Here is a 72,089-nt window from a genome sequence, read left to right on the forward strand (position 1 = left end):
AATAAGAAGATACCACAGTACCTTAAGGGACTTGAGTTAGATAAAACGATGTTTATACCAATGAAAATGTTAGATGTAGCTAATAGAGAAGATATAGCTAATTTTACAGCTCTTGAGGAGGATGAAGACAGTGTTTTACGGAGTGTAGAGAGGAGGTTTATGAAGAGGTAGAAGAGAGTCTCTCGCTAGATGGAGCTGGAGGTAGAGCCGAGAGGAAGATGAATAAAAGGAGGGTTAAGGAACTCCAAAGAGAGAGAAGGAAGAGCAAAATGAGGAAGAAAGAGAAGATGAAAAGGAAGAAAAGAAATACCAAGAAAAGGTAAAGTTTAGTTAAAGGCCAGAGGTGGTTCTATGCTTTCAAAATAGCTCAGGGAACTTATCAGCAACCTTAAGGAACTCATCAAACATTGCATTATTAAAATTTTCATTTAAATGGTCCACCTGTTCCTCTACTATACATCCCTCCTCATCTACCACCCCACTAACACTTAGGAAGGACTTGGTGTATTTATGCAAATTCACATATTTTATTGGTACTTCCACAGTACTGGTCTTTAAATAAATCTTTGGGGATTCAATTCTTGTAACTTTACCAACTATTCTTATACATTATCACCCTCCTTAAAATTGTCTAGTGAAGTGTACATCTCCTACTTCCTCCCTTAAAGGGTTTGGTTCTTTAAAAAGATTTTTCAATTCTTCACGGGGGAGGAGGTAGGAAATTTAAAGGTAAGGTTGGGATAACACCCTAAAGTTAAATAAAGGTGAGATTTTAAAATTCTCCAAGTTTTATATTCCAGGTTAAAGGTGCACTCCACGTTTATTAACTTTAATATAGCTACAGCTAATAATTAGAGTTATACATTCCTTAAAGGTTAAAATGTATTATAAATTAAATTTATATTTTAAGGGATGTATAATGGCATTGAAAAGATACCAAATATGAACTACAATTATATTAAAAGTTAGAAAATTGTGTATCTTGTTAAATTATTAGGGAATAATCCCTTTAAATATTGTAATTTTAAACTTTTATTTTAAATTTTTTATTGCCATTCCATTAACAAATTTATCCTTTATAAATATTCCATAATAACCTCTTTACCTTATAAGTCAACACTTTCTTTTCTTTTATATTCTCTTTTTATACTCCATTTATGGAATATTTTGTCTTGGAATTTCTAAATGAACGTACTTCTGGGTTTAAAGGAGAAAGGGAAATGAAGCAAGAAAAAGGTATGGATGATTTTAACATGAAAAATAAAATGGTTGGACTCTCTAAAGATGTGAATGTAAGGGAAGTGAGTGTTACTAAGAACATCCCAAGTTTATCCCATTGCTTTGACCTTCCAATGAGTCATATTACATTTATGTCCAGTTCATTGAGTCACTCCCAGGTTAATACTCCCCAATATCGTTATATTAAAGGTAGGAGTGGTGGTAGGTCTTACTTGGAGAGTGGTGGTAAAGATTATAGCGAATTGAAACGTGGAGTATCAATGAAAGATACTGGAAATCCGTGTAAGGTAGGAGAGAAGTCTTACTATAATGATACGAGAGGTTGTGGTATAACTAGATTTGTACCTGTTCAGTTAACAACATCGCCGAGAGGAATGTTAAGGGTAGTGGTAGCTCTACTCTAAGACCGTATAATGCCATAAATAAAAAGATGAGGTCTAGGGCATGCCATGTCTTTAGACCTGATAATTTTAGGTATCAAGAGGGGAATTGTAAGAGTGGTTATGAGGATATCTCCAACAAAGAGGAAAATAAGAAAAGGGAAATGTTGTTTAGAATTATTAGAAATTCTAATTGTACCAAGAATAGTCTTCGTAATAAAAATGGAAATGTATTTTATGAAGCAGCTTTGGGTCTTTTAAGGCTTTCTAAAGATTTTAAATAAAAAGTCAACTTATTGGTACAGTGCGTTCTAAGCTTTACCTTTAACCAATCCTCTCCTTATAGCACGGTGAAAATGTACCCTAAGTAATGGAAGGTCTCTTCAGTAGTGAGGAAATCTTAGAACACATAGACAATGAAATAAACAGAGGAATATCAGATACCAGGGAATTGTCTTTATACTCAAAGGCTACGCAGAAAGATTTGCCGATAAACTCAGAGACACTAAAAATTTGGGTAAATTATTTTAAAGTGCTGTTAAAACTAGGAACAGATGTAAATGAGATAAGGGAAATGTACAAAACACTAAAAATAAATTATTACAAGTTTTTGGGTTACTGGATCAACTTTATAGAATTTGAAAAGTCTCAAGTTCTTTGTAATTTGGGAGACACATCCTCTGTAAACTTGTTCAGCAAGTTTGTGAATCAGTCCTTTGAGTTTATCAGTTACAAAGAATGTACAGAAAAACAGCAAATTTTGAGATTCCTTTGTAAATGCAGGGAGGAGATAAGCGAACTGAGAGATTCCCTAGAGAATAGGACCAATAGAGAGGAAAGAGGTAATGGAAATGATAACAAGAATTTTCCAACACATTTTGAAAATGGTCTGCATGAATGCATAAATGAAAATTTCATAAATAATTGCATAAACACGAGAAGTGGGACAAGAGAAGTTGAGGTAAATATATACTCGATAATAAACATAAAGATATGAGCAATACATCCATTCAAAATAGGTCCTTTTTTAATAAGCATTCATCTAAAGATGGATTTAACGATTTTTATAAAGAGAGAGATTCTCATAAGACTGGAGATAGGTACGTATCTGATACACCAACCAATTCCTATGGCAAGATTGTATGTAAAATAGAGGGGGATGAGTATAATCCCAAAATTACAGCTCAAATTAACAAATTATTAAATTTAAAGGATAGAACTGAAAGTAAAGCCAAAGAAGAGATTACACCAACCATCTTCTCTCCCAAGAAATTGAGGGAGGTGGAGGTAAATAATAGAAAACTGAGGATAATAAATCTTATAGGGAAGGGAGGAAGTAGTAAAGTGTATAGAGTGTTACATAATGAAATGATATACGCACTAAAGATTGTATCTATCTCCATGGAAGATAAAGAACTGTTCCAAGGGTACCTAAATGAGATAAATCTACTAGAAAGATTAAAAGGTTCTAAAGAGATAGTGGAATTGTTAGATTTTGAGATAAAAGAAAATAACATTTACATTCTCATGGAGTATGGAGAGATAGATCTCTCAGGATTACTAAAGGAATGTAAATTAGAGAGCATTAGGAAGAATGGAAAGAGAAAGAATGATGGATTGAGCTATAGAGAAGAGTATAATTTTGATGATGTAAGTACCACGATTACCTTAGAATTTTTAAGCTTAAACTTCATAAGAAGTCTGTGGGAGCAGCTATTGAATATTATAAAGAGAATCCATGAGGAGAAGATAATTCACAGAGACATAAAACCAGCAAACTTTCTGTTTGTCAAAGGTAGAGTTAAATTAATAGACTTTGGTATATCAAAAGTAATAAAGAATGAAAAAAATAGTAATAACACTACAAGTGTGGACATAGAATGCAAAGCAGGGACTGTTAATTACATGCCACCTGAAATATTGAAGAACTCAAAGGGTAAAATCAACAGGAGTAGTGATATTTGGTCCTTAGGATGTATTTTATATGAAATGGTTTATGGAAACCCACCTTTACATTCTCATACCACTGTAATGGAAAAGATAGGTGCACTACAAAATGACAATTATGAAATGGAATATAAAAAGCTGGATAGAAAGTACGAGAGCATAGTTAGCACCATAAAAAAGTGTTTAATGAGAGATCCTAAAAAGAGACCAACGGTCAGTGACTTATTAAGAGATAGATTTATAGTAGGTAAAGAGTGTCTTGTTGATGGAAGTGACATTCTTGTAACAAGAGAGGATATTAAAGGGTTGATAAAGGGTGTTATTAACCTATCTAAGAGCAACAAAGGGAATTTGGGGCCACTGGTAGATGAAATCAGCGAATTCTTTATTGCTAATGTAAGTAACAGGAAGGATTCCTGAAAGAGCGATTTTAATGTAAAAATTTTAGATGCATCTAAATGACAGCTAACTAAAACACTCCCTTTATTTACCGTTACACCTCTTACTAGAGAAGATAAAGCTAAAATCTTTTAGCTTTGTTTGGAATCTTTGAAGGTACGTCATTCTTTCTCCATTTTTTATGTAATAACACCCTTCTCCATTCTCGTCAATTTCACTTTTTGTATTTCTTTCCTCCTTCTCCTCCTCTTTATGGTCTTCAACCTTAGGTTTAGCAGATATCCTCCTTTTAATTCTCCTAGACTTTTTAACTTCTGGTAGTTTAACTGAAAAATTCGAGTAATCCTTGGAGTCACCCTCTACTCTAACACTATAGCCACTCACTAACTTTAGATCCTCGTCTACACAAAATAACCCCGTTGGAAAGGTACACAAGGATAGGAATGATATCATAGGATACCAATACCACATCTGGAAGAACATTAAAGCACCACACACCCTACTCTTCTCTATCTTACCTACTATACTCTTAACACTGAAAATTATGTTCCTTCCACTCCCTTCAATGATACTTCTTCCCAGAATTGCACCCACTTTATAGGAATTATCTTCTGATCTCTCTACTATCAATTTATTAATTCTTTCTACTATTCTAAGATAATTTTTAACTATTTTAGGATTACATTGCATTATGACAAATCCAACGCCAATACATGCATTTTGTTTTACCAAATTGGACGTGTCATACATTAATACCTCCAGAATATTACATGCTTTATCATTTCCTGTCCCTGATAAGAAGAATCCTAAAGCCAAGGCTACCCCGGCTCTAACAAATGGCGAATGGTTCTGAGATAACGGTTCCAAAATATCAATAAGTAAATTCTCGTTGTTACAACACACAAAACCTAAACTTAGAGTAGCAGCTCTTTTTACATCCTCATTTCCATCATTAACAAAGGGTAATATTTTGGATACTATCTTCAAAGACCCACTTCCTACGTAAGATGACCCTAAGCAGAACAGTGCTGAGTATCTTACAATATCAAATTTATCCTTTAACATTTCGTCTATGAATGATTCAAATGCATTCTCTGTTTCCAACACACACAAGGAAAGAGAGATACCAATAGCTCGTGAAATTCTCTCATGATCTGTCTCCTTAGCTATGCATAACATCTCTCTCATCAGGGATAAATCACCACACCCCAATAAAACCATTCCAATTGAATATGCGCTTGCTTCAGAGGAGAGTGTATTCTCCATTTTCAGAATATTTAACAATTTTTGGATGCATTCAAAATTCTTAGATCCCATAGCACACAATCCCAGGCCCAGGCATGCTCCATGAATTAGCTCTGGATTCAACTTAGAGGGATCCTCAATATCAACGAAATTAAGAAAGAACGAGATATCCTCAGAATTATTCTTAATTTTGTTAATCAAACCCAAAGCCAACAAAGAACCTCCTTCGTTTAGGTTACTCTCTGACGGAAACAGGTTCTTTAAAATGTCATAGGAATTATCATTACCAGAATGAATCATTCCCAAGCTAGCAATACCAATGAACTTACACCAATTTTTGGCCTGTCCAAACATATCTACGTTCATTCTATAGAAAGTATCATTTGTAGATCCTAAATTCATTATGGCATTAGCATAGCACACCCCACAATGATTTGAAGAGCTTCTAGAGGTTAATGGCCTAGCCATGCTTTGTAGAAAGGTAAAGTCAGTTGTGTTTTGCCGAACTAAGAAATTTAAATAAATCCTTCTTTTGAACTCACCATTTAAAATTTGATCAATCCTTTCATCTCCCATTTCTATCTCTCTACTTATAAATGGATAATTGTCATTTAGATACAAACACATCTCATAAACCATCAAGGTATCTCTTTCCTTCATTTCAATTATAAATTTTATAATTTTATCCTTCTCTCTCCGGTGTATCCATGCATCAACTAGCATGAAATTAAAAAATTTGTTTTTTAGAAGCTCGATCTTTCCAGAACTCAAAATCTCATTCCATATTTCTGTACATACTAAGTACAGTTCATTTATCAAGCACTTTTCCCGCCCTACTCGTAATAAGATGGAAAAGTAGTCAAAATTTGCATCTTCATGGATAATTTTCATTAAAAACTCCTTTAAAACACTAAACTCTCCAGACTCCAGTAAAAATCCTAAAATGGACATGTTCTTATCACTACCTTGTATTATATTCAGGATATACCCCTTCAACGATTTGAAATCACTTTCACTATCCATTCCCTCTAAATAACAATCTATCATTCTAAGAACCAAATTTCTATAAAAAAAGGAATTTTCTTTTTTAAGAGATTCCCCAGCCATTAGAGCATGTCTAACAGATAGTTTATATTCTTTATTAACGAAATGTATCTTACTTAAACATAGATGTACTTCCTCTCTAGGATTATTCTCTAATTTACAATTTAACAAGGGTATTACTGGTTTCAGGTGTATTCCTAAGATGTTTATATGCTCTAGTATTAAATTCAGAGCTATTTCTGTGCTCTTTACATCCTCTCCTCTTAATAGCTCCTCAATGTTTGGAAGCAAATTTAAAATTTGTATCATGGGGTACTAAAATCCCAAGGTTTTAACCCTTTGAGGATCAAGGGTGGGAACTATAGGATTTTCATATGCGGTGAGATACCATATACTGAGTTTTATATCAGGATTCCACATAAACAATTACAGTAGATGGATTTAAGTTGATCATTTCTTATGATAAGATGATAAACATCTTTTTACAAGATTTTTCAAAAGACAAACTCTTCACTCCTCTACCCCTGCATGAATGGTGGAATTAAATTTGAAGTAGAAAATCTAAACTCTCTAATTTTGGTTTTAATGGAAGATAAGGAATTATTCAATAAAAGTATAAATAAGTTAATAATTTATCTGTTAAAGGTGTTTAAAGATGACAAGAAGGAGTTATTAAGTAAATTAAAGATATTTAAGTTAAGGAAGAATGACAAGAGGACAGATAATGGGATAATGAATGATAGTTTCATAGAATTTGACAAAGAGATAGAAAGTGAAGGGAATTATTTGCTAAAAAGTATATTTTTGAGTATTTTAGAGATAAAAGAGGTGAGAATGAATAAAAATTGTATTTTTGACATTCTCTGTGAGTTAATAGAAAAGGAGTTAAAGGTTTATAAAGAGATTTTAATTTATTTTTTTAAAAATGTGGAGTTATCTAATAAATGTGTTTATAAAGTTTATAATTATTTTATAGAATGGATATTTAGCATAAATGGAATAGAAGAGGAGAGTGAAGAGGAAAGAGAAGAGGAGAGAGAAGAAGTGAGAGAAGAAGTAAGAGAGGAAGTGAGAGAGGAGAGTGAAGAGGAGAGTGAAGAGGAGAGAGAGGAAAATATAACATTTGATGATATAAACGCCTTATCAAATGAAAAGATAGAAAAACTTAATGAAAGTATTGGTAAGATCTTTAAAAAGGAGGATAAAACTTTGGTTATTAATAGAATTAAAAGAATTATAAAAATTTTATTAGAAAGGGAATATTTCGTAGATGAAGAGTTGTTTAAAGGATTCTATTTGTTAGAGAATGGTAAAGATAGTGAGATAATGAAGCTGTATTTTAAGAATATTAAAGTCAAGGATATAAAAAGATTATTAGAGATATATTTTAATTTGCTAGAGAGGTATAGTAAGGTTGTAGAATATAACTTCTACATTCTAAGGGAATGTAATAGAAAGGATGTAGAATTTGATTGGAAAAGATTCTTGGAGGTAATAAATAGAAAGAGGAAGATAGATGTAAATAAAATTAAAAATTTGAATTACAGGGAGATACCCAGCTTAACATTTTATAGGTTCTTGGAGGGTGTTAAGAGAATAGAGAGGTATGACAAGATATTAAGAAGGATTATAAAATATGAGAAAGGTGTGGATGCTTTGATAATTTTGAGAATTATTTTGGTTGAAAAGAGTAGGGTGAATAGGAATAGGGTTATAAGAGGTATTTTACATATTATTGACAGGAAGATAGAAAGTAAAGGGTGAGAGTTAGAGTTTTGGGTGCTTTTCTATTTTCCCTCCATTTTGAGAATTTCTAGAAAATTTAAAAATTTTCCTATAAATAAAAAAAATCTTGGGACCCTTGCGTCGGTGTACTATTCAGAATCATTTGTTTAGTGAGTACGCATCCGGTGTTTGATGAACATGCGGTCTAGCACGGCTGGGATGAAGAGTTGTAACCACTGTACCGTATTTTGGAATGAATGGTTACTCCATTCCTTATGACTTACTCTAAGAGTTGTACTGTGGTATTCTGACCAGTCTTAAAAATTAAAATTTTTGTGGCTCACTATTCTTGCAAGGGAAGGAGAGCGTTGGATCGCATCTTTAAATAAATAAAATTTAATGGTAATTCTCCCTTTTCTTCCTTGTTGAAGGGATGTTCTAATTTACCCCATGGTAGAGAGGAAGAAGGATGTTGAGATGGAAGGTGTAAAGGAATTGGAAGAGAAAAATAAAAACATTTTTAAAGATTTTATAAAGGAAAGAAACATTTTCTTAGAGAGCGAAGACAAGAAAGAAGTAAAAAGAGAGAAATTTAACTTTTTAGACTCTAAAAGTTGTGGATCACACTGTGAGAGTGTATTAAATAATGAAATAGACAAATCTAACAATGGGATAGATCAAAAAAGTATCATTTTTAACGAATTGGCTATTTTATATTTATTTGTTGAAGATACTTGGAGAGAGATAGGAAGAGGTGATATGATGATAACTAACTATGAGGATAAGAAAAGAGTAATTTTTATTAGAGAGAGGGTTAAGTTTGTAATTTTAGATGTTCTCATTACTTACGATGTTAAACCCTCTCTTAACAATAAAACCGTGTTTTTTATAATTTTTAATGGAAGTGAGAGTAGAATGTACAATGTAAGATTTAAAGGGTGTGATAACGCTAGCATTTTTAATTCACATCTTCTGAAGTATACCCTGTAGTTAAACCTGTCTTTTGTTGAGCTAAGATCATTTGGAATTGAATTGGTTTGATGTGAAACATAAAGAAAGGGAGGAAAGGAATTAAGTAATGGAGTTTACTTTGTACACTTGGTAGCTTTGATAAGAGAATTAAATGGTACTTTCAATTCTTTTTTCATTTTTGGTATTTGAATCTTTAAATTGTAGTGAAGAGTCATTTAAAAGGTGTACATCCAAAGAGACGGGCCTTTCTTGTGGAGGAGAGTTTAGTGATGCGTATGGAAGGGGTGATAGAGCTAGAGGAATGGATTACAACAACGGATATAGAAAGAAGGCTGGGAATGGTAAAACAAAGATTCTTATAATACCTACAAGTAAATATGAAGAGATTAGAGAAGGGTTTACCACCAATACCACTGACAATAAAATATTTGATGAGTTTGAATCAAAGATATCTCCTAGGGTCAGAAAGGTTGTAGTGCCCGATAAACCCAGGAGAGTAAGGCTCGTTAAGGTGATACCAGTACCAATGGTAAGAGAGAAATAGAAAATTAAAAATTTCAATTTTTATTTAAAAATGGTTCACTTCGTAGAGATACGTTCCTGTATCACAGTTGTAGTCTATGAATTTTTTAGTTGTATCATTCCTCAGCTCGTAAATAAACCTTTCTTGTACACCCTTAAGAGGAAACTCCGTCTTCTTACCAATAATAAATTCTCCAGTGCTTCTGCTATACGGAAAATATCCCTCTATGTACACTCTAGCCCTCTTATTCAATCCCTTGCCTATTGGATCACTTACAGTTACACCAGAGGTACCAAAAAATATTTTATTTTCCAAATTCTCAATCGTAACATTACTTGCATTTATCCTATCCAAATACTCTATCTTTCCTTTACCTTTAATACCAACTATGAGATTTGTTACCTCGTTTAGATGTGAGAGTGATTCTAGGGATGGTATGGTATAAAAAAACTCTTTTTTAGTAGATATCTTTGGTGTTCGGAGGAGTAGCTTAAAATTATCTTTTGGCTTGTTCTTCCTGGTAGCAAATATTGGTGTTGGTATCAAATCTTTGGGGAATTTCCTCTCCTTCTCTACCTTCTCAAACTTTATACCTTTAATAAGGAAAGGATCTGTTAGATCTACAGAGGATGTCTGTCCCTGGGTTGAAAAGGTGGGCACATTACCAAGAACTGGCTGTGTTGGTGTGAAAAAAGAACCCGAAAAGGTGTTTGGTTGAGAAGACTGGAATTGAAATGGCTGTTGAGGTTGTTGAAACATGGAAGTCCCAGATCCTGGAAACGTATTAGCTGTGGACTGAAATGGTTGTTGAATTGTAGATTGCCCAACAGACTGTTGAAATGTGGTATTAACAGGCTGAAAAGGTGTGGGCGTAAAGGTAGAAGGTTGTGTACTGGATTTAGGAGCAGAAGAAAATGTTGGAAAGGTTACTTGTGATTGTTGAGAAGCGGTGGGGAAAGATGGAAAAGTAGATTGCTGTGCTGATGGAAATTGAAGTGTAGAACCTTGCTGTGTTAAGGTACTTGAAAATGGTGTCGTAGATGGAACTGTCTGAGCGGTGGAAGGTGTGCTGGTAAGCGGAAAAGTACTCCTTTGTGGATCTGTGGATTGGAAAGAGCCATAAGAAGCAGGTTGTGATGTAGAAAACAAACCTTGAGAAATATTTCCAGCAGATGGTTGAGTCTGGGTAGATCCTTGCGAAAGAAACGTTGAAAAGGTATTATTCGGTTGTTGTACAGTACTAAAGGTGGATCGTTGGACATCCTGAAGAGGTTTCCTCCCAAGTTCATAATCTTCATATCTCAACTCCTCTACAGGAATGTTGGAGTATACACTCATCGCACAGATATGCTTACAAGGAGAAAACTGTGTTAACCCACTTGTGGCTATTTCATCCTTGATCTTAGTATCTACATAAGAAGTGTCTTTGGTGCCTTTCTTCAACATAGTATTGGGCTGACCCCAGGTAGAAGTGTTACTGACTGAAGTTCCACTACTTTGGAAGGGATTAAATGTAGATTTTAAGGGTGAGGATTGGAATAAGCCCGAGGATGGTTGTTGTCCTAAGGCTGATAAAGGTTTAACCGCGGGCTGTGAATATCCTGTACTAAACAAACTCTGTGCAGAAGCATTATCCCTGGATTGATTAAAAAGAGATCCGCCCTGTGATTGGGTGGAAAGAGACTGCCCAAATGGATTGACGTTCATTGGTTGTTGGTTTATACCCCCAGGTTGAGTAAAAAGAGATTGACCTGTAGAGGTATTAGATTGGGAGAAGAGAGATTGATTAAATCCATCTCCCAATGTGTTTCCCAATCCTAAGTTTGAGGGTCCACTTGAAGTACCTCCCAGACCACTTAAAGTATTCCCACCAAACGTCCCACTCCTCATTGTGTTGTCTCCAGCACCTAGCAATCCACCTCCCAAGGCATTCTGACCCATCTGAGAGGAAGATCCCTGACCAAATCCAGAAAATCCCAGTGTGTTCCTATTTGATGGAGATGTGAAAATCCCCATATTACTCTTTATATCGTTGTTTCCCATAAGATTTGAGCCTTGCTGGTATTCACCATTCTTTTTCTGTGGTGTAGATGAGAAGAACGAGGTGTTGAATAAATTTGATGGTTTATTATTTTGATTCATCTTTTCCGGGGTACCTCTCATAAAAAAAATAAAAGGAAAATGGAAGTAGAAGAGGTTCTATCCTTGGATGAAGAGCATTATTGTGATCCATATCCAAGTAAAACACCACTTATGATTAATCCAACCTTTCATCATAGTCCCATTTCTTAGACCACATTCTTAGAGGGAATGTAAAGTCTTTATAAAAAATTTAAAACTTACCCCTCACCTCTCAAGCCAAATGGCTTTGATCAAGTGTAGTAACTGTTCTTGTCAGTGTAAGAACTGACATTCTCTCTCCTTTGAGAGATATACTCTGTGGGTATCCCTTGAGGGATACTGTGCTTGCACTGTAGTTCTTTCTCATTGTGGATATCCAGGTGTTACTGATAGAATGTTATTCTGTGAATATCAATTCTTTTAGTAGTGCCTTTAACTTTAAAAGTGTTTTCTATTCATATCCTTTGTCTCGGGTGGTTATCTCCCACTCTCACCTCTCGACCCATCAAGGGGATGTTATTGAAGATAACAACAAAGAATGAAGAGAAGCTAAGGTTACACCACAGGAAGGTGAGATTTATCATTCTATTCATAACTTTGTATTTTCTACGCATTAACTTTACTAAGAATAAAATATACACAGAGGAGGCACTGCACGATAAACTCGTTGAAAATTACAAGGTGCTTGTGGATTGGAAGTATCTAGAAAATATTGGAATTGAGAATGGAGAGTTGGTGTTGTCACTTAGAAATGATTCTATTTCCAACACTATTGTGATATACACCGATCTGAAATATCTTAAACAGGTAATGGGGATCTACTCATCCTTACAAAATCTAACTCTAGCGAGGAACGTTTTAATAAAATTTAGAGGAGTTGAGAGATACAAAGATTTACAAACATTAAAAGATATAAAAACACCTTCCCATGAGTTTGGGTATTTCTGTGAGATAGATTTAAATTTCGATAACCATTCTTCCACGGCTATGTACCCCTTAGACAATTTCCAACCCAATTCAGATCTTCTTTTCTTGTCTAAACATTTCTTTAGTACCAAGCTTAGATTTGTAAATTCAAATCATCCTTTGGGTTCACTTTTAACATCACCCAACCATTCCACCAACACTCTCCTAAATTTTATACTTTCTTTACAAACCGCTTACTTTAGAAGTGTCAACCACTTGGATATAACACTGAAGAAAGGCACCAGTGACATTAAAACCTTTTTAAGATTACTCAAAAGTATAAATAATTTATACTCCCATTCCTTAGGTACATATTATTACATCCCACTTTATACTCACTATATATCATTTCTCTCCTTATTTCCGTTCATCTTTTTGAATTTCCTATATCTTCTTTTAGATCATCTCCATGAAGTCCTTACCATAAAAAATAGAAATAGTACCACACCATCTGTTAACCATACCACCAATCCCCTTCCCGTTAAAAACCATGTAGCATGCTTTAAAATTTTAAACAGTGGAGAATATGACCTCAAAGATATTCCATTTATACTGTTAACTGTATTTTTAGAATATTCTTATTTACTATACGTTCTTCATCCACTAGTTTGTATCTTCTATTTGAATAGAAATTCACTAAGAACGTGTATTTGCATTTTGTTTTTCTCCATTCTAAACTTTAAGTTTGGTTTTCTCTACTCAGTTTTCATTTTCGCTAAGAACTGTAGAAAGTATTATAAAGAGGTTAGATAGATCAGTTGTTAACGTTCTTTTTATTAAACGCTATATCTATCTTTAATGCATCCTAATTTATTAATATCCCTACTATCACCAGGTAATACCAACAAACAATTCTTTTGTGGTTTACAATGGAAGGAATTGGTTGTATGAAAGGTCCTAGTTAAGGTGAGAAAAAATCTTTACAACCAGATCTTCAGGGTGCTTTGATTACCAGACAACAACGGTCCAGGAGATGCTAGAAAGATTACTACTAGCACAACTTCCAAGGAGTGTACCAAGATGTGTTGATAGCTCCTCTCAATCCTACATGAAAATGTAATTTCAATAAACTAGTAAAACATTATAAACCATATTTCATTTTTATTTGATACACTCTAACTTCCCTCATCTCTTAATAACTCTACCATACCCTCTATACTTCTAATTCTCTCATTTGAGATATCCATTGTAGGTATTCTAACCCTCTCCAGTGCAAAATCACAGATGGGAGGATTACCAGGGTGGTATAACTCAACTGAATCTAGCAATAAAAATAAAACTTTAACCTCCTCTACACTTAACCTACAAAAATTAAAGCATATTTTCAATAGTTCCTCATCTTTCTTTATCCTTTCATAACAACACCTCATCTCTTCTATGTTTTTGTATGATCTTACCTTATCTATAAAAGTGTTATACTCACTCTTTATATTCTTATTTTGTATTGCTCTGGTTTGATTTATAATACGCTCTTGATATCTTTCTATATCACTAGTGATTTTACAAATAAAATTTAGAGTACCTTTTAGGACCATCCTCTTGCTATTAAAGACCAGAGTCTCTGGTATAAACCTCTCTCTCACTTCTAAACATTTCATATTTGAATGTTCCATCACAAAACTTTGAATTTCATTTTGTATCTTCCTTATCTTACTCAGGGAGTAGGAGAGGTCCATAGGGTCTCTTAAAAAGACAGTCTTTTAGCAAGAAAGGCTAGAGTAGAAAGGAAATGTCATTAATTATAACTTTATTTCATTAAATCTATTTTTAATAACCATTCCATACCAGATATTTACCACATTGTTATATCCTTCCTTTAAGAGCTCGTGAGAATCACTCTCAAAGAAGAAGAACTCTACCACGCTCTTATTTATTTGATCCTAAGGTTATCCTACCCACGGTTGTCCATGATGATTAGGTACAGTGATAGTACCATTCTATAGGAAGTGTTGAAGTCATGCCAATTATCAGATCCACCCCAAGCATACTTAACGGTTCCAGATCCCAGAGATATAGTATCCACATAACCCATTCCGCTACTAGATCAATAAATAGAATGTATTTTTCAAACGTTTTATTAAAATCTCTCCTTCTCAATACACAAAACGTTATACAAAAACAATCTAAACACAGTACCACACTCCAAATCAGCCATTATCACCAGAATTATAATTATTTTTTCTTTTTCTCTTCTTCCCCGTATCTACAGATGTATCCGCATCACAAGCTACAATTTTAACATAATTTGTCATAATATGCTCATTATTGATTGTAATATCAAAATTTTTAACAGCAAATCTCCAAACCCCGTCCACGTGGTTGTAGGAATGAACATCCCCTTTAAAGGTTACATTACTCTGAACGGATCTACTAAATACTACTGGAATGGAAGCATCAAACTTTTCTAAAATAGAGTTGGCCTGTAATGGTGTTATCTCCTGGTTATTAACCTTTTCATCTATTACATCCTGCAAAGCTTTCCCTATAAAACTTTGTCTGTAAAATTCGTACATAACTCCAATTACTTTGTTTAACTCTTCTTTGAGGGTTACTTCTCAAAAAATTTTAAAAATCAATTTTTTATTTCAAGTTGACATTTCTCTAACCAAATCTAAAAACTTAGAGGGTGTTAAAACGTCATCCGATCCCATAATAACTTCAACTCCAAATCTTTTAGATATTTCACTACCAATCTTTACCTCTTCATAGGTAATACCATTAACAAAGTAAATACACAAAACATTTTTCTTTTTGATTCCATTCTTTTCCTTTTTAAAGACAAATCTACTCTTTCTTAAGGACTCTGTTTCATTTTCATCTTCATGGCACTCTCCCACAGATCTAATCTCCACTAAAGATCTTCTCTTTCTACAAAAAGAAATTAAAATATCTTCAAGTAGAGGTGGATACCTACTTGTATCATACTTAACATCCCTATTTTCTATCCTTCTAATCACAGACTCTCTACCCATCCTACCAATCCCATTTTTCATTTTTAAATCATCCTTATCAAATATCCCTTTCTCTATAATAAAACTCTCCTCATTTCTTTGCAATTCATACCTTCTACAGTACAGGAGTAAGTAAACCCTTAACTTATCCTCTTTAGATATATTTTGATTATTTAAAATATCAAAAAAATCCTTTACTCCATCTTTGTACACTCTCTTTGTTTTATCGTACTTTGTGGAGAGACTTTGCTCAATCTCACTTACCAAGTTCAAATCTTCTTCTTCGAACCTAGAGATTGATCTATCGAGAAGATCTAAAAACGAGGTTAACTCCTCTTTGAGTTTTAACTTTTCTGGTGCTTCCAAGATTGTTCTACGAAGATCTTGAACATTCATCTTCCTATCCAATTCTTTTATATCCTTAACCAAGTACTTGGCCTTATCTGAGAGTGTCTCATTTATCTCACCTATGTGTTTATATCTAATACTTTTCCACAAGGCACTATCCTCGGTAAATAAATCGGAATTGTCTTTATTAACCAATTTAAAATCATGGAGAAGCGACTCAAAGGTAAAAAAATGAATCAACGGTGTAAATAGATCAAGACCTCTATCTATAATTATCAAATTACCCTTTCTTTTCCTATTATCCTTACTGAAAATACTCTCTATATCACAAGCCAACCTTTGAGTTGAATTTGAAGTGTAGTAAACATTAAACAAGGAATCAATGGTATGTGCAAAGGAAAAGATCTTATTGGGGACATCCCCACCTCTAATTAGAAAGACCCTATTATCAAAGGGTATGAAGTTTAAATGAATTGATTTATAGATCAAATCTGGATATCCCTTTTTACCTACACATTTATTGAGCATACTCTCCTGTCTTTGAGTATATCCATTGATAGATATAACATGGAATGACGTGTACCTTATATTCTTATGATCCTTTACTATATCCTTTATAGTTTGGTCACTAGATTCTATGAAATACACAACAGGATATCCTTTTAGATCCTCTCTTAAATAATCTTCCAGTCTTTCAATTCTTAACATATCATAGGATAGCATATCCTCAGGAGTGAATATGGGTTCTAATATATATGCAGTTGGCTCATGATATATAAATACTCTCCACCCATCCTTACTATGGCCGTGGTAGAATACATCTCTTATTATCTTTTCTTTCACTATTCCCTTTATATCCATAGGAAGGGTCTAAAGGAGGAAAAGATTCAAAATTGGGAAAGTAAGGCAACAAACCAAAAGAACCGTTACGGGGTGAAGAGACCAAGTACTATTTGTTTTTGAAATGAATGATCAGTAGATAAGGAGAACAGTAAAATTTATTTGTCTATGATTACCAATTAATGATCAACTAAAAGTACAGTGCACTCTCTCTACACAACCCCCTCCTCATCTAAGCCCAAAATTAAGGCTAGCAATACCCAATAAGAAAAATAGAAAATTTTAGATAGAAAGAACCCGCTATTTATTATTTGATGGAATAAAGAATTGTAACAACTTTTTCAAAAATCCTCTTTTTCTCTTCCTTTCCTCTCTATACAAATACTCAGCTATAAACTGAAATACCTCTCTTACACCAATGCCTTCCTTTGAGGAACACTCAAAGTATTTTAATGCTCCAATTCTTCTAGCAAGTTCTTCACCCTGATTATGAGTTATAGGGGATTTTGCCAATTTTGACAGTTCTTCCAATTTATCACTGTTTTTTCTGAGATCTATCTTAGTACCCAAAAGAATGCAGGGCACATTCTTGCAATGAAATTTTAACTCAGGAATCCACTTAGTTTCTACACTCTCGAAAGAGAAGTGATTATCAATAGAAAAGCATATCACCAGGATATCAGTACCAGGATACGACAATGGCATGATCCTGTTATAATCCTCTTGTCCTGCAGTATCCCACAGCCACAACTCAACTAACCTCTTCTTTACCTCAAAATTGTAAAACGTATTTTCGAAAACAGTTGGGACATACTCTGATTCAAAGATACCTTTTGATAACTTTAAAAGTACACACGTTTTACCACATGCACCCTCCCCCACAATCGTAACTTTCTTTCTCAAAGGTTCTTTTAGCATTTCTTCCTTTGTTTGTTTTCTAGAAAGAAGGGAAAGGTCTTTTTTTAAATCAAAAATTTTAAGAATTGTTAACTCTTACTGTGTGGTTTTAACTACACAATTCTATTTATATTTACTCCTAGCAGCTAGTTAAATGTTTCGCTTAATCTGTGGTTTCCACTGGAATCCTTCATTCCTAAACATTAGAAGTGTTGTCAACTATATGGGTTTTATTTACAATCGAACATTCATGCTAAAACCACAGGAACATGAAGAAATTTAAAATTTGATAGAAGACCCCTTTAAGGTAGATAGATAGAATGAGTGGGATTGATGGTTTACAATTTAGAAAAGGGAAGATCTTAACTTTAAAATACAGAGAGGGTAGAGAGAGATTATGGAATATATCTAATTTTGGATCAGAAGAATTGAATGATTACTTACCATTTTTAAAAGAAAGACTTGTTGATATATCAAACAGAATGGAAAACAATTCAAATACTGGGATTAAAGGAGGTACCATGTATTGTGATGAATATGAGGATATAAGCAATTCAGAGGTAAGGGTTGTTAGAAAGGAGGACAGAGATGGTGGGCTAACTTTAAGGGTTAAAAGAGAAAATATTTTTGAACATCCGAGCGGGGAAGTATTCGAAGAGGAAGGGTTTGAAACTGAAAAGACAGAGGATGAGGATGAATTTCTTAGTACCTTGGATATTCCATATAAAGGTAAGAAAAGAAGAGTTGGAAAGTCAAAGAATAGAAGGGTAGAGGAGAATATTGAAGTGAATAGAAAGAGGGAACGTGATATTTTAGATGAGTTGAAACACAGGGGCCTTTTCTTTATGAGGAATAGAAGAAGCATTAGAGGGATAGATCTCTTAAAAGACTCTTCATTGAGAAAAGGTAAGGAAATGTTGAACGAACACAAGTATTTTAATAAGCGAAGAATGGTTACAATCAGTCTCTCTATGATGCCAGAAGGTGTTAAATCAGAAAAGATAGCTCAAAAAACAAAGAAACTCAGCAATTCCAAAAAACCCAAAAAAAAGAGTGGGATTTCTTCCTTCTTTGTTAAGAGAGTGGTCTCTAATATTGAACTGGATCCCTTGGTATTGGAGGGGATTGATTCTGAGGAATGACTAAAGGTAGCTATAAATAAAGACTCATTTAAATTTTGAATGAAAATCTTTAATCTCATTCCTGTTGTATTCTAATCTCTGTTAATTATAAATATACCAATCAGAGCATTTATCTGTACCTCATCCACACATCCAATACATATTCTATACTCTATGTCACTCATTTCTTTTAATATGTCCATTTTCCTTTTAAGATTCGAGTCTTTTACCATTTCACCTAAATGTCTAATAATTGTGGAACATTCAATGGAATATCTTTCTTTTAAAAGGTTAATTTTATTTCTAATCTTGGAAAAGGTCTCCTTTAGCATTGTTTTAAATAGTTCGTTAAGCTCTTCCATGCTAACCATTCCTGACATATTATAAACATTCTCCCTGTTAATGATTGGAAAGGAAGTAGAAATACCCTCAATATCGTTTAATAACTTCCTCATATCCCCTTCACATCCCTGAATAAGTGCAGATACACCATCTTCTGTAATCTTTATATGTTCATTCTTACAGATTTCCTTAATTCTATCTTTCAATCTCTCGGAGCTTATTGGTGAAAATCTAAACTTCGTGCATCGCGATAGAATAGCTGGTATTATTTTATTACTGTAATTAGCTATAAGACAAAATCTAACATTACTGCTATAATCTTCAATGATCCTTCTAAGCGCATTCTGCGCATCTTTTGACATTGAATCTGCTTCATCTAGGATAACAAGTTTCTTATTTCCCATAAGAGATTTTGTGGAGGAAAACGATTTTATGGATTCTCTTACTGTGTCTATACCTCTCTCATCACTTGCATTCAGCTCCAAAACGCTTGATGAGTAATATTTTGGATAGAATTGGTTGGCAACTGCTCTTATAGCAGTTGTTTTTCCTGTACCTGGTGGACCATAAAATACCATGTGAGGCAATGCATCTCTCCTCACCATGTTCTCTAAAAAATTAATCACATCTTGGTTACCAAGTACATCACATAGCTTCTTGGGCCTGTACTTTTCAACAAATGGAAGAGTCATTTAAGGGGTCCTTCCAAATTTTTAAAAAAAGTTATGAAAAGATGGAGTTGATCTATTCCAGATGTTGACTAGAATGTTGGAATAAACATACATCCTGGTTTTGAAGAATTTATTTCACATTAAGATTCTCCATATCTCCCTCTGCCTGAGCCTCTCTAGCTCAGTCGGTAGAGCGTTCGGCTTTTAACCGAAATGTCCAGGGTTCGAGTCCCTGGAGGGGCGGTTCCTTTTGATTTTTTGGATATCCCCACTCATCTTTTTAAATTCAGGTAACAACACGTACTCAGATCAAACCATTTTAAAACCGTTTTTAAAACAAAGTAAAATACTTTAAACAGAAAGAAAGATGGAAAAGGAAAATAAATAAAAAATGTTAATGGCACAGGATAAAGAAATAAGAAAGTGTACCCTAAAAAGCTACATTGGCAGAGAAATCCAAGACATAGATATTACTGAAAGACAAAAAGAGGCGATAACAAAGATGGTATTCCTTAACAATACCAAATTTAGTAATTTAGTAACAGATGTCATAGACGAGATATCCAGAAGAATATCAAAAACAGAGAGATTCCTTCAACCAATACCAGACTTCCCACAACAAAGAAATTCGTCAAGGAAGCAACTCTCCAGGTTATTGGAAGACAAGTTTAAAAGCTTGGTTATAGATGTATTTTTAGTCTATAACCACCGAGATCCATCTGAGGAGAATAAAGCCATGGAGATAGATCTTTTAATCAAAGATTTAGAAGATCTTATTAAATCACTTAAAAGAGATGAGAAGTATGAAGATATGGTGTTCAAGAAAATACAAAGTGACAAGACCTTGTCTGGCAAATCTGATACCTTTTTTGGATATTTAAAAACCATATTTTCCAGGAATAACGAGGATCCCTTTATTATAATCCATATGGAGAGCATTCTCAAGGAGTTTCTTTCAATCCAAAACACCGACTTTTCGTTTATTTTGGATTACAGGGAATTTCTTAAAAGAATTGACTTTTTCTTTAAAGATTGTTCCTTCATGGAGTATGAGTACCATAAGGAGAACATCAAGAGAATAGAAAAAGGGATATTTCGTTGTTATGATGAACCAACAAATGAGAACGAAGATAGTAAAGAGGAGAGTAGTAATGATAAAAGTAGCTATAAAGGAATGAGTGATGATATAAAGAATAAGCTAATAAAAAAGGAAATGTTAAACATCTTTTCATTGCTTCTAGATAACAAGAAGGATATAATGATAACAGGAAGATCTATTAGCGAAGAGGTGAATGGGATAATAAACAATCTAGAGATAATAAAGCGTATAATGAGGGACAAAAGGAGTTATAAAGAAGAGCTGTCCAATCAGGAAGGGATGAGTAACACACAAAGTGATTGTATTAACAAGGAGTTTACCAAAATAGCAGAATCCACGGTGAGGTTAAGTAACAATTTTATTAATAAAGTGGAGAGTATTAGGGAGGTAGATAAGAATTTAATATCTGACCTCAAAACAGAGAATCACACACTAACAGAGTACATAAATGGTAGGGATAGGAATTTAGAACTACCTAATTTAATTTATAATACGGCAAACCTGGTTAAAATAATTCTCTATAATATTCCCACAACGAATATAAAATAGAATGCGGGATGATGCATAATCAAGGAGGTAAGTGAATCAACACCTGTCCAGGTTTTTTGACCCACTGTAAAAGGGAAAGCAAGTAAATTAAAATACACCATCTTAAATAAAATTAAAGTTTGTTGAACCACTTTCACTGCCATTTCTAAATAGGAAAATTTTAGATCCTAAGAGATGGAGGAAGAGGAGATGAGAGGTATTTTGTACGGTTTAGTGGGTGAGATGGAAAAGGATAAAATAGAGAGAGGAGATAGAATATTAATTAGTAAAGGTATGGCTAATAGGAAGGTGAAGATATTAGAAGAGATAATAAGTGTGATAGAGAGATATCCCAAATTATCAGAATTGTTGGTAAATTCAAGATTCTTACAGGAACACTCTCTACTTTTATTAGTAGAGAGTACCTATCAGCAATCGATAACACTCCTCAACCTTTTAACGTTAAGTACGTCAGATTACGTACTACCTACACTTCTAAATTTTCTGTGTACCAAGAGTTTTACGATCTTTCTATGTGATAGAATAGCTAGATACTTAGAAAGGGAAATAGAGCATAAAGAGAGTGGTAGAGTGGAAAATAAGAAAGTAAGGATAATAAAGGATAGTAAGATAATTCAAACGTTAGAATTAATAAATCAAATGATAGTTAAATCTAAGATAGACAATAGAAATGAAATATTTCTGAATCTTTTATTAGAAATTGGTTTTTTTGATTTAATAAATTGTGTTACTACCACGGAGGTGTCCAGGATATATAACAGCATCTTTTTATATGTTTTATGTGATAAGAAGAGTGATAACAAGTGTTATAATAAAGAGGAGAGTTCTTTTAACAACTCTACCTATGAAATTAAAAGAAAGTACTTCAATCCACAGATAATCTTTAAGGAGAAGAGTTTGATAAAGATAAAGCCATATAAGGAGAGATATGAGATATCAAACAGGGAGATATTTAAAAAGATAATTTTTAAATTATTTTTTACCAATTTTTACTTCTTAATAAAGGGTACTACCCTCCTGGAAAACATTCACACGATAAATTACTTATTTTCCATATTAAGCTATAGAGAGTTGGAAAGATATAAAGAGATAAGAGATGAACTGGAAGGAGAGGTTAATGTTGAAAATTACAATAATGTTACCAATTCCACTGATGTTTTAACCTTTTCGCAAATTGATAAAATGCATGAATGCATAAATGAAAAAAGTATAAATAGAGACAAAATTGAAATATTTCCAACAATGAATTGCATTATTGGAAACAAAAAGATTGAGGAGAAGGAGAGTATTTTAAAAGATCTTAAAGTGGAGAATATAAAATTGTTAAGGAATATGGTAAGGTTAATTTTACATTATAAAGGTAGTGAAGTGGATACTAGGACTATTTTGATTAAGAAGATTTTGAACAATGAAGATGTACTAAATAGAATGATTCAATTTTTTATAAAAAGTAGAGACGTTGAGATAAATTTGGAAATATTTGAGTATTTGAATTTAATTTATGGAATATTAAAGAAGTGTAAAGAGGAGAGCATCTCTTTATATTCAAAGAAAGAGAGATTCATAAATTACAAAATATTTAGTTTGGAGGAATTCTGTAAAGCTATTAATAGAGAAGAGATTATTAAAAACATTTTTAGATTATTGGAATATAAATGTAATGAGCTGTGTGTTTACTGTATAGAGAGGGAGAATAGGGAAATTGGAAGGAATGGTAATTGTAAGAAAATCAAAATTGTGAACTTTTTAAGAGATTTCTATAAAAGGATAGATAAAGAGTATTTCTATAAAGTTAGCTATTTAGTAATACTAAAAGATATAAAGGATAAGATAAAGTATAGAGAGGGGATAGAGAATGTAAATATTTTATCTTTTATTGATTTTTATTATAGAGAGTTTATTTTATATTTAAATAGAAATTCATACAACTACGGGAGAGTGTTATTTAAATGTAAGGATAAAAAAATGAGAGAGGATATTAAAAAGACAAAAATTAAGGAAGAGTGTGATAAATCTCTAATTATGGAGAAGGACACTCCCAAAGAGGATGGTAACCCAAAGTTTATGTATCATGGGGACTCTTCCAGCAGTGGATATGGTGAAAGTGAGTTTTATAACGAAAATTTTAATTAACCTTCTATAGCATAAAGAGATAGAAACAGAACTTCTCAATAAAATAACAAAAAAATAAATCGCTAACAATATTGGAGATGAGGTATATCTTGAATTTAAGGGGTAGAGTGACTATCTCCATAGTGGAAGAGAAGGATTTAGATATTTCAAGGATCAGGGCTGATAAAATTAAAATTACACCCAAAAGCGAATTTCTAAGGTGAGTATTCTCTGTTAAACTTTCTCTAAAAGGTCTCCCTATGTAATTTATGATAAAAGTAGAGACCTGCTGGTATGTGGAAAGAATGAACAACCCACTGTTCATTAAAGAAGGTTTAAACTTCTCTTGGTAGGTTAGCTCTTCGTACTTCAGTACCTCCTTGGTTAATAACCAACAGGAGACAATGTGGACGAGAGTTTGGAGTAAAACACTTATTATGATGTAATAATTAAAAATGTTTGTTAAGGGTCTCTTCTTACTCACATCTCTCAAAGGCTTACTTTTTGTAAGGAACATAAACGAAAAGGCTATTAAAATACCAGAAATGGTCAGTTGAGAATCACCAAATCTAACACCCATACAATCCAACACACTTAAAAAATATGCAGAAACTAGCGAATTCAACGCCAGGATCTTATACATTTGAATGGTAGTTACCAGTGCTGATCTTCCTTGTTTTATGATATCTAAGACCGAAATTATTGATCCAGTCTTAGCTGTGAATGGTGCTGCCACACTTGCATCTCCCATCTTCAATTGCACCTCTTGATCTGCATTCAATCCGCTTCTTTCCTTCCTAGCAAAATTACCTTCCACAAGTGCTACTCCAATATGAGCTGATTTCAAGGCTCCAACATCATTTGTACCGTCACCACACATTAAGGTGTGATATCCCATTTCCTTATACTTCTCAATTATCTTTTCTTTATGCTTTGGATTTGCTCTAGCAAAGATAGAATAGCTCATGAAATCTCCAGATTCTAAGACGGAATCTATCATCTCACCCTCCACACCTTTTAAATTGGGAAATTCCAACTTTTTAGCCACATTCAGAGATGTAAGAAGATTATCACCTGTTATCATAATAACTTTGTGATTGGACTCCCTTAACACTCTAACACATTCTGAAGAATCTTTTTTAAGCTTACATTCATACAAAATAAACCCTAAAAAAATCAAATCCCTTTCTACATCCTCCCTTTTATAATTTACTTTAATTCTGTATGGCTTATAACCGATTGCTAACACTCTGTACCCCTCCCTGGCATAATCTTCATATTTGGAATATTCACTTGGTATCTCTCTCAGGTATTCTTTTACCACCTCTGGTGCACCTTTCATTCCAACAAATACATTTTTATCACTTTTCCCTACAACACTCATTCTCCTCAACTCACTACTAAAAGAATATCTCTTTACTATTTTAAACTCCCTACTCTTATCATCGCTTGTGTAGATCACCTTATTATCATCAATTAATTCCATTTTCAAGTATTTTAGAATACTCGTCTCCAAAGGATCACCCTCTACCTTGTTTTCTATTTTAACTAGAGAGTGACATGTACCTAATACACTCCTTAAAATTCCCAATATTGGGTTATTCAAATCTACCATTTCATTATAGCTAGCAAGAGTACCACTAAAACCACATATATCAACAAATTTCTCGTTACTCTTTGCTCGTTTTTTAAGATTACCTTTCACCTCTTTGATACTATTCTCCCCATCATTGAAAAACACAACATCTCCCACTTCTAAAGAAAGATCTGTCAGAGTTCCTGTCTTATCGAAGCAACAGACATCAATCTTACCGGCTAGAGGTATTCTAAATGGTTCTAGACAGAAAACACCAAGAGAAATTAACTTTTGAATTGATGAATTAATGGCCAGGGTTAACTCCATAGGAAGCTCAGGTGGTACCACGTTCGTTATAATTATAATTATCTCCAGAAACAGCTTATAGCTACTCTTTCCCAACTTTACACCCTCCTTATACGCGTAAAAAGACGCGATAATGGCAAAGAACAGCAAGAACAGAATAAAAACAAAAGCCTCCTTGTTATTAGCTGTTACCATCCCCTCACTACACATCATAGTTCTAATTAACTTACCTTGCTGAGTGTCAAAACCTGTTCTAAGTACAAAGCAGGTTATTGATTCTTCTACTTTTACCAGCTTTGTACCACCAAAGAGAATATACCTCTTATCGTTCTTTATCTCCAGCATCTCTTCATCCTTTCTTTCCAAAATATCCTCCTTAGGAAATGGAATAGACTCTCCAGATAGCATAGCTTCGTTAACAGCACATCTCCCCTCTAAAACAAGTAAATCACAGGGTATCTGAACACCTGATCTATCTAATCTTATCACATCACCAGGTAGTAAATCTCTTGTATCAATAAGATCGCCATCTCTAACCGATCTATCACCACATCTACTAATTAACTCTACCTTATAGTTAGATAGATTCATAGTTCTGAATTCCTTAATGTTCCTAATCCTCTGGAATACAACACCCATTTCAAAAACAATCAACATGAAAATAGTAAAAAGAGAATGGTAGATGTAATCATCTAGGCACCATAAGATGCCACAGAAAATTTGAAAAACAAAGAAAGGTGCTACGGCATGATCTAAAAAGAGAGAGAGGAAGGAAGGAGCTTCTATCTTAAACTCGTTCTTACCAAGATATCTAAAGTATTTCTCGTCTATAAACCACTCTTTCAAATATCCCTCCCTGTAATACTTCATACTTCTTCTTATCTCTGGTTTTATTTTTATTATTTTATCTTTGATTATGCAATACTTTCTTTTTTTATACTCAAAATAATCCCCAAAAATCTTACACAGAGACTTTCCCTTATAACGGATGAAGTGTGAGTTTTCTAAAAATTTTACCTTTTTCAGGCTCAGGAAAATGTACATTTCAACACTCCAAAAAGTTGAAATGAACAAAAGTGCGCTGAATAGGATTGGTATGAGGATAGAGAGATTGTGTACCTTCTTGGATAAAAAGATAGATGGTAGCATATATAGAGGGTAGAAATACCCTTTAAAATACCATTGTTTGCTTCTATATAACTCGTACATTAGATTCTACCTTTCTCGAGTCTTCTCTTCTTTTATTTATGGGGATGTTTTTATTTTTTATAAAAATTTAATTTTCTTACGTGGGAGGTGGTGATAGACAATCAGAGCTTAAAAATTTATTAAACGCATTAGGAAAGGATTGCTTACCTTTGTAAATAACCCTTTTGAGATATGTTGGTGATCACCCCTCCCTTAAATAAATGGTAAAAAATGTGCAGAGTAACATTCCAAATGAATCTAAAAGAGCATGCTCTGCTAGAAGGTAATCTTTGATTTGCATCTTTTACAAATAGGTACAAATTTACAGTAAACAGTAAGACACACCGGACATACTAACCCGTACAAGATATGGGTGTTGTGACAATAACAGAACACCTTAAAGTAGGGAATGTTCTCTGTCTTTTTGACACTAAGAATAGAAAATAAAAACTCCAAAAGATCCCCAGGTTTATCTGTGTATATACCACCCGTGGCTATACTTGTTTGGTTTAATGTGGAGTGATATCCACTCAGAGATATAGAATCAACCCTAACACCAATTCTCTGTGCCGTGAAGCAATTCTTTAACATGTAGAGATATTCACTCTCTGTTTCCACACCCAAATTCAAGATCAAGACTCTGGACTTTTTTGATGTTTTGTTTATTAAAGCTAGAGAATACCCAAAATCTTTGTACAGCACAGAATTTGTATCTTTAAACGTACTTAGGATCTTTGCTATAATACCATCCTCACCATCAAACTTCTTTTTCACTTCACTACCTCCATAGTCACTCATTGGTTTGCACTCTCTCGTACTATCAAAGATTACGCTTTTATTGCAAACTATGACAATTCTATTTTCAAGAGATGAATACTCAAAAGAGTTTATAAAAATTAAAATATCATTTAAAATTCTCTCTGGGTTATCTACACTCTCCCAGTTCTCCCTCTTTAGATCTACAACAAGAAACAAAATCATTTTCTCGGCTCTCAGAGGGAAAGGGAAGAGGAGAAAATTAAAATTTTTAAAAAACCACCACTTTATTTTATTTATTGATCAGAACCTGACTCACTAACGTATTCAGAAGAGCTGTCTCCACCATTCTCATCAGAGCTGCTAACATCGTCATCGCTATCAATCGATGAAGAGGACTCATAGCCTTCAGAATCATCCTCACTGCTCAAAGACACTTCTTCATCCTCAACAGATGCATCTTCCGACACAACCACCTCTTCATTCTCGACATCATTTGCTATTTTTTCGCTCCCCACTTCCTTCTTTTTCTTCTCAGAGTCGGTAGTCATCTTTTACGAGGGTTCTTTGAATTTTTTAAGCTAAGAAGGGGGGGATGTTCCTTGGACCGATAAAAATTTTCATAAATCCAATTTAAGTGGGAATAGAGTGAAAATGATGGAATAGACCATGCTATTAGCAGATGTGGAGCTTTTAGTACTCTTTTCCACTGGTTTTTGTGCGGAAAGAGATGGAAAATTCATATCCCTTAACACACGCTAATTAGAGGACCCTTTAATGGAGGATTGTGAGATAGAAAGTGTGGAAGAGTGTAGGAAGAGTGACCAAAGAATTTATCTCCAGAGGAAATGAAAGTTTTAAGTTTATGAAGGATCTATTAGAAGCAGAGTGGTGTAATAAGAAGAAAGTCAAAAGAGAAAGAGAGCTGTTAGAATATCAAAGGTACAGGAATGGAGAGATACTAAAGGATGATAAGGAGGCACTAAAAGAGCTGTCCAAAAGATATCAACTAAGAAGTGTTAACAAACATAGGAACATTAAAATAAATAAAAATAACCAAAAATAACTATTTTTGTTTTTCATCCCCCTTTAAGGGAAGAATAATGGAACAATAAAGAAAGAATTCTATTCCCAAATTGGAATGTATAAAACAAAGAGTAATAAAATCTTAAAATAAACAAAATGAAAGAGTTGAAATATTTTAGAGTGTTTAAATGTGATAAAAGGTACAAATTTAATAGGATATTAGGTAAAGGATCATATGGATCTGTTATATCTGCATACGATGTAGTTGAAAAGAGAAATGTAGCAGTGAAGAGAATAGGATCTCTTGATGCTCTAATAGTGGCCAAAAGAACATTGAGAGAAATTAAGATTTTGAAGCATTTTAGAGATGTGGAAAATGTAAGTAAAATTCATTTAATTAATTTTAAAGGTTATTCAAATAAAACACATCTTACTGCCAGACTCTAAAATTTTTAATGAGGTATTCCTTATACAGGAAGCTGATGGAAGCTGATCTCCATTATATAATATATTCAAAGCAGTCTTTAACTCATGACCATATAAGGTATTTTATGTACCAAATTCTCAGGGGAATAGCTAACATTCACTCAGCGGGTATCTTACATAGGGATTTAAAGCCCGGGAATATCTTGGTAAAGAGGGATTGTACCATAAAAATTTGCGATTTTGGGTTATCCAGGAAATTAAGTGATAAAGATGATGAGAGTATGACAAATTATGTGGCTACTAGATGGTACAGAGCACCAGAACTACTTTTTAACAGAAATGTGTATGAGAAATCGGTGGATATGTGGTCAATAGGATGTATTTTAGCAGAACTATTCTGTAGAACACCCTTTCTCCCGGGCAAATCTACGTTGGATCAAATAACAACGATTTTTAATCTTTTAGGATCACCAGAAGATGTTCTTTTGAAGAAAATCCCCTCACCAAAGGTTAAATACCACATAGAGAAATTGGGGAACAAGGAGAGGGTGAATCTAAGAGAGATATTCCCAAAGGTTCCAGGACAAGCCTTGGATCTTTTGGATAAACTCTTAGAATATGACCCAAGCAAGAGAATCACAGCTTTGGAATCGTTTAAACACCCTTACCTAGAAAGATATAACAATGACTTACCCAAAAAAGTTGCTGAGTTTATCTCATCCTCCAATGAGGAGATATCCATTCCAGAATATAAACAACTTATCTATGATGAAATTCTTTCCTTCCATACCCAACTTGACCCCATAGAAAGGACCCAGCCTTTAGATAATGAGGATGACACTGTCGTTAAAAATAATTAAAATACATCTCTAACTAAATCTTATGATTTATATACACTCTCCATATACAATCTAAAGGATTTGTTCTCTCTATCCTTACAATACCTCTCCATTTTACCCAAAACCATTTCTCTGAATTCTCTATCCTTTCCATTACCACTAAATACACTCAATTCATTTAACTCATTCCCAACTTCTTTATTTCCTAATTCTCTTCTTAAATCCTCCACTATTTCTTTAAAATTTACATCTTTTGGTATCTCTACATCTTTGAATTCTAACTTTTCCCTAAAAAGTTTAAGAACTTCATATAACCTCGTACTTTCGTTTATCTCTTCAATACTAAACTCAATAAGAGACACAGATTTACATTTTTTACTGATATTTGGGTGTATTATTTTATTTTCTATTTCTATTCTCCATTTACCTTCCTTATAGACTAAGAACTTTAAAACACCATCTTTATATACTCCTCTTCTTATAAATACAAGACCTTTAACCTTTTAAAAGTATCTTTACATGGAAATAAATATATTCCATCAGTAAACTCACCTCTACTCTTTACTTTCTCTTCACTTCTTTTAAACTTCAACTCTTCCCATTCCAAATAAAATAAGTTGATTGAATATAACTCATCCCTTACACCATTAATTTCATTATTGGTGTTTTTAAACATTCTATCATCACATCTATCCCGTACTTTCTCTTCTTTTCCTTCCATTTAGGATTTTTCTAATTGGGGAAGAAATTCTAAGTGGAGATCTAGGGATATCTCTTCTTTAAAGGGAAAGAACACAAAGAGACAGAGTAAGAGTTGAAGGAGAGAAAAGAATGTGGGCTAAAGATTTTAATTTAGAAGTGTTTAAATTTCCTATCTTTAGAGAGCTTTAAAAGAGAGAGAGCAGCTTCATAAGTACTTCTAGAAATATTGTATGATGTATTTATATTTTGTTTATTATCTATACTCATCATAAGTCTATTATTTAATGTTTCCTTCTTGTCTTCTATGCCATTACACCTTTTACTATCATCTCTTCCACTCTCCTTTTCTTTTTTCATCTGTTCATGCAAATCTCTAGCCATAGAATCGTACATGTTATGAAATCTATCGATGCTATATTTAGGTGTATTCGACGTTCTATTTCTTGTTTTATAGCCCGTTTTACCATATCTTTTATTTTCTATTCTACTTGTATTTTCTTTAAACTCCTGTTTAGAATTTTCCGTGTTATTACTCGTGCTCATTGTAAAATTAATAATCTAACCGCTTTATATTTATTGATTTATCATTATTAATTATCAATTTTATTGGCTATATCAATTTTATTTACTTTTATGGAAATAAAATTTTTTACCATAAAAATTTTAACTATTTAAGAGCGATAACAATTATAGCTAAATGTTATTAAATCTAGCCTTTACACTGATGTGGTGTTGTTTAAATAGAAGTGGATTTTTGATACAAAATAAAAGAAAGAATGCATGAATGGATTAGAAACGAACGAAAGAGATTTTAGCCAACTTTAAAGAAGAGAGGATACTTGGTGGTTGGAGATAGGCTTAATGTTGACATGAGAGATGTACATAGACACCTTTAAATAGAAACATATTTTGCCAAGAATAGTGAAATTGAAATGCATTTCAATTAAGACAATATTAACGGATCTTCAAGGATGCTGAATTAAAATTGGGAGTAAAGGAACTCATTTCTTTGCTAAGAAGTCTCATCTCGATTATTGTGAAGATTCCTTTTAAAGAGTGATAGTTAGCCAATGAAAATGGAACAAGTGTATTGGAGGGAAAGAAGGGTTGAAAATTATAAAAAGAAAAAAATAAACCCTTCAAGAATGGAAATGAAAGGTGGAATGAGGAAAGCTGGTGTAGTTTTGATGACGTATATCTCTCTTTTGGGAGTGATGGGATTGGAGGTGGTACAACCTAAGAGGTACAAAATGGATGTGGATCATAAGTTTATGTCTAAGATAACAACAAGTCTTCTTACTAGGAAGAACGGGTTTATCTCAGAAATAATATCCAATTCTTTGGATGCTAATAGGAAGTTGTGCGTTGAGACAAGAAATAGAAATGCAGATTTTAACAAGAACATTGTCATTAAATTGGATAGGGAAAATAAAATTCTTACCATTGAGGACAATGGTATTGGTATGAGTGACGAGGAGGGTATCAAATTTTTGGGTAAATTCGGTGCCAGTGGTACTAGGGAGTATAGTAAATCCGAAGAAAATGTCAGTGCATTTGGAGATGGAGAGTTTATAGGCCAATTTGGCATGGGATTCTACTCAGTGTTTGTAGCAGCAGATTCTGTGGACCTTATCACAAGAAGGTATGATAGTGATAAGGCGTACAGATTTAGCTTCGATGGAAATTCTATTGACTATACTGTGGAAGAGACTGTCAGGGAAAATCATGGTACAACTGTGATTCTTAAACTCAAAGACATCTTTTTGAATGAGATCTCCGAGCAACAAATCGAGGAATGGATATATGAGAATCTTTTGAACGATTCAAGTAATACCCATTTCAAGATACAGCTTTGGAAGAATGTTGAAGTGAAGGAAGAGGTGAAGGAAGGAGAAAATGAAGATAAGGAGACTGAAAAAGAAAAGAAAATGGAGTATAAGCTTGTGGACTTAAAGTTAGCACCGTGGACTGTTTCTAAAGAGAGAGACGCATTGGAGAAGATTTTTAAGGAGAGGTTTAAGGACAGTGCAGCTCTTTTAGACGCAAGAAAGATCTCTTTTACTATAAAACAGAGGGATCCCGAGGGTATAAAATTGGACACAAGATTTGATGCCATAGTTTTCATTCCAGAGGTCCATGATCTGAGAATGTTTGGGATAGACAATAAGGGGAAGACTGAGGTCTTTGTGAATGGATCCAAAGTCCACGACAAGAATTTGGAGAAGGTTCCTGAATTCATACATCCTCTTTATGTGATGATAAGTAGTGACAATGCCTTTCTCTCCAGTACTAGAGAAGAGTTTCTTGATTCAAGCAACACTGTTAAATTTCTCATGAATGGATTACAATCTAGGGTCATTGAGATGTTTCACGAACTTTTGGGTGGGAACATCACGGAGAAGGTCGTGAGAGGATACTCAACTCACATAAAGAATGGATACATTGAGTGTGTCAAGGGGAAGAATGATACTATTTCCAAGAAGATAGCTGATATTCTTCCGTTTGAAGTGTTCTCTGGTGTAAAAACTCTCAAGAGTTTTACTGACACCTTAAAGGAAAGTGAGGATGTGTATTACACCACTTTGCCTCTTTATTTGGCCAAGAACTCTTCTGGTAGACCCCATCCCTACTTAGATGGAATCGAGAGTAGCATTTTGTTTATTGATGGGATAATCGATGAACAGATAGTGGGGGCCTTGAAGGAGTATAAGGGTAAAAAGTTGGTTGATATTTCAAAGATGAAGTTTGAATTGAAGGTATTTGATGAGAAGGAAATTGAAAACGAGTTTTACAAATTCATTTCATTCTGTAAAAGAGAGCTGAAGAATTTGGTAGGAGAGGTTGTGCCAAGTAAGAGACTTGTTAAATGTCCTTTTTCTATTAGAGTTAAGGAGAATCAACTTAGTAGCACTTTTAAAAGCATAATAGGAGAGAATTCCATTAAAGCGTCTATTTTCAAGAGTATGGTTGAAAATAAGCCAACATTAGAATTCAATCACGAATCCGAGGAGGTACTTGGGATTATCAAGTTGTTAGAAAGAGATGAGAGGAAAGCGGCAGCCTCTCTTAAGAATTTGGTTATAGGCACCTTTGTTATTTGCTCGGTAGAGCTGTGTGATAAGATAGGGCCTTATTACCATCTTTTGAATTTAGTGAGAGAGGAAATGGGTATGGGAAGTATTTATTATGAACCAGTTGATAAAGAAGAGGAGCGTAAGGAGGATGGCTTTGGAAATGACTCTTTTAAAGGGTTTGGTGATGACACCTTCAAAGATTTTGAAGATCACAAAGACTACGAAGACAGTGAGAAGATGAGTGGTAAAGACGAAGAAGCAGTTGAAGTTTCTGAGGAACCAGACAAAGGTACTCCAAAGGTTAGTATTGATGAAAGGGAAGTAATTGAGAAGGAGGTGATGAAAGACCTCCATGAGGAGAATGTCAAAGCAGAACTTTAATGACGACCCTCCCCTCCTATAATTAAAATGAATTAAGAAAACTAAAATTTACAAGACCATTAAATAGCACATCACCCTCTCTATGCTTCCTCTAATTTCACATCCTTCTACACCCCTCAATTTATAATAAACAACATACTCCCCACCCTTAACAATACTTTCTTTGTCTAAAGACAAATCATCGCTCTCCTTATACCCAACCTTTCTATAAACACCCTTTCTCATTTCTTTACATAAATTTACAACAAAGGCATTTTCTACAACTCTGCGAACCCTACCAACCCTATCCTTTCTGTCGTATTTATTACTTTCAAATCCTCCTATCATCCTCTTTAACTGTTTAAAGATCTTTAAACACAAAGCAAAGCTTTGTCTCCTTATTTCACATCTTTCTAGGAATTTCCTTTTGTTTTTAGACTTCTTGTATCCCCTAAAAATGTAAATCAAAACGTTGAAATCGTCATGAAATCGAACATCCTTGGTATCCTTTTTGTACCTATCTATCACTTTACTTTCTATTTTTATGTCACTGTATATCATAGACACTATGATAACACCTTCTTTAGATACACCCCCTTTAATACTTTCCAGTACTAACTTAGAAAGTAAAGGGTCTAAAGGTAGTTTAGAGACAAACCATCCTTCCTCTGTGAGATCATACCCTAAAATCTCACCTAAAACGGTGTTAAAGGAAGGAGTGGTACTTTCACTGCTATTTTTTATCATCCCCAAAAACATCAGTCTTTCTATACACTCCTTTACAACACCAAGTCTGGGATTGTCAAGAAAATCTAAGAGTGGAGACTCTCCACACCTCCCTCCTCTCTTGAAAATTCTAAGGATCCCTAAAATCAAACTCAGAAGATCGCTTCTCTGTATTTCTGGTAGGGAATGTTCTGAAAAATTATTAAATCTTTCTTTAGAGTACATTCTATAGATAACACCATTAGATACCCTTCCAACCCTACCACTTCTCTGTACAGCCGAATCCTTAGAAATGTCCTCTATCTCCAAATATTCAAAGAGGTTCCTCTCATCAAATTTCTTATTTTTAACCTTTCCTGTATCTATAACATACCCTATACCCTTTATGGTAATGGAGGATTCTGCTATATTTGTACTAAGAATTACTCTTCTCTTTTCAGATTCTTTGAATATCTTTCTGGTGTTCTCTTGCAGGGTTGAATGTAAAAGAACTGTTTCTACACTCTTTATCTTACTTTCTAACACATTTTTGTACCACGTCATCTCTTCTAATCCACTCAAAAATATTAGAATATCCTCACTCCTCCCTTTGCTAATTATACGCTCTACAACCCTAAGAACGCCCTCTGAAAGATTCCCTCCTCCTAAGCCACCTTGTAGGTAGAAAGTATTCCTCCTAAAGGAAGATACACCCTTTATGTTAAATACGGGTGAATATAAGAAGTAATTGCTTAACCTTTCAATATCACCCGTTGCACTCATTAAAATAATCCTTGTATTGATAGGACCATTTAAACTTCGATATTTAAGGTATAAGAGAATTAAATCAATGTTTATAGATCTCTCGTGTACCTCATCAATGATTATAAAGGAATATCTAGAAAGATCGCCATCTTCCACCTCTTTAAGAAATATTCCCTCAGTCACGTAGAGAATCCTTGTGTTTTTGCTACACTTCTTATTAAACCTCACTTTATATCCAGCTATATTTCTCTTCGCCTGTGAGTTAACCCTTTCACTTAGAGATATTGCTGATACCCTCCGTGGTTGTGTTACAACAACCATCCCTCTTTCGCAAAGTAATTGTGGTATTATTGTACTCTTCCCAGTACCTGTGTCACTAACAATTATTAAAACATTATTCCCTTCTATTGATTTGATTAGTTCCTCTTTATAAATTGAGATGATATTCAAGGATCCATCTTCTCCACCACCATCCATCGATTACAACGGTTTCACTTCTAAAAATTTTAACTATTCTTTGATCTCTTCCATTACCTCACGTAGGAAGAGTGGAATGGCTCTCCCGCTCTTTTTAAGAGTACTCCTAAGTTTAGAAAATATTTGGAAATCTTTCGAACAAAGAAATGAAATACTCTTCCCTGGAGCATTTCTACCAGTTCTACCAACTCTGTGAATGTAGGTCTCAATAGACCTAGGAAATTCATAATTTATAACAATCTTTACGTCCTTTATATCCAAACCTCGTCCTGTTATGTCTGTACATATCAAAATCCTTCTCTTCCTACTTTTAAAATCCTCTATTATTCTTCTTCTACACTCCATGTCTCTCCTACCATGCAATACCAATGGGTTATACCTTTTATATCTTTTAGATAATACCTCACATCTATCTATCGTATTACAAAAGATTATTATTAAACCATCTCTATCCTTATCCATAGCCTTTTCAACTATCCTGTCTCTCTCCTTTTTTGTTTCATCCACGTAGTGGAATGTCTCTTCTATGTTCCCGTTGATAAGATTTGGCTGTGATACCTGAATTTTATCAAAGTAGATCAATCTCTCTATCTTCTTCAGATTATCGCTGTAAGTGGCGGAAAAGAGACTTAAAACCTTAATTTTAGGTAGAGAATTATAGATAAAGAAGAAATCCTCCTCAAATCCATCATTCAGCAGTTGGTCCATCTCATCCACCACAATTCTATTACAATATTCCAAAGAAATGCCCTTTACTTCGATTATTTGTCTTAATCTTCCGGGTGTAGCTACAATGACATCTACTCCTCTCTCTATCTCCACGAGTTGTGTTTTAAGATCTACTCCACCCGTTACACACAAAATTTTGGATTTTGCATATTTTTCAAATTCTTCTTTTATCTGAAAACACAGTTCTCTAAGAGGCACTAAAATTAGCAATTTCGGAAAATCATCTCCAATAAAACCATCTAAAGTACCAATATATGGAAGTAGATACGACAGAGTCTTGCCAGTACCAGTCTGCGATATTACCATAACATTTCTTCTCTCCAAAATGTAGGGTATCACCTGCTTTTGTACTGGGGTGGGTCTTGGATGTTCCACATCAACCCTAAAGTTACACTCCATCCAATTTCTTATTGGATTTATCAATTTATATTTTGAGAGAACCTTTATCTCATTATTTTCCCTGTATATCATCCAATCTCTCTCATCCATCATGCCCATATCACATTCCTCCATATCCTTGTGTTTCTGTCTCACTTCTCTTCTAAACTTCATTTTCAGCATTTTATTTCTCTCTAATTCCAATATCTCCCCATCTATAGGGACTGTATCACCCTTGTCTTCATTTACTCCTCTTCCCCATCTTTCATTTTCATGCATTTTATTTTTTATACCCCAAAGGTCCAAAATAATTCAAATACACCTCCCCTCTAACCGTACAATAGCTACTCTTACACTGATACCTCTGTGATATTAAGGTTTGATGATATAACAAATGCTAGGGTAGTAACTCAGCACATTTATTTAAACATTGGTACGTTCCAATACAAAGAAGAAAAGAGAAAGTGAATTAGAAATAAATATTTCCCAAGAAGTAGTAAATATGAAATTAAAAAATTGCAATTTTATATTTCTAAATTTTACCTTTTTAGAGCTTATTATCTCTAAGGTTAGTTACTTGGACACACCTGACCATACAGAGGGATATTACAGTAAAGAGAGGGTTGAAAGAAGAAGGATATTGGAAGAAAAGCTAGGGATGAGTGAGTGCAGATGCAATAAATTTAGATGTATAATATAAACACTACCCCCAAAATCCTTTAAATAAACTTTATTATGAGATATCATCACCTTCCATGGTATCGTCCTCCTCTACCTCCACTTCTTTAGGTATTACCTTAATTTTCAGGATGGAGGTAGGGTCATTAGATTTATTTATTTCATATACCCCCGAGGATTTGATCATTCCGTTGAGAGGAGTCAGAATAAAAGCTTCAAAAAAGGTATGGAAGTCACCACTTCCCGAGTAAGAGACGTACAATGAATTTCCATATGGCACTATGTCTAATTCACTCTTTTTAGAGCTAAATTTTATATTAAAACCATTTTTGGTGGGGGAGTACCCCAAGAGAACCTCACCACCCCCACCCAATACCCCAACGTATCTTTTTACCTTCTGTATCTTCAATAAGAACTTCCCTGATTTTACTATTTCCTCATTTCCCACATTCTCCAAATGTAAGATCTGAGACTCTACCACTAACAATAAGAATGCACACTTAAATATCATTCCCATCCCAGTTATCACTCTCCACTTTTATTTAAAGCACTTCCAAAACAGTTTCATCTTCCCGAGTGAGTGGAGGGATAAGGGAAAGGGAAGATGGCACGAAGGGAAGGGAGGATAGTAGAGCCATACACAAAAGAATCATCAACTTTTTAATTAAATTGAGTGATATTATCACCAAACCAATCACAAATTACATTCCATCAGGTGATTTAATTAAACCAAAAGTTTTATTAAAATTGCACATTCTCCTTCTCTCCTTAATCTCCCCCTTTTGATATCCTCGACCCAAAAATTAACTTTTTATTCCACACTAAAAGGAAAGAATTAATTTAAATTTATAAAAATACCAAAAAAGAGCTAAATTAAAAATTTGAAAGATAAATTCTAAATTAGTAATAATACCACGTTTTGTGATAGGGTGGTACCACTGCACTTCATTAAATGATTTATTAGTGTTCTAAGTTTATTTCATTTTACTATCTTTCTTTTTAAAAAATTAAAATTTTTAATAAATTTTTTTGATAAAAAATTTTCTTTTCTGATAAATTCAAATCCTCTTTTTTGATAATTTTTATATCTAAAATAAAGAGGCTAATGGTTAATCCTAGAAATAATAGAATGTCTAATAATGATCTTAAGGATGAGGAATTGATATATAAAGATAAGGATGGTAAGGAGTTTGATGATGTAATGTTAAGTAATAAAAACGTATACAGTAGAGGTGAAATCCCGGATAATGAAAGTGAAGTGAAGATGAGTGGTAAGAATATGGGAGATGGTATGAAAATCAAAAGGAGTAGTGGGGAGAGTCATGGCGAGAGAGAAAGAAGCTTTAGTGGGTTTGATAACAATAAATACTCAAATTATTATAAGAATGATTTTAATAATTACAATGAGTATGGGAATATTTGTGTTTACGATGACTATCCTAACGGTTTTGATTACAGGGGAGGGGAGTATGGTGGTGGTAAGGAGTACATAGAGGGATATAAATCATCACATGATGAACCTTTGAAATATTTTTATCAAGAGAGAGGTGATAAGAGGAGCAAGGAGGGTGATTTACCAACCACTAACAATGACGAGCCATATCTTAGCTATACCCCACTGAATGTAAATAATACACAGGATATAAGATCTATCTATTCTCAGTATGGGAATGCACCTGTTAAGCATCTAGGAGACAATAAAAGAAAACCAAAGCTTAGGGTGTGTAGTAACTGTATTACCACCACCACTCCATCGTGGAGGAGAAGTTTGGATGGTAAAAAGTTACTATGTAATGCATGTGGATTATACCAAAAGTTGCATGGAAAGGCAAGACCCTACAGCGTGACACCAGAAGGTAAAACTAAGGCTATGAAGGGAAATAATGAGAAATTGAGGTGCAAATATTGCGATACAACGGAAACAACATTCTGGAGAAAGGGTTACGGTGGATTCCCTCTTTGTGATTCTTGTGGTGTAAATTACCAGTACCAGAGAACACCCAGGCCAAAGAATGAATATGTAGATTATCTACAGTATAATAAACCTGATCACATGACCAATTTCTATAACTCATATCCATACCACGAACTTGATGAAAAGGAAAGATATGACCCATATTACCAAAAAAGGTCTAATTATAATCTTAACGTCAATTCCTCAGGTAAACACCAAGACACAAATCCAAACGACTCTACAAATTTTTCTATGTACATGTACGGGTTGCAAGATGGGATGTACACCAGTGATATGTACACTAATGACAAGGGGGGGTATGCTGAGGGGTATGGAGGTAATGGCTATCTTAACATGAGATACTCTCAAGATTATACAGAAACTAAACCTTACAAGAACTCTGGTGAGATGTTAAATAGTGGACATAGAGGAGTATCTGGGAACTTAGAAGATAACCCACACCTACAAGACTATGCTGGTCACATCTCTTCCACTACAAGAAGATCCCCACGTTGTTTAGGGAGTAAGGACCAACGTGGATCTAACAACGCCTCTTACACAGAGGAGCTCTTTCCCAATTTTGTAAGTAAGGAGAGTGATCCAAAAAAGTCAAATCTTCCCAGATCTTTTGAAGAGTCCAATTCACCCAAAGACAGCTCTTTTGGTAGCTCATCCAAATATGCTAAGAAAGGTATGGGATTTGAGTGAAAAGAGAAATTCTCATTAAAAGATTTATCTTTCTGTTATTTTTACTTTAGAGATATTTTCACACTCCTCACCCTTTGAGACCATCTCCTCTCGTCTAAATCTAAGAACCCTAAAATTTTAAACCCCAATGGAGAAGTTGATGAGAAGATGCGATAAATCCCCGATAAGGGGTGATATAACAAGTCTATCCTCTTTGAAAATATCCTTAGATGATTTATTACAGAAATTTTTGTGTATTGAATATTCTCAGTCCCACATACTAACAGATATAAGGATAGTAATTGGACTGATATCAACAATATCGGCTTGTACCTTGACATATCTATCTCTTAATAGAGATTTCATTGAGTATAAGAACATGGCAATGCTCCTTGTAGCTCTTTATTTCTCTTTAAACTTTCTTCTGGAGATACTTCTCAAATTCTTCAACAAGGGATGTATCTTTAGAGGGAGTAGCTCTTCTAACTCCATTAAGATTATTAGTTATATCAAATCACCTGATCCTAATTATATCATCCTATCTTACAAGGATGATAAGGTTATACCTGAGAAGTATAACAAGTCAGTATGTGATTTATTTGATGAGAATGGTGTATTACTCCATGACGTGTTTTTAAGGGACATCCAATCTTTTTTAGAAACTAGGAAAGAGTAATAAATTCATTTTATTGGTTAGTTATTTCTTATTATTCCTATTCCTTTTACGATTCTTTCTGGGGTCATTTCAGGTGTTCTACTCTATTGCCCATTCATTCAATTTAAATCTTAAGGTGAAACAAAATACAACATTAAAGGTAGAGAGGAAGTGTGGTACAATGGGATTAGAAAGAGTTAGTTCAAATTTAAGAGGAGGTAATAATGTGGTGTGGGGTATTTTAGGAAATGTAAAGAGAGATAGCGAAAGATTACATTTAAGTGACAGAACTAGGATAAGAGATGTAAACCTTATAGACAAAAGGATAAGTACTTTGATGAGTCACTCTTTAGATAACAATGACATTCTAAAGAAAGTAAAAAGAGGATGCGGTGGATTGGTGAAGATTAGAGGAGATTCTCACGAAAGTAAAATGCGTGAAATTGGAAAGTGTGGTGTAAAAGAGATACAAAAGATGAAATTTGGGGATCCACCAACATTCCACGAAGGAAAGATGAAAGATAGAACTGAAGACGAGAAAATCAAAGATTTACGAAATAAAACCAAGATAAGATACTACCATGTAAGACCTAAGGGTATAAGTGAAGGGATAGCTTATGGGATAGTGAGATTTCTAAGAACTTGTGCAGATCTATACTTTCAGAAGAGGTATGTCCATAGATCCATAGTTATAGAGACAGTAGCTGCCATTCCAGGATTGGTGGGTGGAATGTTCAACCATCTCTATTCCTTGAGAAACCTAACAGATACGGGTCCTTCGATAGAAAAGTTGTTTTTAGAGGCAGAAAATGAAAGACAGCATCTTCTTACCTTTTTAGAAGTGGGTAGACCAACTCTCCTTGACAAAATAATTATAAGGGGTGTACAACCACTCTTCTTTAATTTCTACATGGTCTTCTACTTCTTCTTTCCAAAAACAGCCCATAGATTCGTTGGATACCTGGAAGAGGAAGCGGTTAGATCTTACGATCTCTTTGAGAAGGAAATATTGAGGGGGGGAATTAGAAATATACAGGCACCCAAAATAGCAATAGATTATTGGGGTCTCCCCAAATCAGCCACTCTTTTAGATGTTGTTAGAGTTGTAAGGGCAGATGAGGCTAGACACAGGGATGCAAACCACCAATTTGCGGATATCCAACCCTTTACCCTAAAAAATCTCTCCAAAGGTCTGAAAGAATAGAAATACATCTCCTAATAGCTTTATTTTACAGTTACTTCCTCTTTATTTTATATTTCTTGAGAACAACACTGATCTTCCTATTTTCAATCTTCCTTCCATCTAAATGTCTGATGGCTTTTAGAGCTGATACCTCCGTAAGGTAGTTAACATACCCCTTACATCCATCAATGACTTTAAGACTCGAGAAACTGCCATAGACACCAAAAACCCTCTCCAAATCCAAATCTGTAAACTTCTTGGGTAAATTGTAAATAAAAACACATTTATCATCACCGTTCTCCACTTTAACCGTGGATCTAGCTTTCTTTTCAGAACCTGTCTCACCATATCTAACAAGTAGGTACTCATCAGACTTGTTAAATTTCATCTTACCATTTACCTGTTCTACACAATTTTTAGCATCTCTCTCATTCTTAAAAAACAAGAAAGCTCGTCTTTTACTATCAACCTTATCCTCTACCAGCCTTACATCCTCTATCTCTCCATACTCACCAAAAAATTCAAAAAGGTCCTTTTCCTCCGCATCTTTAGGTAAATTACCTACAAAGACCTTTCTCTTTCTGTGTGTTGCCAGTTGAACATTCAAAGAAGTCTTTGAATTGTACAATTTCTTATCTTTAAGTGATTCTATGGCCAGTCTAGCACTCTCAATGGTTTCAAATTCAACAAAAGCACTTGCACTTAGATTTACTTCATCCTTATCCAAAAAAGTAGCATTACCGTTATCTTTCACATCTCTACATCCATTCGCTCTCTTTTGAATTAGTTTTATCGACTTTATCTCTCCAAAACACTCAAAAATTATTTGAATATTCTCTTCATTAAAATGTCTTGGTATATTCCCAACAAACACCACACTCATTGAAAGGGTAAGCACGATGGTAATAGAAATGGGGTCTAGTAAATGAATGTTTTACTTTTAAAATGTAAAATAGCACTTTTAGAGGATAAAAAATTTAAATTTGCTAACCCTAGGAGTTAGAGAGATAAAGAGCTAAGACTGGTTAGGAAGGAGTACTGGGGTTATAGTTCACAAATGATAATTAAAACGATAAATCACAGCTTGAAAGAAAACATTAAGGAGAGAAAGAAGGATATTTCCAAGGAAAGTTTTGTTAAGTCTGAGAGGTACCATCCATTAATGAAGGAGAGGGAGTATGTTAGAGCCCTAAATTCAACAAAGATAGAAAGACTACTCTCCAAACCATTTGTCACAGCGCTAAGTAAACATAGAGAGGGGATTGTAAGGATTAACAAATCACAAAATCTCTTTATTTCATCGAGTTTTGATGGTTCTATTTACATCTGGGATATAAGAAGTAGAAGATGTGTAGAGTCATTTTATGTTGATGGATACACTTTGGGTGTTTCATTTGGCCCTGGAAACAGCACCATTCTTGTTGGTGAAAGTGGCGAGGTGAATTTGTATCAAATTGGTGATGAGAATCAGGGAGCAGATATAGATGATGAGAGTGTAAGTAGTGAAGACATCATTACTGGTACCAATACAATTACCATTGATATAAGAGAGGTAGATTCGTGTAATAATACTAATCCTCTTATAGATCGATTTTCAGAGGAGAAGCATTCCTTCTTTCAGAATCTCACCCTTTCTAGAAAGAGCGGAGGAGATCTCCCCGTTCCGGTAAGAGAGATAGAACAAAAGAGAGAGAAGTCTGTACCATTAAGAACATATAAGATAGATGGAAGTATAAATAGTGTGGAGTATTACGATAGTAAATTTGTAGTATCTAGCAGTAATGGATGTAGCGTATTTGATATAAACAAAATTACAAAATTAGAGGAGTACGACAATGAAGAAGTGAGCTACTCTCTTTTCAATAGAAATCTAGATAACATTTTAGGGTATTGTACGAGAAAGGAGATAAAGTTGGTAGATGTGCGAATTAATAAGCAGTTTTCAGCTTTAGGAATTGGAAATAAAACGAATCAGATCAGCTTTAATCCGCTAGAGGGTAATTTCTTTGTAAGTAGCAATGAGGATGGTAATGGGTATCTACACGATCTAAGATATCTAGGAAGACCGGCAAATATTTTTAAGGGACACGTTAATTCAGTTACATCTATAGACTACGATAACAGTGGAAGCGAGGTGGTAACGGGAAGTAGTGATAGAACAGTTAGGATCTTTAGGGTTGGAGAGAGGACAAGTAGGGATGTTTATTATAACAGAAGGATGGGTGTAGTAAATGGTGTTAAGTATTCAAGCGATGGGAAATTTGTAATTTCTGGGAGTGATGACGGATCACTTAGGATCTGGAAAGGTGAAGCATCCATGAAATTTGATCCTTTAAGTAAGCGAGAGAAAGAAAACCTTAAATATTCAAGGACACTTAAAGAGAAGTACAGGGATGTCCCAGAGATAAAAAGTATCTCGTCTCACAGATTCCTGCCCAAGGGAATTAAAAATGAGTTTAAGAAACTCAAGGAACAGCACCTAGCGAAGGAGAGAAGAAAGGAAAAAAAGAGAATCTTGGACAGCTCAAAAACCCTTTAAATAAAAGCTTTACTAAAATAAACTAAAATGTCTCAGAACTTCATAATCCTCACTCTCAGAGTGGTGCATGAGAATCATCACGGACTGGTTACAAAACAGGGGTGCAGAAAATTTTGCGGTGAAAAGGATGGGAGTGTGATAAATTATATATTTTTAAATATAAAATGTGGAATGGGGGTTTGGTGGCCCACTTAGTATAGTGGTTAGTACGCCACGTTGTGGCCGTGGAGACCCGAGTTCGAACCTCGGTGTGGGCATTTCCTTTTTCCAAGAAAGTTAAGAGATGCATTCTCCACAAAATCACAAAGTTTTACCGCTCACATTACCCCCGCTAAAAGGTCATTTTTAACACTTCACCTTTCCGATCCTTTCCTTTTCTAAACAAACAAAAAAAGGATCCTTTGAAAAATGGAGAATTCGATGAATGGATTACTCCCAAAATGGCTGTTTCTCACCATTTTAATTAAAACAACATTGTTAACAAGAGATATAGTGAGGTCGCTAGGTATAAAACTTAATTTGAACCGCACTCTACAAGTCACATCCTTAGATATTGCGGATAGCATTAAAGCCAATAAAGGACCACTTTTTCTGGTTCTCCAAAGTCTAACTCTCGTTTTTAGATCTATCTATGTGAGGAAAATCAGAACTAGGAAGATCTATCTCTGTTTTGTTCTATCGTTTATCCTAGATGGTGTTATCTTTCTACTTCAAAGGCTCTTTTTTACTCTTACCACACAAGAACTCCTTTTAGAATTTTTTTTCATTCTCTTCTCATTAGCTTGGATGGTCTTCCTTTCCCCGTACTACCTTATGAACCATCACCAAGATGGAAAGAGTCAATAAAAGGATGGGATTGTACTAGAAGTAAATAAAATTTAATTAAATTTAGCTATCTCCTTAAGTAGAATACTCCCATCTCTTCTTAAAGGAGTTTAATCACAAGGAAAAGGAGAAAGATAAGTAGAAAGATATAAAATGAATTAGTGAACGATAAATGAGGAGTGGGGAAACATTCATTTTTAATGGGAATCCAGTATTACGAAACTACAGAGAACATATCAAATATACCAACAGTATTTAAGGTCTTTAGTACATCTACAGATCTTTTCATTTTCATTAAACAAGAAACACCAAATGTGAATTTATTTAATGATAGGATAGAAAGAGAGCTCTATAAAAAGTATGGAAGAATTAGAAGAAGGTGTGTTATTTGCTGTAACCTTTTGAATGGTTCTTATTTACAACAAGTACTGAGAATTTTGTTTATAATCCTCTCCAAGAAATTAACTTTTTAATTAAATCCTCCTTTTGAGACCACTCTTCCCTCCTCTAAGACATCTTTCTTGGGACCTCCCTTGATGATGGAAAGGAATGGGCCGAGAGTTGAGAAGTTAAGGGGAATCTTCAAAAAAACATTGGAAGAGACCTTTAAAAATGAAGATAATATCATAAATGAAATACTACAAGATATAGCAGAGAAGGACTCCTTATCATTTAATTCATCACTTGTTGTTACCAAAGAATGTAAAGAGGTAAATGGAGTAAAAAATGGAGAGATTCTAAGAAGCGAGATGTTGGAGTTCCACTTAAAGAATTTGTTAAGGAGATTGAAGGAAGGTTTGAAGTTACAATTCAAAGAGAAGGTAAGAGAGGTGGGTTTAACACAAAAGTTGAATGATTTGGATGAGCTGATAAAGCAAGAAAGAATTAATTTGAGGGATATAAGAAATGAGGAGTATATAAAGGAGATCTTTGAATCTCACATTGTGGAGAAGAAGATAGAGCTTTTGAGATTTCTAAATTCCAACCTTTCCAAGGCTAGGGAATCCAAAAAGGAACTTTCTAGAGAGGTATCTCTGCTCCAAGGAGAGATCGAGAAGTTGAAGAGTGAAAACTCTAAATACAAGGGGAAGGTGGAGTGTATTCTCGGTAAATTTGGAGAGATATTCTAATTAAAGCTCTATTTTTAGGTTCTTTTCTCCCAGAGTGTAAGACACTCCTTCGTAGTGTACCAATGAAGGGGTAAGGGAAGTGTTATAAGGGGATAGGGAAGGAAAACAAAGTTTTATCAAAATTTGAAATTTCATTCCCCAGAAGAAAAGAGGAAACGTTAGAAAGAGGAGCAATAAAAAGTAACAGATTTTTAAGTCTTTAAATTTTGATGATAGATAGATTGTTTACCTCTGTTTCTGGGTTCTATAGAGATATCAATCCCTCTACTTTAAGCGGTGCTACTGACATAATAGTAATAGAGGATAACGAAGGGAATTTGAAATGCTCAGCTTTTCATGTGAGGTTTGGAAAGATCCACATGTTTAGATTAACAAGTAGAAGAGTAAACTTGATAGTAAATGGTCATATGTCTAATATTTGTATGAGTATAGGAGCACAGGGTGAGTTATACTTCGAGAGAGAAGAGAACGAAATGTACTCTAATGTTGAAGGTGAGATACCAAGAGATGAGAAGGGTAGAAATGAAAGTGAACCTGGAATGAATGTTTGGATAGAAAAGATCCTGGAAAATGAAGTAAGGACCGGGACTTTAAAGGCTGGTAAAGAAAGAGAGACTGGAGGAAAGTGTGGTGGAATGGATGAAGAAAGATATGGAACAGTTGAAGAGGATTTATTTGATAGCAAACTTGAGGATTACAAAGTCAATGCAAGTGTTACCGGCGAGATATCACAAGTTAGTGGAACCTTGGATGGATCTCCAATTCTTAAAAATTCAGTAATTTTGGATCTCTCTGTAGTGTCTAACAGCACACTCTCATTCCAATCTCCCTTTAAAGCTATGTCAAATGGTGTGCTACCAAGGAGAGATTCCGACGATCTCTCAAATTTTAGAAAGGCCTTCGAAGGATTGTCTTTGAGTGATAACGAAGAGAGATACTCAAACAAAAGGAAGAAAATTATAGAAAATAGTTACGATGCCATTACTGATGATATGACCCTCCTAAGAGATGAAAACTATAGAAAGAGAGTTTTTGGCATGGAATATATCAATAGCATTGATATATATCCAATATTACTCCCCAGATTCAAATATTTCTCTTCTCTCATCAACTCCTCAGACCACTACGAGTTTTTATCTAAGAAATACAAAAATTTACTTTTTTTAATTTCCGGATTGATCTCTCCAAGGATTCACTCAGAGAGGTGTGACAGTAAAGGATGTTCTCTTGCTACAATAGAATATTCTTTGTGTTCCAATCAAAAAACAGAAAGAGGGTTGGATGAGGCTTTTGACTCCTGCCTTGTAAGGGAGATACAAAAGATTGATACATTGATGGTGAGAGTTAAAGGATGTAAGAAATGCAACTCCAAGTATTTTCTGAGCTATAACTTTTTTGGTGAAATGTTCTTTTATGTTAGAAGTTTAATCTTTGATGGGAACAGGGGAGATGCTAAGAAGAAGTTCTTGGAGTTTTTGGAAAGAAAGAAAGAGGAGAAGAGAGGATGGTCTTTTTTTAGGAAGAGAAAGAGAGAGAAAAAGATGTTTTCCAAGAGTTTGAGGTTGACTTCTGACGAATTAAGGTCTTTGAATTTGAGATATGGAAGCAATGAGATGATTTTCAAGGTCGATGGGGTGGATCAACAGATGAGTGCTACCATCTTTCTGTGGCGTAGCGATGCTAAAATATTCATTTCAGATATAGATGGGACTATAACTAAGAGTGATGCTTGGGGACACGTCTACGGAATGATAGGAAAGGATTGGACACATTGGGGAGTAGCACAACTCTTTTCTAGAATCGTTAAAAATGGATATAAAATTATTTACCTGACAAGCAGACCTCTGGGGCAATCCTCATACACGAAAAATTATCTTAAGAAGGTCAAACAAGGAAGATTTAAGCTACCTGAGGGACCGGTCATTCTCTCTCCCGATGGACTATTCTCAGCATTATACAGAGAGATAATAATAAGGAGACCTGAAGACTTCAAGATTGCGTGTCTTAAATCAATTAAAGGGTTGTTTTCAGATAAAAACCCCTTTGTTTCCGGATTTGGAAATAAAATAACGGATGTTATAACATACAAAGCTGTAGATATTCCCTTATCCAAGATATTTACCATAAATCACAAGGGAAAGATCTTTCTAGAACTAACGAAAACACTTTCAAGCTCCTATCTTACGCTTAATAGCTTTGTAGATGCTATCTTTCCACCTGTAGAGAGGAACATGACCATCCTAGATCACCGATTTGGTGATTACCAATACTGGAAGTGTGTTAGGAAAGAGAATGTAGAGTAAATGGTATGTTGTTATATTATAATTAAACATATTTTAATTATCAGATTCCATTCTGTGAAATGTAACTTTGTTTTGTTTGCATCTCCACGTTTTAAATGAATTGTTTTAAGATGCTCCTGTTAGTAAATAAAAGAGATAGAAGAAGGTGAAGAGAGATGAGATATTTCAGGATAGTTCTTTTTAGTGTGCTATTTGTAGCAGGGATGTTAAATGGACAGTCTATAAAATTAACGATATTGTATGAAAAGCAAGTAGAGAAGACAGTTGGGCAAACCTATAAGATGTATTTAAGTGAGTTAATAAAGAAGTATAACGTTTTATTAAGAAGTATTGAAGTGAGTATAGAATTAGAACATATTCTATCGTTTGGTGAGTACTCGATGGATGAAAAGTACGATCTGGTAACTAAACATGCTGGAAGTAATGATATAAACAAGAGATTGGAGGCTTTGGATAAGTTAGACATCGATGGATCGGTGATATTAGCAGCATCTACCAGCTCAGATGATGATGCGGTTCAATATGGAACTATTTCGCCCTGTAAAAGCAGGTACATCATAAATCTGAATTCCAAGCGAAACTCAGAAAACGATCTTTTAACGAATATTTTGAATGGAACGTTGGATCTCTTCTCAGAAATCTTTCAATTCTCCTCTCCAAACCTTTTAGACTCAAACGGAGGTGATTCAGGGAAGATTTTTTATAACAGAATTGTTAAGTCAGATCTAGCAGAGAGAATAAGTAAGTGTACTAAGAAACACGATGGTGGAAAGAAGGATACCTTCGAATTAACCGAAAGCTCACAACAAAATGAGTTAAAGGACAGCGATTCTTGGATCTCCGAGGTAGAGAGAGTTTTAAATCTAAGAGATAAATTGAAGAAACATAGAGCTAAGGTAAACAAAACAGAAGAGGTACCTGCTAAAAGCGAATTAAAAGCTGAAGGGAATAAAGCAAATAAAACTGAGAATGATAACACTAAGAGTGAGGGAGTGGTGGAAGGTAAGAGCAGAGATGATAAGGTGGATACAAAGATCATTCCAGAGAATGACCAGTTAAATAAAGCTGGAAATACTCAAAGAATCCTTGAAGAGGTATTAGAACAGCTAAATGTTCTCAAAAAGGAAATTCTTCAGGCAAAGCTTCTAAAAACCAATGAATACACAGACAGGTACTATAAAACACCTCAGGAGCGAGTAAATTATCGGGAACGCTTCAACTCCCGCGAACCACTTCACAGGAGGTATGGGTTTTACCAAACTCAACCAACCACAGAGGTACCGAGTAAGCTAAGCACCCCAAAACCTCAGGAGGAAAGACCAGCAGGTCTCAGCTATGGTATCATTAGATCCAAAAAGATCTAGGACACCTGCATCTCTAAATAAATTTCCGTTTAAGTTCCTTTTTGACACAAGTAAGACTGAAAGAAAAATTGATTTATTAATTTATAGAACATTTGCATCTTCTGGATTATAGAAGCAAACATTATCTCTTAAAAGTTTAATCACACTACTATTCACTCTTGGCTCAATCTTGACCCCCTCGTCTCCCTTGGATATTTCCTCGAATTGGAAGGGGTTCCTAACCAAAATTCCGGCAACTCTGATAAGTGCAGTCTGAATGGATGCTTTAAATTTTGTGTACTCTGTTTCATAGAAGATCATCGTTTGTGTTGAACAGAAGAAGTTGTGGTACTCGAAGAAATGGGGTACCTCAATGTTTAGAGAGTCGAAGAGATCTTCATAATACTTTGGATCGCAATTGAGAATTGCAATGGTGGGTATACTAGGGTCATCGTAGGTTAATATAGACAGCTCTTTAGCAAGTGTTTTCGTGTCAACACCGCATTTATCAAGATTTACACCCTCAGGTTCTTCCATAATAAGAGTTGGCTGGAATTTGATCTTCATGGGGGGATTAGATGATGTCAAGAATGAATTAATAACACCCTCTAGCTCATCTCCAGCATGTGCAACAAACTCAGCAATCTCTCTCTCACTTACTTGGTATATATCAGTAATTGAGCTTGAATAGTAGAGTTTAAATTTTAAAATCTTAGTGGTAATTGGTATATCTGGTATTGCTACTGGAAGAGGGTCTGGGGGTACATTTAATATACTTCCCTTTGGGGCAGTCAGGTGTGCATCAAAATCACTATCATCAAATTCATTATCTATTGTACCACCAAATTTTACTAATGGTAAATCTAGAGACCATATCAAACCAAGAAGTATGTATAATACGAGCATCCACACTTTTAACGTCTTTGCTGTTTTATTTTATACAATTCAAGAATTTAAAACAAGTTTCATTTTACTTTAGATACAGACTTTTCCTCACTTTGAAGTGTTTTACCTTTGTTTTGAACCCGAGGAAAGAGCGGATTAACATCCAACTGGACCCGTTAATTTATCAAGTAAGGGAAATACCACATGTCCATATTCAAGCTATTTAGTGTCAATAGGACATAACTCCACAACAGTGGAAATATCAAAAAATACTCACTACAAATTTTAAAATAAAACAGACCCCTAATGGTGGATGTATCAAAGAGAAAGGAAGTTGGGGTAGAGGATAGAGAGATCAAAAGTGAGAGTGAAAAGAAGACTAGGGAGGAAAGTCCATTTTTGAGCAAGCCCGTGATTAAAAAAGAGGATAAAGAGCCAGTAAATGAGAACTCTAAGGATGGAGATTCAAAGAAGATCAAAGATCCGTTAGATGATGAGGGGGATATATTCAAGGGACTGTGCATACTATACAGACTTGTTACAAAGGACGGTGAAGCCAAGTGGGTTACAAGAGGAGTGGGCAACATAAGAATTACAAAGAGGAAGGGTGATAAGAGGTATAGAGTTGTTTTGATAAGAGAAGAACCACCTAGAATAGCATGTAATCATTATATAGAGCCAGAATATGAATTGATACCACACGATAAATGGGAAAATGCAGCAATGTGGACCACCATTGGAGATACTTGTGACCCGGGTTCGGTAGTTGATCCAAAACAGACTTTCTTGGTTAAATTCAAGGTGAAGGACAACTTTGAATTGTTTAAAGAAAAATTTGAATTTTCAAAGGTTAAAAACAAGAGGATTGATCCTAAAAAAGATAAATAAATATTTTATTTCTAATTTTGATAAATGATGTTTATTTAATCATTTTGCCATAATTATACGACGCTCTACACACATAAAGGTCTAGATGTCAATTAGCATTGTTGTTTATTGAGGGATGACTTGACTTCACCAGTGGTACTCCTCTGATGCTTTACTTCTAGACCCTACCAAAGTGAGTAAAGGACTTACAGATGGTATAGTTTGATAAGGCGAGCTTCCAATAAAAGTGTTGTTTTAGAGTTATTTAGAACGCAACCGAGTGATAACAAGATATAACACTTGGTCTACCTATCATTCAAACGAAAATAGTCTCATCAATCCTACCTTTGAACAGTCTTTTTAGTTTGACAGTGGTATTAAGAGAGGAGTCTCCATGAACAGAGATATACAGCGTTATACCTGGTTTTATCCTAAGTTCTGATGGATCCATGTCAGACAAAGCCTTCTCTACTTTAGAGCATTTGAGATATAATTTTTTGAGACTCTCACAATTCTCTAAAGCGGTGATGTCATCTCTTCTTAGGGAGTAGGATTCGAAACTCAAATATCTCAATCTTTTTGTTATCAGTGTTGGGCTTCCCTTCTCACCAAAGATAAGTGATAAAACACTAAGTTCGTGAGATGGTGGAAGGGAGAGGGATAGAGTGGTTAGTGGAAGGTCTCTCAACTCTCCAAAATCCAAACCCTCTGCAGATAAATAACAAAGGCAGAACGTTGTTAGTTCTTTCAATCTCTCAAAAACCTTTGTGTTACTCTTTAAAGTGACCAAATCAATGCAGTTCTCATATCCTGCTAGCATCAATTTCTCTAGCTTGCTTTCTGGATCGGTGATAATGACTTCCAGATCATTTGGAGAGAACTTTGTGTTAGAGTCAAAAGTCACAATAAAGAGAGATTCGAGAGTTCTAGTAATTTTACTACCCCTTTCAAAAATACCTTCTAGTGAGCCCCTAAAGTCAATAAGGACAAGTTCAACTAACTTTTCAAACTTTGATAGACGTGGGGTCGTAGAATTACATTCCCCACTACACATTGTGATCTTCAATTTTCTCAGATTTCTTTGTAACCCCTTGTTTCCTAGTACTAAATCCAGCGGAGATTCTATTCCATCCTCTTTTAATTCTTTAACGATCCTTTCATGTAAAGCATCATTTGGTTTTCTGTAAGTAGATACCTTCGTTACTTCATAGAAAGAAAAAACATCATCTATTCCCATTACTTCCAACTCTTCAAGCTGATTAATTAAATCTTGATTGTAGAAGAAGAGTGTGTACATAACAGATAAGTCTCTACAATCCAAAGCAAGACTTTTCAAGGAGCATGGCTGTAGGGGCATTGCTACGCTTTTTCTGCCATCAATTCTAAAGCCTGATATAACCAGTGGTGTTATGGGAGTACTGCGACACGATCCAAAATCATGGTGGTAGGAAAGAATTGGAAAGTTGTGGTCTATGTTTCCACAGTGAAGATGTAGGTTATAATTTACTTACTTACCGGCACCCCTGTAAAATAAAATTTAAATATTTTTAATGAATATTGTTATGTTATATCATAATGTATATCTCTCATTGCTTCTAAAAGACCATTCCCAAGGTTTATTATTATGCTTTCTTCTCCAAATAAACCCTCCCAGATTATCTCCAATGTTTTTGACTCTATTTCTTGGTTTAATCATTATTTTTAGTGCATTGTTATTTCCCTCGATGGTGTTCGTGTTGACACCTGTATTTGGATCAGTAAAGTTCAGTGAGTGATTGACTGTCTTATGGACAAACCCCAGTTCCACTGAGACCCTAGAGTACCCCTTGAACATATCTGTGTGGACTATAGACCCAGGCAAAACATGTGTTCTTATAATTTCAAGTAATGTTTCTGCAGAACGGTCTTGTGCCTCAACTAAAAACACTTTTCTTCGCTCGGTTTTCTCCACACCTGCTACTATCCAAACACCATCAACTTGATGGCCCCTGTTGTATTTTCTTTTCCCAAGCTTTGTCTCATCGATCTCTACCACAACACCTTCTCCCCCAATGACTTGATCACTTACCTCCAATGTTGAAGTTACTAGCTTTCGAAAGTGTCGCAAAAACACACTGATTGTACGACTTGAGTGACCAGTCTGTGCAATGATTTGTGTTTGTGTTCAACGGTTAAGCCAGAGATAGGCTATGTGAAGGATCTGAGCACAGTTTAAACGACTCCTAAAGAAAAAGGTGTGTTTTCTCTGGCTTATCTCAATGTTACATTGTCTTCCATCACATCTAAATGATCTCCTCTCTCTATTTCTTACCATAATTTCCGAACACTCTGGACAAAAGAACTCACTATAAAATACATCTCTTGTTGACAAAAACGCTTCAGCTTCATCTTTATCAAAGAGAATATTTAATATTGAGAAGATTGGTGGAATTGATGTCATTAAATTTTATTTTACAGGGGTGCCGGTAAGTAAGTAAATTTAATCCGAATCCTTTCTTTATTCTTCAATCTAACCCTGTCTAGATGGTCTCCCATCCTCCCCTCAGCTATAACCTTGTTAATTCTGATTAGACCCTGATCAATCACTCTTCCAGCCCCTATTGTAGTATAACCTGATTCTAGATTTCCCATCTGACCTGGAGGAAGTCCCACATACTCACCATGTGCATGGACCATAAAACTGGGAAAGGTTGTGCTGAGTGTAGTAATCCAGGGATATTGTGTGCTTTCAATGTCATCCTCATTAAATACCCCTTCATCATGGTTCCATCCATCAAATATCACAAGACACACTTTTTTCATTGCATTGTTCTACTTTTTCGCGTTTTTATTCTAATCACAAAACATGTTTTACAAATATACATCTTGGTTTAATAATGTGAATCATCGTGTTGCAGACAGAGTCACATAGTTCTTACTAGCAGAAAAGAAAGGCTTGATTCCATATATAGATAGAAAGAATGGTAAAGTGTTGTACACACAGAGATATAGGTAAGATAAAGATAGAAACACAGTGTTTAGCAACTATAGCTTTATTTAATGGGTGGTGCTACACTTCACTATTGTAACACACCATTAACGAATATTCTCTTGGGTTTAACTTTAAATAAAGGGGTTAAGGTTTCCAAGAAATTAGATCTACATTTTTCAACGTATAATTCATCTAACTCTATCTCACACTTAGATAGATTCATAGTTGACAGACTGTCATCTACAGAACAATCTATAAACTCTAATTTTCTTAATTTCTTACAGGATGACAAACCAATGATATCATCCTTTGTTAAATTAGAATCTAGGACACTCAGATCGCTCAAACTCTTTGCTAACGTTGTTGGCTTATCTTCAGAGCCTAACAAGAAAGACAATGAGCTCTCATGTATAGAATTGTGTGGTACCCTTTGGGTACCTCCGCGGTTTTCACATAGTGATTATACACTGATGTTGGTTTATACTGATAAATAATGTCTTTATTTATGCTCTTGGAATCCCCATGGAGTCTTGACTGGCTCATGTTTCCCCTGGGTGAAACCATATCTTGATTTCTTCTCATCTTCTCCTTCATACCCTTTCTTGTCCAGCTCTTCTTATATACTTTTGTATCATCCCAATATGGAAGATCACTTCCATAAATAGACAAACACTGATCTTATCACTGTTAAGATCATGATGCAAATTTTTTACTGATTATCAGATCAGTTAGCACAGGGACAAATCTTTAACTTAGCAGGGAGCTTTATTTCTTTCATCCTCATATTCTTTGTATGTGGTGTGTTTATAACCACCACATCTCTTCCCCTCCTTGTATCAAGGAAAACATGTTTAATGTTTACCTTGTAAGGGCTGTCGGTCACTGGGCTGGCCCCCTCCAAAAATTTAAGTAATTCCATAAAATAAATGGAAAGAGATAGAATGAGAGAAATGGTGAATAGATATAAAGCTTTGATTGAGAGAAAGGTGAAGAACATGGTTTGTATTGTGTGTCAGGGAAAGGTTTCTCTCCAATCAAACTTAAAGACTGTGCGTTGCACAAGGAAAGTTTGTAGAAAGAGGTTCTACATAGTTAAACATGGTTTTTTCAATAATAGTAGACTTAAGATTAACGATCTCTTGTGTGTAATTAACTTAATATTACTGACTACACCTTATGAGATAATCAATACTCTTCTAAGTGTTAATAAAAACACCATTCTAAAGATTAAAAAAGGGATTCATCGATTGTTAGAAAGAGAATTTAAAGAGAATAAACCTATGATAGGAGGTAAAGATATCGTCGTGGAAATCGATGAAAGTAAGTTTGGAAAAAGAAAACATAACAAAGGGCATCATGTTGAAGGTGTATGGGTTGTTGGAGGTGTAGAAAAAACACCTGAAAGAAAGATATTCTTAGTGCCTGTTGAAAGGAGGGACTCTTCTACGCTTTTTTCTGTAATTCGAAATCATGTTTATGAAGGATCTAGAATATATACAGATGGATGGAGAGGATATAGAAAGCTTGAAAGTTTGGGAATGGAACATGAATCCGTAAATCATTCTGAAGAATTTGTTAATTCCACGACTGGTGTTCATACTAACACCATAGAAGGTAATTGGAGTTGTCTGAAAACAAAAATATCCAAAAGATGCAGAACAAGAGGTTTGATTAAGCTTTATTTATTGTTATTTATGATTAAAAGAAATCACTCAGAGGATATTTTTGGATATTTACTGGATATATTACTCTCTGAAAGAAGATATACTTTTTCAGAGCTTAGGATACCCTCTTATCAGGAATCATGAAAATAATATTTTAATAAATATTATTATTAGTTTTCTCATGTTTTTAAGCAAAATTTTCTGTGATCCTATAGATTTTCTTGATCTCCAAAAAGGGGGCCAGCCCAGTGACCTTCAACCCCTTGTAAGACTTAATGTTATCAGTTATTATCAAACTATTTCCATTAGCGGATATTTGTATTACTTTGAAGGGTCCAATCCAATAAGGCTCAAGTTTCTTTCTTATAAAATTTCTTTTCCAAACTATATCTCCTTTTTGATATTTAAATGTTAGCTTCCTTCCCTTATTCTTGATTCTGTTATTGAGTTCACCTAATTTTCTTGACGTTTCCAAAGCTTCACTAATATGGTTTCTTAGTTTTCTACCTAGAGGGTCTAGCAAACTTTTTTGATGAACTAATTCATAAGGACTTAAATTGATTCCCCTATGATGACTATTCTGAAGTGCTATGTTAATTCTCCTACATACTTCCTCCAATGATAGTTTATGATAGCATCTTAAGACTCTTCCCACAACTTGATTAATACGTTCGCTTATTCCATTACACGTTGGATTATACGCATTAGTAGTTAAATGTTGGATTCCTTTCGATAGTAGGAATTCACTAAACTTCTCTGAGACATACTGTGTCCCTTGGTCTGACAGCAGTGTTCTTGGGATACCATGATCCTTTATCCATTTTCTATCAAGAACATGTATTAGCTCTTGCGAGTCGATTTTCTTTAATGGAAAAACTTCGCTCCATCTAGTGCACCTGTCAGTTATGGTTAAAACATAACCTTTTCCTTCCTCTCCTCTTTCCAACATTTCTTCTGTACTCAATGGACCAAATATATCGGTAGAAATTTCTTTAAAAGGGTTTTGAGTGTACAATGTCCCTTCTAGCTTTCCCAATGTGTTCCTTTTAGGTTTATTCATTATGCAACCATCACAATCTCTGCATATTTTTCTTATTAGTCTCCTCATTCCTTTTGCAACATAAAATTTTTGTATTGTATTGTAGGTTAACTTCTCTCCTGGGTGTGAGAGAATATCATGAATTTTCTTTAAGAATTCTTCTGCCTTTTCCTCTGGAATTACTATCTTTTCCCTTCCTGTTATTATAAGTTTTAACCTTCCTTCTTCCAGAATCTTCCATTTTCCATTCATCAGATTCTTTTCCACTCTTTCACCTGGTAATTTCTTCTGTAGTTCGATTATATCCTTCTTAGATATTAGTGTACTATCTCGTTGTTTTGTCCTTTCTGTGATCTGGTATAATCTCGAAAGAAAATCTGCAGGTATATTCTTTTTACCTTCTTGATAATATAACACTATATTGAATTCTTCTAACAATAATTTCCATCTTTGTATTCGGTTATTTTGAATATTAGTATTATATACGTTATTTAGATGATCAGTTCTTATAATAATCTTAGAATTAAAAACATAAGGTTTAAAGTACTTTAGTGATTCAACAATACTTAAAAACTCTTTCTCCATTACTGTATACCTTCTTTGTACATCAGATAATTTCTTGCTAAACAAACCTATTATTTTCCCTTTTTGATGTAAAATACTTCCTAAACCCTCGTCTAAAGCATCCGTATCCAATTCAAATGGCATAGAATAATCCGGATAATGTAAAACTCTTTGTTCTTGTATTTCCCTTAAGATTTCTTCTATCAATTCGTTATCTCCTATTGACCAAGTAAGTTTTCTATCTTTCTTAGTTTTTTCTGTAAGAGGTGCTAACCTCGAACTAAGATTTTTTATATAAGGTCTAAACCAGTTTATGAATCCTAATATACTTAAGAGTTTCTTTTTCGAAGCCGGTGGTATTAATTTCCTTATCTTATCCAAATTTTCCACAGAAGGTCTCAATCCTTCTTCAGAGATAATGTTTCCCAAATAAGTTACTTCTTTCTGAAAAAATTTACATTTATCGAGATTGAGAGTTACATTATGCTGATTCATTATTTCTAACACCATATGTAGTTGTTGTAGGTGAGATTCTTCATTCTCACTAAAGATTAATATATCATCTAAAAAAATTCTTACAAATGATAGATGTGATAACAATTTGGTCATAACTCTTTGAAAATATCGAGGTGCATTGGATAATCCAAATGGCACTCTCAAAAACTCATAGTGACCTGTAGGTGTTACAAATGCCGTCTTTTCCTGATCCTGTTCCTTCAAGGGTATCTGATAATATCCATTGTTGAGATCTAATTGACTAAATATTCGTCCTTTAATGGTTTTCAACTGATCCTGAATATTTGGAAAGGGAAATGTGTCCTTTTCCGTTATTTCATTTAATTTTCGATAGTCTACAACTAACCTTACTTTACCATTTCTTTTGAGTATTGGAAAGGCTGGGGATCCATATCTAGAAACACTCTTCCTAATAATTCCTAGATTCAACAATCTTTCAATTTCTTGATTTACCTCTGAAATCAATCGATAAGGTATTGGGTATGGTTTACTAGAGATCTCCTTGATAATTGTCAGGTTAATTTCAAAAGGTTGACATTTAATTTCTCCTAGTAGTGAACTATCTCTCACATAATCCAACAACAATTTATTTAATTGTCCTTGGATGTCCTCTTTCTTTTCCTTTATCACTTTAACCTTTTCTGTCAAGGTTTCGTCCGGATTATCTTCCCATTTCTCATTCTCTGCAAATTTTAAAATCCTGTCTTCTATTGTCAATGTGTAGTACTTGAAGTCAATTTTTACTTTGTTTCTGTTAAGGAATGGTAATCCCAAAATAATCTCTCCTTCGGTCAAATCTTTTACCACTTTAAATTCTTCATGATAGACAGTATCTTTCAAGTCATTAAGTTGAAAATTCAGGTGAATTCTCCCTAATATTTCTCCCTTAATTCCATTTGCGTAAGTAACTTCTTCGGACAATTCCTCCATCTCGCTGCTTTCCATTAGCTGATTGCTCAAATGCTTACTGATATAGTTACTTTGAGCGCCTGTATCAATCAAGAATTTTATCTTTGATCTTCCTATTTCTCCAGATAAACTTATCATGTTTAGTTTTACTCCTTGTTCTTGAATAAGATAGTTCTTACTGTCTTTCTTATTCCGATCGTGTTTTAACTGATGAATGCATTCTTCATCGCTGTGAGTAGTGCTTTTATGATGTTTGCACCACTTCCCCATCTTTCGATCTCCTTTACTGGTAATATTTAGACTCATCATGGGTCTATTCCCATAGTTCTCTCTTTTCTCATTTGGTTCTTTATGGTGTTGAAACAAATTTTGTATTTCTCTTTCCATCCTTTCAATATGATCTACAATCTTTTCCACTCCAACTATTCCTAACTTTACCATTTCTAGACGCGTTTCTCTACTTAGCCCTTCCATAAATAATTCCTCGGATCGTTCCATCTGTTGAGATTTGTTCCATCCTTTAGCTATCGCAAGACCTGGTAGTCTTTTGTTTATCTCTTTCAGATAATCTTTTATCCACCAGAAGTTCCTCTGTCTTATGCTCTTAATATCCGTTAACAATGTTGTACTTAACTCTTTTGGATACTTTACTTCCATGATTATATCTAATGCCTTGTCTATACTTTCCATATCCACGATTCTTTTGACTACGCTGGAATCTCTTACTAGCCCTGGTAATACTGCTAAAGCTGTTTTTTCACTCCATCCGCAAATTTTTATGGTATCTTTAAACTCACTGACCCATCCTTCTAAATCTTGCTGCCTCCAATCTGTTAACTCATCTAACGATCTGTTCATAGTGATTTCTGTTCCTGGTATAGTGAAAGAAAAACTCTGTATTTTGATATTAACGTCCTTTAGTTCATTTCTTTCCTTCCTTTGCATTGTGTCACAGAATAAATTTATTCTGTGGTACCCTTTGGGTACCTCCGCGGTTTTCACATAGTGATTATACACTGATGTTGGTTTATACTGATAAATAATGTCTTTATTTATGCTCTTGGAATCCCCATGGAGTCTTGACTGGCTCATGTTTCCCCTGGGTGAAACCATATCTTGATTTCTTCTCATCTTCTCCTTCATACCCTTTCTTGTCCAGCTCTTCTTATATACTTTTGTATCATCCCAATATGGAAGATCACTTCCATAAATAGACAAACACTGATCTTATCACTGTTAAGATCATGATGCAAATTTTTTACTGATTATCAGATCAGTTAGCACAGGGACAAATCTTTAACTTAGCAGGGAGCTTTATTTCTTTCATCCTCATATTCTTTGTATGTGGTGTGTTTATAACCACCACAAATTGTTTATCCGTATATTACCCAAAAAAGTTAATGGAAGGTCCTTTACATTATCTAAGATATGTTTACTTGAACCTCTAAAACCAAAACTTAATGTTGTCAAGTTTGACAAATAATTCCACACATCCTCGTTATCTTGCAAGTTAACTCTTTCAATACGGCTCAAGTCCGTAATCACTAACCTTTCAAGCTTCTTCAGTTTAGTGATAGCTTTTAGATCTTCCAAAGTGAGGCAACCATTGGAAGTCCAGTCAAATTTTATAACAAGAGACTTGAGAGTCTTTGTAATATTACCACCCTCCTTAAATATCTTTGGCATTGGGAGATCAAACATATTGATGATGGTAAGCTCTTCTAGTTGTTTAAAGTCTGACACAAGTGAAATATGGTCAAGATGTTTAGAAGTATCCACAAGACTTATAATAAATTCAACACTCAATTTTTTTAGCTTTTCTTGTAACCCTGTGTTTTTCAGTATCAGATCTAATGGAAATTCTATCCCCTCTATTTTTAGCCGTTCTTCACAAGAAGAAATCACGTTATCTATCTTTATTTCCAACTCTTCAAGTCTTCCCAAGAGATTATGGCTGTACTTGAAGAAGACACTTAAAACATCAAAGTATTCGAAATATAATCCAAGCTTTGTTAAATTCTGATATGACTTAGATAGTATTCTCAGACTCTCCTTATCCCTAATTTCAAATTCTGTTAGTTTCAATACTTTGAGGGTATTTTGCAGATTACAATTATTATATATAAATTGGTAATCCATTGCCTCACGATAACCCATTTTACTGATGTAAAGTTCATCTAGTGAAAATTTAGATAACTCTTTAAAGCTATCTTTTCCTATGTAATCGACTGTAACATCCAACACTTTCAAGTTTTGTTTCAACACATCACTTTTTACTATTAGATCTATATCAGACAATGTAGCAAATTTAAGTTTAACTAACTTAAGTCTGGATATGTATTCTAACTCTTCCTCTGATAAGCTACTCCATCTCTTCTTCACTTTGAGTGTGTCAATATAGCCAAAGTAACAGAAAACTCTAAGTCCTGTCCAAAAACTCTTTATTGACTTTGTATCTTTCTCTCTGAGATAATCAAAAACACGTGGTTCAATAAACAACCCCTTTTCTACATTTATTCTAGTCTCTTCGTTATCTCTTCTTATATCTAAGACGCTTTTGACATTCTCACCATTTTTACAAGTCTTAAGAATGGACAATTCAAGTGAATCCAAAAATGATTTAAACAACATTTTCATCACATTCTCCCTGGGAATCTCCTCATCTTCACTCATTAGTTTATCATACTCTTTCTCATCTTTCTTTTCTATAAATATTACCATTTCATCCAAAAGCCTCTGCCACAACCTCTTACTTCCATCTATGAGAGAAGAAAACTGAGCAAGAGCACGAAAGACATCAACTATGGATGCTTTCTTCACATAATTAGATGATGGTTCTTCCTTGTTCAATTCCAAAATATCATCAAAGACATCTTTTGACATATCGAGTTTTATCTCATTATCTTCAGAATAAAGTCCACAATAATCTTTTATACTCTCAACATCTTTGCGATTGTAAGAACCTATTTTTCTATCTTTGAACTTAATTCTAATCACTTCTTCTTTACTTCCACAAGCAAATTGTAGTAACATTGCAAGCACATATAATGACATCTATGGGTGTCCTTTCTTCTCTTCTTTTATACTTTTTTTATTTATGGAATACTTTTTAGTTCAAATAATACCATAAAAGATTGAATAAATTCAACAATAATACTATAAAAGATAGAGTTGTATAAATGATAAATTGCTTTCTTCTCTTTTTTTTATTTTTTTTTATTTATGGAATAGTTTTAGTTCAAATAATACCATAAAAGGTGATGTTGTATAAAATGATAAATTAGTTTTGGCATTTAAAATTTTTATTTTTTTGCAAATTTTTTATTCTTCTTGTGCCAATGTGTAGTTATAACATGAGTGTTTACATTTTAGATAAATACCATATAGTTGGCAACAGAAGATCAAGTAAAGGAGAACAGTAGCCAAGGAGAGCTATGTCAAGAAATAAGAAGATAACGAAAGAAGATGTAATGAACGAGATAATTGATAATTTCGATGACGAATTATCGAATTATTTGAAGATATGGAAACATCACACAAAACTACTAAGGAGTTATAATACACTGGAAGAAGGGCAGAGAGGGAAACAATAAAAAAGGAAGAAGGTCTAGTGAGATCAAAAAATTTCAAAAACATTGCTAAGCTATTACAATGACCCAGGGAATGAAGGAAAGTGCAGAAGAGTTCATTGACAGAATAGAAAAGTTCACAGAGGAAAATGATAGTGCAGAAGACATTTCTATTGCAATGACAGTCAAAACATAAGGTACTAAGAATAGAGTTAAAAATCATGAAATAGCAAGTAGTTTAGAAGGGAAAATGAAAGTCAAAAGATTGGGTGATAGACCAAGAAGTCCTACGGAGAGGACAAAAGAAAGGGGTTCGTCAAGAATAAGGAGAACCCAATAATAACAATAAAGAGCAAGACTTTAACTATTTACCTATTAATGGTGCTACTTCTCACAGACATCAAACCAAAGATAGACACTTCTGAGAAGATTGAAGATGACAAGACATCTGAAGAAATACAGAAGCAAGCACAAGAGGTTATCGAAGAAGAGGTATACCAGTACAAAATGTGTGATACAAACACACGAAGGTAGGATAGTTAAAGGATATGAAACCAGAATACCACCTGGTATCAAAGAAGAAAGTTTATTTCTAAACTCTTCCACTTTACTGTTCTCTATTTTGCTTTTAATTCTCTGTTCTAACAATCTCTCACACCCTATCTTTTTTAGCTCTTCTATGTTCTCTTCACTAAATGTACTGATCTCTACGTATTGCTTATCTCTCAGAAAATTGAATAACTCGTCTATCTCATGGATGGAAATGGTACTCCCACTACTCACATTATCTCTACCGTTGGAAAGATCCCCTAGTCTCTTAAGATCACTCTTGGATAGGACAATGATAAAGCTATCGGAGAAGAGGGGAAGGAGTGAGTTGAAGAGATTTATCTGTTGGGTAATGGAGTACCCACATACCTCAGATATATCCATGAAATACAAAACTATGGAATTGATATGTGCTAGTGCAGTTATTGTTTGCATCTCAATTGTATTTCTTTCCTCTATCAAATGGTCTAAGATCCCAGGTGTGTCTATGACTTGGAACCTGAGGTAGCTGTAGTCAAACTGCCCAACATAGAGATTCTTAGTGGTGAAGGGATAGGGTTGCACGTCAACGTTGGCACGGGTTATCTTGTTGATGAAGGAAGATTTGCCAACATTGGGGAACCCACAGAGTAAAAAGGTACGAGTTGAAGGGTCTAGCTGTGGTATTCTACTCATGTGCTGTCTTACCTGCTCCAGATACTCGGTGGTTTTCTTTAGCTTTTTGACTATCGTAGCCATTCTACCCAGCGCTGCTCTCTTAAGCTGTTTACATCTGTAAAGATTGTTTCCATACTTGAGTAGCTTTACATACTCTAGATACATTCTCTACCATACACCTTGTAGTGTTGACATGTCTCAGAGCTAGTTTATAGTGATCTTTATCGTACAAAATATTTATTAGATCACAGTAGAAAGGATGGGTCTCTTCCAATCTCGGGAACTGTGAGGTGATTCTCTTCATCCGCTCTGAGAATTCGTTAGAAGCAAATTTTATCTTTTTGCTGTAGAAGGTTCGTATTTTCGTTATGTTAAACTGGGGATGTACTACTGTTGGTGTCTTTCTCTGTGTCTTATTTAGCACTATGTCTATCAGCTCGGTGTTTGATGGAACTGTTTGAATTGTTCTAAAGTTCGCTGCCATTTCAAAGGGAAGAGAGTTTTAGAGTGATTGGTTATTGGTGCTAGTAGAAGGATGTGTAGAGCTAGTGTTTTTATCTTTTCAATCCTCCTGCTACATCTTCTTATAATTTTAGTTCTTGGTACCTCCCATGAAGATGGAACGAAAGAAAGTCTTAGCTCTTTCTAACAAAAAAGAGTTTCTAGAGACTTTGCGAGACATCTCAAGTCTTCGAGGAGATTGTACCGTAAAACTGGACAAGGAAAAGAAGAACTACTTTGACACTCCACCAAAGACAAGTGAATTGTTCATTTCTGTGAATGATAGGAAAAACGGAGATAAAATCTTAACAATGGGAAGATCCTTTGATGGAGAGTACTTGGAATTGATGGAATTTACAATCCTGGAGAGTAAACCAATAAAAGAAAGCAAGATGAAACCAGAGATCGGTGCTAAGTATTTCCTGGTGTTCCAAGGAGTGGGTGATCCGAGAATTCAAAATTTTTTTATCGATTTTTTGAACTGTGGTGGTAAAGAGGTTTCCTTAGATTGTGTTTTGTATTCCTTTATAATTAGTAGAATAGGAGATACACTTTACTCTGTGAAGTATGTCAAGATATTAGACAGTGGATTGGAAGAAGTGGGCCCATCCTTTCTTTTAGAATCCAAAAGGATGTACTTCTGTGATGAAGAGACATTTAAGAGGGCTTGCTACCAGGAAAGACCAAAGAAAGCTAGAAATGTCAAAAAGAACGAATTTAATGATAGAATTGGAAGGGTTCACATTGAAAAGCAGGACTTGAGAGATATCAGAATTAGGAAGAAGGGTGGGATATAAGGATATGGGTTAACAGAGATCCTATCTGTGCTAATCGATAGAAATAGATTCTTACAGCTCTTAGCAAATTGAACATCAAACCATCCCAAAAAGAGAGATAGAATGACTTAAAGGCTATAAATAAATATTACATTCTATCAACAGATACAACGCTTCTCATCCATTCAAGATATCTCCCATTTATACCCTTTAATTTATATTTAAGAATTTCGGGTACCTCGTAGGGATGGTTCTTTATAATCAACCTTTCTATTTTATCAAATAGAACATCAAAGGATTTGATAATCACTAAAATCTCATCGGAGTTTTCTATTTCCCCCTTCCAGATGTAACTTGATTTGATTTTTATCTGTTGACAACATGCCACTATCCTTTGAGCTAATAACTCGTTGATTATTTTCAACGCTTGGATCTTTTTTTTTTTTTTAAATGAAATCAACTTTATTTATTGATCCACTGCGCAACTAGCGCTGACCATGGGCTGTGCCCTTTGGTTCTAGGGAGAATTTTTGGTGGAGGGTGGTGAGGAGGTGGTACTGCACCTCATTACAAGCTTGGATCTCATTTTCTACTGTGGTATGGATGAGAATGGCTTTCATTTCAGGGCGTATAAACTGTGGGTGGGGTTAGTGCCAGTTGTTATACAACTTACCCCCTCAACTTTCATCATTTCCTCATCTATGACTCTTCACCAAGATGGTTCATTTACCTCAAGGAGTTAACTCACAATTTAAGTAGAGGGCGAGTTTTGGTATCCTAATGAAACTCAGGAAGGGAAGGATCATAGAAAAGGTGCTAAATTTATTTTATTTTGGAATGGTGTTGGATATGAAAGGGGTGAGGTGTGTTAGGAAGAAGAACATACCCGTAAAGATTGGAAGGAAAGAGAGCGAATGTACGAACAGTACGGGGAATGTAGAGGAGTACGGTAGAACCAATAAAAACTCTCCAAGTTATGAGTCAGAAACGGTGTGGAATATATCTAGAACAGATATAAAGGTGAGTTCATGGTCAATTTGTAATAGAAATATCTTGAGTGGTGGTAATGCACATGAGCTTTGTGAAGCTGTTAATTGTCTTTCAAATCACACTCCTTCATTATGCGAAGAGGAGATGAGTAGAATGCAAGTACATCCACCCGTGAACAGAGATGTCTCTCTACAAAGTTACTTTAAGAATGCAAACTTAGGGGGTCTACCAACCACTAGCTATGGCTTAGAAGAGGAGAGTAATTCATTAGAACGAATAAAAAGTGAAATAAAAACGTGGCTCTCGCTTGATGAGTCAACATTACAGATGTTGATGAGTAGCATCAATGAGAGGGACAAGAGATTTTACAAGCTAAACTATGAGGAGAATATTAAAAATCTTTGAGTTTGTAAGAAGTGAAGAGAAGAAGCACATCAACTTTATTTTTACCAAAGAGATAGGTTGATACAATAAATGACATTATGGGGATGGTAATCAAAAAAACACTAAAATACTCAATGCTGTTGTATTTCAGGGAAATGATAAGATTTCCAGCATTTCTAGGAGAGAACTACAAAGTTGGGCTGGTAGAGTACCACTACACCAATCTCTTTGTTTTCTACTACTTACTTTCCAGAATGAAGGAGCACGACAATGAGTTGAGGTATAGAGATAAAAAGATTGATGGAGAGAGGAGTAATTACAATGCTAGACACACCTCTACGTTTGATAAAGACTTCCCCATATTCTATCTTTGTATCAGAGAGTTTCTCAGCTCCTTCAAAGATAAGACTTTCTACAACTTCTTCATTTACTGTTATGAGACTAAGAAAGGGAGTGGGAACTATAAAATCAGGGGATGGTATCTATCTAGATAGTGATTTTCAGGTTACGTAATGGGAAGAAGATCTCTAACAAGATCTTTACCTTCATTATCTTCAGCTCTTGATAAGAGTACCCTAAAGGCAATGCAAGGTAACCTCAGAAACATTGTATCATGCCTTGGTAATGCAAAACGTACCTTTAAGGGAGTGAATTTGAGCGAAATCTTTGGTGTTTACCTCTCACTGTGTTCAGAGCTTGTAAGGATAGGTACCTCCCACACTAAAAAACAAAGGAAGTATCTAAGTGAGGTTACAATGGTACTACCCAAAATTGAGGAGCAATTTAATGCTTTTAAAGACTGTAGAAAGTCGGGTAGTATCTTTCTTGATCTTGCTTCGATACTCCAGAGGGTCTTTTACATAAAAATACTGCATGGTGGATATGTGGGACTGGGTACTACTAGTCTAAGCAAGGTAAGGAGTGTGGTATCACGGTATACCAATGATTGATCGTACAAGGGATACGTTCTTACCCCTCTTGCTCAGTGATGTGATTATAATTAAACCGTGTTATCGTGACAGTACTGAGACTATCTCATCACTCTCAATCTTTGGATCTTCTTTTGGAAACTACCTCTCTGCAGAGTAAGAATAGAAGAAGTGTGACAAATAACACACCAACAACAACAATTACTTTATTTCTTGTTCTTAATGACTGAGGGTCGGAAAAGCAAGCTTGTACCATTGAACCAAAGACTAGGATCTCACCTGTAAGTACCTTATCCATGACCTTTACCATTTCATAGAAATCTAAGCTGTGGTACTCTTCTCCATCCAATCTCACAATAGCAACAGATCTTTTCACCTCTGTATCTCTAGATGTAACTAACCCACTCACACCATCCCTCATAACCTTTCCTACCCTTTCGCTTCTTTTCTCTGTATCTACAACTTGACCGTTAAAATACACCCTTTCAACAGGGCTCTTCTTGGAATCACACAGTACAAAGCTTAGAAGTGAATCTTCAGACACCAAGTGAAAACTCGTTACACCCCCAGATCTTAGATAAAACACTGCAACATATACAAATGTGGTCGATCTTTGACTTCTCTGTGCTGAGATAATCTGTCTCCTTATGATATCCACCGTGTTTTCATTTAACTCTAAGACGTCGTTATCATCGTCCTCTTGGATTAGATCCTGGTTCCTACACTAGAGAAATCTTTAGTGGTAATAGATCTCTCATTGCTAGCAGTAAATTTAATTTAATGGCTCTGATCCCTTTCCCTTTCTTTTAATTCTCCTTTACCCACTAAACCAACCAAAAGTGAAATACCACATCCTCAGAGAACAGTAAAGCAAGGCTCATCCTTCTTCTTGGTACACTACTTCTTGTTAAAATGTAAATACTTCTCCCAAAAAGCACTTCCCGTTCTCTACATCTTCATTGATCTTCTTACCCACATCCTTCAAGACAATATCAAGAATTCTCTTACTAGCCCTTTTTATTGCTTCAATATCCCTTTCTCTTTCTATGTACTTAGCTCTTAGCTTCACTTCATAGATCTTCTTGAGATACATAAAAGAGACAAATCTACTCAACATAGCATCCACTTCTTTATCAACCACATCGTGTTTCTTCATGTGTTTGTTCAGTGCATCAGATCTGGTGTAAGCTTTCTCACATCTCACACACTTATAGGGCCTATAGCCGTGTGTTTTCTTACATGTGCTTGTAAAGAGTACTTTGAGACCTGCTTTTCACCATACCTGGAACAACTCTCCCATAGACACATAAAATCATCTTTCATTTGCTCTATGTGGTTATTCACGTGTCTTGTTATGTTCTCTACATCCTTCTTTCCGCACAACCTTTCCATTCACAATCCATGGTAAGAGAAGGAAGGGGGTGGCAGAAAGGTAAGTGAAGTGAACATCTTACATAGAAGAGTTAGGAGTATAGAAATTATAATTTCTTGGAAACGGTACTCTCGATGGGTCTGGAAGGTTGTGATAAGAAAGGGAGTATTAGACTTGAGTAGAAATTTAATTAGAGGAATGAGTAACAGACCCTCTTGTAAAGAGACATGCGACCGGGTGAACAAAAACAGGACCATCAAAACACGCTTTAACATTCATCCATACATAGTGTCTCTCAACTGTCTCATTGCTGTATTCCTGGTGTAGCTCTGGATTTACAACAAAGCACCTCTCTGGTCTACACACTCCTTTGTACATCTACATTATCTCCAGACACACAACAATCTCAATGGCCTGTTCATACTTCAATAAATTACTCTACCATTTGCACCAATGTTAAGCCTCTCTTCCACCCTAAGGGTCTTGATGTTCACTCCTCAGACACCCATTGGTACAAGAGGGGAATAGGAAAATTTGCAAAAAAAAATAAAAATTTTAGACATCCAAAATGATCAATTTATCATTTTATATAATATTAACCTTTTTATGGTATAATTACGAACTAAAAAATTATTCCATAAATAAAAAAAATATAAAAAAAGAGAAAAAGCAATTTATCATTTTATACAACATCACTTTTTATGGTATTATTGTTGAATTAAAAAGTATTCCATAAATAAAAAAAAAGTATAAAAGAAGAGAAGAATGGATACCCATAGATGTTATACGTGTATTTCAGTGATATTAAAATTTGTGTGTGGAAGAAGTAAAGATACAACAATGGAAATTAATCTTAGAGATGAAAACGTATGTTCTTATGAGGTTAATAAAGCTAGGATGACGATAGAAGTTGAAATGCCAGAATGTGTCTTTAATTTTATTCTGGAATTGAACAAGGAAAGTCTGAAGGAAGTGCCCATAGTTGATATCTTTCGTACTTTTTGTGATCTTTTCCCTTTTGTAGGTGGAAGGAGGAGGTTGTACCAGAGGCTTTTAGATGAAATGGTGACATTTACAGAAAATGAAGATAAGAAGAAAGAGTATGATGGAAAATTTGGGAATGAAGATGAAAAAATTCCCCGGGGGAAATTTATGAAAAAATTTTTTAAACACTTTTGGTTCATTTGGAAAATTACCTTTGGAGACTTGTGGGGAAAAAAGGGGAGAATGTCCAAAGGGGTAAAAAGAATGAAAAAATAACGAAAAAAAATAAAAAAAAAATTTTTTGGGGGAAAGGGGGGGATCATTGAACCCAGTTTGGGGTTTGACCCCCCTTTAAAAATTTTTTAGGATTTAAAAATTTTTAAAATTTTTAAGAAAATTAGATTCTAATTTTCCTTTTTGCCCTGTTCCAAACCCCCAAATTTTTTTAAGTTTGGGGAAAGGGGGAAATTTGAATTTAAAACCCCAAAGGAAAAAGGGGTTTTTTTTTCCAAGTTAAATTTTCCCCCCAACTTTTTTTTATTTTTAAACCCTGAAACCCTTTTTGGGGGCCAAAAAATTCCTTTAAAAAACCTTAGTTACTTTTCAAAGGAATATTTAAATTAAAAAATTTGAAAATTTTTTTGGGGGAAAAATTTTTAAATTTTAAAAAAAATAAATTTTTAAAATTTTGGGGGGTTTAGTTTTTTCAAGCAACTTTTCTCCGGGGTTTTTTTTGAAATTTTGAACTTTTTAAACCCGATGGGGGAAGAAATGGATTTTAATTTTAAAAAAATTTGCAAAAAAAGAAGGGTTTGTTCCCTTTTTAAAAAACACTAAAAGGGGGTTTTTTAAAAAATTTTTTTATCAAAGGAAAATTTTAAATTTTTAACAATTCCCTGAGAGTAAAAAAGATTTAAAAAACACTATTCCTTGACAATCTTTTGTTGAGATTGCCCCTTATTTATTTTTTAAATAAACCCCCCAATACCCCAAGAAAATTTTTGAGAATTTTTGGAACCCCAGCAAAATTTTTTTGGGGTTTGGGTTGGTATAAGAAAAAACTAATATACTGGGGTTTAACAATAAAGAATCTTTTAAACCCCAAAAATTTTGGGATTGATTTTTTGGGAAATTAAAAAACTTCGAAAAAAAATTATCATCTTACCAATTTTCAAAATTTCAATTCTTGGGGGTTTGATGAGCTTTATTTTAAAATGGGAGGGGCTATTTATGATAAGATATTTTTTTGGGGGTTCAAAATTTTCAAAACCCAAATCTCTTACTTTGTCTTTAGTAAAATATAGCTTTACTTAGACAATCTAAAAAAAATTGCTAAAAAAAACCTTAAAAAAAACCCTTAATATCAAAAATTTTATTTTGAAAAAAAAATTATTTAAAAAAAAAAGAAAAAAAATTTTTGGGGAAGGTTTCAAAATTTTAAAAAAATTCAATTGAGTATTACGTTTTTTGGTTTTTAAAAGGGAAAATTGTTTTTTTTCAAAAATTTTGGGGGGTTTTATTGACTTCTTTTTTTTTTTTTTTTCCCAAGAAATTTTAAAAAAAAATTTTAAAAAACCCCTTTTTTTTAATCTCCCCTTATTCCCCGAAGGAAAACCCCAAAAAATAGTGAGTCTTTTTTCCCGTTTTTATATTAAAAGGGGTTTTGGGGTTTCATCAGGTTTTTCCTTTTAAAAATTGTTTTAAAAATACAAACTTGGGGAAAGGGGTGGGGTGGAAAATTTTCCAATTTTGATATAAAATTAAAAAATTTTTTATTAACGCTAATTTTTCCTTTTATTCTTGAAAAAAATTAATTTGGGGGAAAAAAAATCTGTTCTTAAATTTTTTTAAGGGAAAACTAAAAGAAA

General features: G+C 34.4%; 4 protein-coding genes and 2 non-coding genes across 6 annotated transcripts; 3 read left to right on the forward strand and 3 right to left on the reverse strand.

The window, feature by feature from the left end:
- Nucleotides 1-19,901: 19,901 nt before the first annotated feature.
- TRNAK-UUU (transfer RNA lysine (anticodon UUU)) lies at nt 19,902-19,974 on the forward strand. Its single transcript has one exon. It is a non-coding gene; the product is annotated as a tRNA-Lys (tRNA).
- Nucleotides 19,975-23,516: 3,542 nt separating this feature from the next.
- LOC146725018 (uncharacterized) lies at nt 23,517-27,868 on the reverse strand. The gene is made up of 4 exons (XM_085485381.1): nt 27,637-27,868; nt 27,047-27,406; nt 25,203-26,257; nt 23,517-25,067 (listed from the first exon to the last, which is right to left on the reverse strand). The coding sequence occupies exons 1-4, from the start codon at nt 27,866-27,868 to the stop codon at nt 23,517-23,519; spliced, it is 3,198 nt and encodes a 1,065-aa protein (XP_085341507.1).
- A 5,945-nt stretch (nt 27,869-33,813) lies between these two features.
- On the reverse strand, nt 33,814-35,691 carry LOC146725019 (ATP-dependent RNA helicase DHX33-like). The gene has a single exon (XM_085485397.1). It carries the CDS (start codon nt 35,689-35,691, stop codon nt 33,814-33,816), a length of 1,878 nt encoding a protein of 625 aa, XP_085341523.1.
- An 8,988-nt stretch (nt 35,692-44,679) lies between these two features.
- Nucleotides 44,680-44,751, forward strand: TRNAH-GUG (transfer RNA histidin (anticodon GUG)). The gene has a single exon. It is a non-coding gene; the product is annotated as a tRNA-His (tRNA).
- Nucleotides 44,752-50,197: 5,446 nt separating this feature from the next.
- Nucleotides 50,198-50,662, reverse strand: LOC146725021 (uncharacterized). The gene has a single exon (XM_085485415.1). It carries the CDS (start codon nt 50,660-50,662, stop codon nt 50,198-50,200), a length of 465 nt encoding a protein of 154 aa, XP_085341541.1.
- Nucleotides 50,663-64,902: 14,240 nt separating this feature from the next.
- Nucleotides 64,903-65,583, forward strand: LOC114935004 (ribosome production factor 2 homolog). Its single transcript, XM_029307751.2, has one exon. It carries the CDS (start codon nt 64,903-64,905, stop codon nt 65,581-65,583), a length of 681 nt encoding a protein of 226 aa, XP_029163584.2.
- The last annotated feature ends 6,506 nt before the right edge of the window (nt 65,584-72,089 follow it).

This window comes from Nylanderia fulva, unplaced genomic scaffold, assembly GCF_048542155.1.
Source record: "Nylanderia fulva isolate GAGA-0341 unplaced genomic scaffold, ASM4854215v1 Scaffold108, whole genome shotgun sequence".
NCBI lineage: Eukaryota > Metazoa > Arthropoda > Insecta > Hymenoptera > Formicidae > Nylanderia > Nylanderia fulva.

Bases quoted from the DNA above. Each gene is read 5' to 3' on its own strand.
- LOC114935004 (XM_029307751.2), top strand. From the start codon at position 64,903: ATGGAACGAAAGAAAGTCTTAGCTCTTTCTAACAAAAAAGAGTTTCTA.
- LOC146725018 (XM_085485381.1), bottom strand. From the start codon at position 27,868: ATGACTACCGACTCTGAGAAGAAAAAGAAGGAAGTGGGGAGCGAAAAA. The intron at 26,258-27,046 runs GTATATACACAG...AAATAAAACCAG, and splicing joins AACAAGTATAGCCACGGGTG to AGATAAGAAGAAGTATGAAG. The intron at 25,068-25,202 runs AAAGAGGTGAAA...GGAATTTTAAGG, and splicing joins ATGATGGGGAGAATAGTATC to AGTGTATTAGGTACATGTCA.
- LOC146725019 (XM_085485397.1), bottom strand. From the start codon at position 35,691: ATGGATGGTGGTGGAGAAGATGGATCCTTGAATATCATCTCAATTTAT.
- LOC146725021 (XM_085485415.1), bottom strand. From the start codon at position 50,662: ATGAAGATCAAATTCCAGCCAACTCTTATTATGGAAGAACCTGAGGGT.